Below are 72089 nucleotides of genomic sequence, written 5' to 3'. Positions count from 1 at the left end.
GATGATGATAATTTAATGCACTGAGTAATATAGTATATATATTTTGATATTTATTATTGCCTTGTCCTCCCATACTGCAGGTGCTGCAAAGAAATTGAAAACTGCTGCTATTAGTTTTCTTTTATTATTTTTAGTTTTATAAATCCTATGCAATTTTTGTCATTAGTGTGTCCACTTGTTAAGTATGGAAACAGTAATATTCATTTTAATGGCAACTACCTCCAAAGTCGTTTCAATAAATTCAGTTATGAACTGAGTTGCTCTGAGTTATGCATCAATTGGAGACACTATCCAGATCGTACACAGCCACTGGTAATTATGCTCTTTTTTTTTTTTTTTTTACATTTTCACTGAAGTATGTTGAACATATCGCAATGCATCGCAATAATTCAAGAATCGTGATGCATCGTGATAGTATCGCATCGTAGCATGTGAATCGTGATTCGAATTGAATCGTGACTTCTTTGCCAATACCCACCCCTACATCCAAATGACTGAACGTAAACATTGCTACAGTAACATACTAGCTACTGTTGTTGACATTAGCTAGCTTGACCTTCAAAATGGCGGACACCGGGGCGTCACGTGACCCTGTGACGTCAGGTGAAAAACCTCAATTCTAGGATTACGAGAACTCACAACTCAGAGCAGCCCAGGAATATCATATTTTAGTATAAATATGGAGGCGATTGTAGAAAATAGTGCGCACTGATTGGTCAAGAGATTCAGACTATTTCTTGATAATCACCTCGAGCGACTCGGCAAAATGGCGGCCAGTCACTTTGTCACTGTAAGTGAGGAAGGATTAGAAAATTATGAAAGAAACTGCTGTTCCTAAAAGCACTAAAGATGCTATGAAGTTTTATTTAAAACTGTTCAAATGTAAGGTGGAATTGAGATTTATTTTATCGATTTCAAAACAAAAGTATTTTACGCGAGCCGGCATAGATAAGTGACAAGTCCGTGCCGTGCCGTCATTACATTAGCATGCTGCGTTTAAAAAATGATTGATTTTTTAAAGATTGTATTTAAAAAAATAAAATACAAAAACCACTTGTGTATTTATACTAAAACAATTATCTGTCTAAGGCTCAGTAAATATCAGTGAATAATTGTTAAGAGCATTTCTGTCTGCTGACTTAATAATGCTATAATTTTTGTTTTTATTTTCACACACAAAAATAAATGAGCAAGTTTGAGTTCAATTATTTATGGAATGTGAGCACTAGTGTACATAGTGTAATTAACTGTGTAGTTTAATAACGGATGGTTGAAGTTGATCAAACCTTAAGCTGATAAGGTTAAATAAAAAAAAAAAAAAAAACATTTCCTCTTTGTCCTTTTTTTTTTTTTTTTTAGAATTTCTTGCATGAAAGGAAAAAAATAAATAAAAATAAAGAATGTTCAGCTAATGATTCTCTTTCGGTCCGTGTACTTTTTTGTTCATTCATTATTCTATTTTGGAATGAAAGATGAAATTTAAAAAAGGGTGCAGCTTGGTGTTTTATTTAAAACAATACAAGCAGAAATGGCTCTACTGTGTTTTCGAAATGTATTGCCATCATCAAATAGTAGTATTAGAAAAGTGGACAACATTTCTGATCGTTTTCTTATTTTGTAATATTCATTTATTCCTTTATTGAATTTCATTTGACTGATCCTATATTTCACCCGGAAGTAAATTACAGCGCCTGGCTCGTGCTCACTCATGTCTCACTTACAACACATGACGACAACGATAGATCGACCTCCAGGGAGTTCATGGATCATGGATGCTATGCAGTACATGCTCTTCAAAGGCCCTAAACGGGTGAATCTACGTGAAGAAGACATGTCAACACACAAAATTGCAACTATTTTTCGCCATGTCATGCGGATGAGAATAAACAAACCATAACGCTCCCAACCCGCCCACAAGCTTAGGCTTCCAGGTCACCCAAAACCTAAGTTCTAAATAAACTAAAACGCAATTCAGAACGGCATTTTTCATAATTGCTTTTTCCCTTTTTCTGCTGTTCAATGACTCATTTTCAATAACTAAAAATACATCAAAACATGGCTCTGGATTCCATTTCACAAGTCATACACAAGTGTAAAAATTCATAAACGAGTCCTTTTTCATTTCTCACGTGACTTCCAAAATAGAATAATGAATGAACGAAAAAGTACACGGACCTCTTTCGCATCCATTTTTCATTCTGGTTCCACGAGTTGGTAACTGGAAATTCGGAAATGCGTTTCTCCCTGAATATCGACATGACCGTGGACTACAGGACACAGGTAGCACCATAAACGGAGCTGCAGTAGAGACGGTCACCAGCTTTAAATTCCTTGGTATCCATATCACAGAGGATTTCACTTGCGTAAACAGCTGTCATAAGGAAGGTACAATAGTTTCTCTGAGCTCCAGAATCCTCACGTTGTCCTGGAGCTGCATCCTAACCTGCTGCGAGTGTAAAAAATCTACACAGCAGTACTAACTGCCCAGCGCCTTACTGGGCGAGAATCCAGTCCTCCAGGACATTTACACCAGAAGAAGAAGATGCCTGAGGAGGACCTGGAGGATCATCGGATACACAAACCAATTGAACTACTCTGTTATAATCGCAGAAACAATCTTCTTCTATATACAAGGATTTGTACATCATACTCGCATACAGAGTTCTACTATGAATTGTTCATATTAGGCACTGTACACAAAACATTTTATTTATTTTATTACTATTTTTATAATACATAGGGCCAAATTACTCAATTCTGATTGGTCAATCAAGGAGGACTTTTTTCCCTTAACACGGGGCTGTATTTCTGAAATGCTATTAGCTAGTTTGTTGCTTGGTTACGGTTACAAAAATTAGCAAATTCTGTCAACAAAATGGCTGACTCTGCTGACTTAGCAATGCCACGTTTCGCTATATTTGATGAAGAAATGATAAACCAATTGAAAGCTGCAAGCGAAAATGAAAATACAAAAAAAAAAAAAAAGTATGAATTTTTGGCTTTCCGTGTTTAAGAAATGGGACACAGAAAGACAAATAAACGACTCTCTAGTGGCATATGAATGCTGCGAGTTAGACAAGGTGTTATCGCAGTTTTTTGTGTCATGATGAAAGACGCTTTAGAAACTGATTCAAACGTGCAAGATAGTCTTGCGCTCTGATTGGTTCAGAAAACGTGAATGACAAATGATGTGAACTTGAATGGCTTCCGAAGTATGAATTTGGCCCTATATATTATAAACAAGTAATCGTATGGTTCCTCGTAAAATTAAGGATCAATTTCACGAGTGATTTCAAAGTTTTGAAAATTGAAATTAATCCTTAATTATTTTACTCGGCCCCATACGATTACCTATACTAACTGACTGATTTGTGGTTGAAGTTCTGCAACGTAAGAATTTCAAAATCTTTTATCCTCGTGCAAACTATGACGCCATGACAAATCCAAATCTAAGCATTTCTGCACTTTCCCCCCCCAGATTGAGGAATAAACTCATCATCTCATTCTCATTATCTCTAGCCGCTTTATCCTGTTCTACAGGGTCGCAGGCAAGCTGGAGCCTATCCCAGCTGACTACGGGCGAAAGGCGGGGTACACCCTGGACAAGTCGCCAGGTCATCACAGGGCTGACACATAGACACAGACAACCATTCACACTCACATTCACACCTACGCTCAATTTAGAGTCACCAGTTAACCTAACCTGCATGTCTTTGGACTGTGGGGGAAACCAGAGCACCCGGAGGAAACCCACGCGGAGAACATGCAAACTCCGCACAGAAAGGCCCTCGCCGGCCACGGGGCTCGAACCCGGACCTTCTCGCTGTGAGGCGACAGCGCTAACCACTACACCACCGTGCCACCCAGGAATAAACTAACATGCATAAAAGTACACATCAACGTTAGAACTACATACTTTGCATACATGCTTATTGCTTGCGAGCGATATTGATTATTGGATGGAAACATGTCCTATCAGCAAAGACAGGGAGTGAAAAAAGATTCACATTTCTGCCTTCAACCAGTGCATCACACCCAGTCCTAGATGTAGGCCGAATACCGTGATTAATAATCTCACTCAACATAATCTGCAGTGATTATTGATCAAGTTTCGATCGCAGGATGATCCGGTGAGCTGAACTTGATGATTCGGTTACTAACCTGAGCTCCTCGGAGCTGATGCATGTCTAAGAAATAAAGCAGACATTTATCTGGACTTAAGAAGAAAGAGTTATCCTACCTGGTCAAGGATGCTGCTCTTTATATGTTCTGGGACAGCCATCTATATGAAAAAAACAAACAAGAAATTCAGTAACGATCATGCAAGACCTGTTAGAGGGTCCAGTGCACAAAATAGGAACCTGTTAAGAAGTGAGAATTGAGGACTTGTGCACGTGTAGAACGTTCTGTGAAGGGCAGCGCAATAAAACAGACGTGTTTAGATTATTATTATTATTATTATTATTATTATTATTAACTGTTGGTGCGTCTGTGTTTCAAATGTCAGTGAGCCGTGATCTGTTCTGATCATCTACACACAACACACGCACATCAAAGGCAAGCGCACAACAAACAACAACAACAACAACAAGCACAATGATCAAAAGATCTGCACAGCAAACACTGCGCGTGCAAAATAACAAGTGCTGTATCCGAGGCCTGGGAGTGAGCGCGAGCCGAGCGCGAGCCGCGGTGGAGCCGATGGGTCTCATGGCCGCTCAGCGCGCGAGCCGCGTCTCATCCCGGTCAGGGAGGAAACGGAGGAAAACCCGCTCACGCACCGGCCCGAGCGGAGACGAGTGCCCTTCCGACCCAGTCCGAGCCTCGAAGCTGCGCCGCCTGACGTCTCTAGTTCCGGCTCGAGTCTCCATCCTCCCGGACCCGAAGCTGCGCCTCGCCATGGACCCGAGGCGCCATTACTGCCCGCGTCTGCACCAACATGGCGCCCGCGGTGGACTCACGGCCAAACCGGCAGCGCCTGCAACGCGATAAGCGTCAAAACAAACAAACAAAACCCAGAAAGGCCTCTCTAATAATAATAATAATAATAATAATAAGAGGACAGACAAACTGTAAAACAGACATTAAATGGACGGTAAGCGGGCTTCACGCTGATTGGTTTAGGCGGGCCATCGTGATAACCAATCACAGCGCCGCAAAGCAGTAGCCTGCATGTCTCATAGCAACAGCACAGTGACTGAAAAACATGAAGGAAAAAAAACCCCAACCCAAATACCAGTGGCGGCTGGCCCATAGGGGGCGCTCGGGAGGGGAAAAAAATCTCATCTCATTATCGATCAATTTAGAGTCACCAGTTAACCTAACCTGCATGTCTTTGGACTCTGGGGGAAACCAGAGCACCCGGAGCAAACCCACGCGGACAACATGCAAACTCCACACAGAAAGGCCCTCGCCGGCCACGGGGCTCGAACCCGGACCTTCTCGCTGTGAGGCGACAGCGCTAACCACTACACCACTGTGCCGCCCGGGACAAAATATAATATAATATATATCTATATATAGAGGCTCCAACTTTCCCGCCATGGGCAGGAGATCTCCTGCTTAAAGCCTAGGTCACAACCGGATGTACGATTTTTTGGCCGTGCGATTTTTGGCATTTCCCAAATCGCTGCGTTTTTTTTTGTTCATGGAGAAAGACGCACGTTGGCCGTAAGTTTGTCTTGCAACCTGAAAAAAAACATAAGCGCCCGTAAAGTTTGTTTGACATCGCAAAGAACCTCTGCGGCCGGTCTGCAGCCAGTCTACGGCTCGAAAATCAGCACGTCACATGCGCGCCCTCCGTGCGTTTCACACGCTCCATCCGTGTGTTTCTTGTGTTTTTTGCACATAGACCGGCAGTAGGAGCATGTATGGCCGGTTGTGACCTAGGCTTTAGGGAACATTTAGAAAATCCTCCCGACCTCTTGCTGACAACATAAAAATCTCCCATCCGCCCGCCCGCCCGCCCGTCCTTACTACATGATTAGTTAAAAAAATATATAACTTGATACGTTTATGTTGACGAAAATTAATAGTTGACTTTCCGCTTGTCTGACATTGTATGGGTGGACTCAAGTGTGTACCTCGCAGTATATGCCGATTCCCCGGTCGGTACACTGACTGGCGTAACGGGGGGATTGGAGTGAATGCCGGAGACATGCGCGCGCGCAGATCAAGCGCGCATATGAATCGAGCGGAATTCGGTACACCGCAGGGTCACACTGAGCCACCCAATGTCTTCGCAGTTACTGATAAAGCATACAGATGGCGCTATTAATGATACACGCAAGAGAACGAGAAAACCTGCGACACTCAACCATTTTGTTTGTTTTTTCGCGTCTGCATTTCGTCTGCATTTATCGCCTGCTCGGCTTTAACTTTATGTTCTCTTGAATGAGATAATGAAACGAAGTTCCACTGGTGGAAATGGCGAAAGCCAAACTACGAAGAAAAAATATCAGAAAATCACCAAGATAAAGTTCAGATCGCCCATCACGATGGTCGCCAGGGACGAATGGCGGACTATTTTGGACGGCAGCAAGACAACCCGATATCTGACAGGGCTAGATCACCAGAACAGACGTTAGATTCTAACGAGCTTGTCTGACTTGTTTTGTCTGACTTTTACTAACTTAGAATATTATTAGAAGAACATTATCATCAGAGGGTCTACCATTGGCAATTTATAATAGTCATTATTGACATTAACATTGACTTTAGGCATATTAAAGTTTGGTCTATAGTCACTGGATTTATCTAGATCTCATCTCATCTCATTATCTCTAGCCGCTTTATCCTTCTACAGGGTCGCAGGCAAGCTGGAGCCTATCCCAGCTGACTACGGGCGAAAGGCGGGGTACACCCTGGACAAGTCGCCAGGTCATCACAGGGCTGACACATAGACACAGACAACCATTCACACTCACATTCACACCTACGGTCAATTTAGAGTCACCAGTCAACCTAACCTGCATATCTTTGGACTGTGGGGGAAACCAGAGCACCCGGAGGAAACCCACGCGGACACGGGGAGAACATGCAAACTCCACACAGAAAGGCCCTCGCCGGCCCCGGGGCTCGAACCCAGGACCTTCTTGCTGTGAGGCGACAGCGCTAACCACTACACCACCGTGCCGCCCTTATCTAGATCTGTTACTATTAATAAGATTTAATTGACACGAAATGGGGCGGCATGGTGGTATAGTAGTTAGTGCTGTCACCTCACAGCAAGAAGGTCCGGGTTCGAGCCCCGTGGCCGACGAGGGCCTTTCTGTGCGGAGTTTGCATGTTCTCCCTGTGTCCGCGTGGGTTTCCTCCGGGTGCTCCGGTTTCCCCCACAGTCCAAAGACATGCAGGTTAGGTTAACTGGTGACTCTAAATTGATCGTAGGTGTGAATGTGAGTGTGAATGGTTGTCTGTGTCTATGTGTCAGCCCTGTGATGACCTGGCGACTTGTCCAGGGTGTACCCCGCCTCTCGCCCGTAGTCAGCTGGGATAGGCTCCAGCTTGCCTGCGACCCTGTAGAACAGGATAAAGCGGCTAGAGATAATGAGATGAGATGAGACTCTCATTCAACAGTGAATTTCCACCGACAGACTCCTATCATTTCTCTTCTTGGGCGCTCGGCAAAGCGCCCCAGAAGTGCAGCGAAATAGCCAATTGTGTATGGTTGCTAGGGAAAAATAATAAATATTTGGCCCATCAGTATCACCGAATTTACAGTTTTGGGGTGCTGGAAATTTCACCCCTGCTACAGAAAATGCATCTCTCTCTCTCTCTCTCTCTGTCTGTATTTGGTTAGAGGTGATGTTCAAAACCAGACTTTTGGTTCATACTGGACAATAATCACACATCTTTCTTGTCATAGTTTGTATTCACAACAAGAGTATCAACACTGTGTTTCGCTCCCCCTCTCTCTCTCTCTCTTGTTTCACAGAAATACACCTAGCTCAGAACACACACACACACGCACACACCTCATTTCATAGTCACTCTCTCACACAGAAATCTTACACTCACCCTAGAATCAGACACATACACACACCACCTCTCTCTCTCTCTCTCTCTCTCTTTTAATACAATCACTCAGTCCCACACACTCTCTCTCTCTCTCTCTCTCTCTCTCTCACACACACACACTGTTGATTTGTATAGATTCAGTTGAAATCATACCCTTGCTGTAAACTTCTCTCAAGAACTTGAGTATTGTATTGTATTTGAAACCGTTACTTTCCAAAGCATAAATGGAGCCGAATATAGCTGTAAATTGTTAATTTACTTTATCTGTGAAACTGCTGATTTTGAGAAGGAAATTAAATTATTATTGTGGAATTGTTGTCATTTTCTGACTCTTCATTTGAATGCTTATACTGGACTAGGCAGGGAAATCTACTGGCACACCAGCCCCACCAAGAATTTTTTTCACTAGCTGCCACTGCCAAATACTAACTTATCAACACTATAGCCAGAGGTGGACAGAAATGAAATACATTTACTTGAGTACTGTACGGGCGGCACGGTGGTGTAGTGGTTAGCACTGTCACCTCACAGCAAGAAGGTCCGGGTTTGAGCCCTGCGGCCGGCGAGGGCCTTTCTGTGCGGAGTTTACATGTTGCCCGCGTGGGTTTCCTCCGGGTGTAGTACACTTAGTACCGCTTGTATCGACATTCATTCTACTATACAGGTGAGCAATTGCTAACTGTAGCCCATTTGTTGCTGTTTACAAAGAGGCCATTAGAGGACTGTCTCTGAACAGATATATTTGGGAGGTTGCATGTTCTCAGCACAGCAGTGACACTGACATGGGTGTGTGTAATGCACGGCTATGAATACATCATTCTTACCTGCTTTATCCATCCTTTAATCCGTGTCATTTTCTGACCACAGGACTGCTATTGGTTGGATATTTTTGGTTGAAGGACTCTTTCTCAACCTGACAGTGACACAAATGGTTACAAATTCCAGCAATGCCACACAATATATTTTTTTCATTCTCAGATCATTCTATAATACTGAGCCGATGGCAATAACAGGTGGTTGGCACACAACCCATGTTACCAAATGTTCTTGCAGTAGTGCTTTCCTTCTAGACAGTATGGACAATGAAATCACTTTAAAGAAAGAGAACTATATAAGAAGACATGAGCACTTGTAGAAATGTGTGATTTCTGTTCATTGATTCATTCATGCTTGCGTTAAGGAAAATGTGGGCAAATTATTAGAGAATATTTATCACCTATTACATTTTTATACTTCATCTCTGATTTTTGTGTTGCCTTCTTCACTATATTCAAATTGTCTACAAATGTTTCCACTGAAATGTGCAACAATTCACAAACATTTTTAAATTTTATTTTATTTTATTTTTCATTAAATTCTGGGCATCACCTAAGGACATGCTGCTACAGGAAAATAATCAATGATAAGGTTGTAGTGTGCAGCCCTAAGCAAAGCAGAGTTACTGTTACTACCCTGAATATAATTATTTTCCAGTCTCTTTGTATCGAATCTTCGCTCGACCGTTCAAATCGTGGTACTACTGAGAAAATTCAGCACTGTTTACAGACACGCTTTCAATGGCTGCCATCCTAGTTGCTTTGTATGTCCACCATCATGGCAGACGCTCATGACGTAGCACATTTTGATCACATGGTTGCAAGTCGTCTATACCACTCAAGGTGTTTATTTTTTGCAAAAAAAAAAAGTCCCCACAGCTAGATAGAGCACACAGACTGACTGACAGCCCGGAGTAAGTGTAGTAATGGTTTCAGCATTACAAGATAATTTATTAGTAGTAATGTTTGCTATCAACAATTCTTCTGAAACACATTGTAGACTATTACCATTAAGCTCTGGTTGCAAAGAAACAAGGGCGGCACGGTGGTGTAGTGGTTAGTGCTGTCGCCTCACAGCAAGAAGGTTCTGGGTTCGAGCCCAGTACCCGGCAAGGGCCTTTCTGTGTGGAGTTTGCATGTTCTCCCCGTGTCTGCGTGGGTTTCCTCTGGGTGTATATATATATTGTATAGACACAGTGGTGTTTGAATATTTTCTATATTTCTGCATAAATATGACCTAAAACATCATCAGATTTTCACACAAGTCCTAATTGGTCATTTATTTATTGAGGAAAATGATACAATATTACATCTCTGTGAGTGGTAAAAGTATGTGAACCTCTAGGATTAGCAGTTAATTTGAAGGTGAAATTAGAGTCAGATGTTTTCAATCAATGGGATGACAATCAGGTGTGAGTGGGCAACCTGTTTTATTTAAGGAACAGGGATCTATCAAAGTCTGATCTTCACAACACATTTTTGTGGAAGTGTATCATGGCACGAACAAAGGAGATTTCTGAGGACCTCAGAAAAAGCATTGTTGATGCTCATCAGGCTGGAAAAGATTACAAAACCATCTCTAAAGAGTTTGGACTCCACCAATCCACAGACAGACAGATTGTGTACAAATGGAGGAAATTCAAGACCATTGTTCCCCTCCCCAGGAGTGGTCGACCAACAAAGATCACTCCAAGAGCAAGGCGTGTAATAGACAGCGAGGTCACAAAGGACCCCAGGGTACCTTCTAAGCAACTGAAGGCCTCTCTCACATTAACATTAACCAATGTTCATGAGTCCACCATCAGGAGAACACTGAACAACAATGATGTGCATGGCAGCATTGCGAGGAGAAAGCCACTGCTCTCCAGAAAGAACATTGCTGCTTGTCTGCAGTTTGTTAAAGATCACATGGACAAGCCAGAAGGTTATTGGAAAAATGTTTTGTGAACGGATGAGGCCAAAATAGAACTTTTTGGTTTAAATGAGAAGCATTATGTTTGCAGAAAGAAAACACTGCATGCCAGCATAAGAGCCTTATCCCATCTGTGAAACATGGTGGTGGTAGTATCATGGTTTGGGCCTGTTTTGCTGCATCTGGGCCAGGACGGCTTGCCATCATTGATGAAACAACAAATTCTGAATTATACCAGTGAATTCTAAAGGAAAATGTCAGGACATCTGTCCATGAACTGAATCTCAAGAGAAGGTGGGTCATGCAGCAAGACAACGACCCTAAGCACACAAGTCGTTCTACCAAAGAATGGTTAAAGAAAAATAAAGTTAATGCTTTGGAATGGCCAAGTCAAAGTCCTGACCTTAATCCAATCGAAATGTTGTGTAAGGGCCTGAAGCGACCAGTTCATGTGAGGAAACTCACCAACATCCCCGAGTTGAAGCTGTTCTGTACGGAGGAATGGGCTAAAATTCCTCCAAGCCGGTGTGCAGGACTGATCAACAGTTACCGGAAACGTTTAGTTGCAGTTATTGCTGCACAAGGGGATCACGCCAGATACTGAAAGCAAAGGTTCACATACTTTTGCCACTCACATATGTAATATTGGATCATTTTCCTCAACAAATAAATGACCAAGTATAATATTTTTGTTTCATTTGTTGAACTGGGTTCTCTTTATCTACGTTTAGGACTTGTGTGAAAATCTGATGATGTTTTAGATCATATTTATGCAGGAATATAGAGAATTCTAAAGGGTTCACAAACTTTCAAGCACCACTATCTATCTCTCTCATATATATATATATATATATATATATATATATATATATATATAAAGAAGAAAACACAACTTTATTCATCACACACTTGTGAAATTCCTCTCTGCATTTAACGCATCTGAAGCAGTGAACACACACGTGTGCACACACACATACCCAGAGCAGTGGGCAGCCATGCTAACAGTGCCCAGGGAGCTCAAGGGCACCTCAGCCCAAGGCCATCCCATATTAACCTCATCGCATTGGACTGTGGGGGAAACCGGAGCATTAATAAATTTAAAAAAAAAATATATATATATATATATATATATATATATATATATATATATATATATATATATTTATTTATTTTTTCTTAATATAATTTTTTTTTTAAATCTGATTTTACAAATAAGGTGAGAGAGAAACGACATTTCAATTCTCCTATATGTCCTGGATATATAGTGAATTGATAAAAAATCTTTGAATCTTTGAATCTAAAATGTGATTGGTTTTTTCACAGGTGACACTGAGACAGTCTATCAGTAAGCACTCGGGTCACGTCATGTCCATAGACTGGATAAAATCAAGTTCAGTGATTTCTCATCAACATTATTTGAACACTATCAGTTGTTGGTAGAATGGAAGGAAGCGGTTCTTCTGGAGAATGAACGCACTCATGGCCCATGAACCCATGTTTCAGTTTTCTGAAAGGATTAAAGATTCATTTTGTTGTAATTGTTTGCTTTGTTTGCCAAAAACGAACCACATCATGGCCTACAAAAACTCTCTGTGCAACCTGCAGAAGCATATTGAGGGATGTAAACGTTTTATTCCAAGAGAAAGCTTGTAATGAAGTTGTCTGTGCTTTTAGAGCTAGCGATAATGTTGCAATAGCTATGCAGTCTGGTTAGTCAAATGACTTTCTATGGATTTGCCCACCAAGGTGCTGTCACCTTGTCCACGGCTAACATTTACACATGGCTAGTTAACTTGGACGCTGTTAGTTAGCATGTAAACACGGAGTTACGCGAACATGAATAACGTCAACTTATCTGAAGTGCTTTCAGAAATATCTTTTACTATAACAAACATAATGTAGAAATCTTTCTTTTCTTGTAACGTTAGTTACCCGATATGATTTGGAGTTTGAAAAGAGTTTGCTAGCATGTCAGGTGGCGCTTCACTGATTAGCTAGATTAATGTTAAACCACCATGATGGCACAGCATGTGTTCATTTTGTGAATTCACATTTCTGTCTTTGGTAGTGGCGTTAGGTTTTGTAAGCATTGTGGCAATAATACAACGATGCGTTGACAGAAAATGTACTTTTAATACTTAAGTATTTTTAAAAGCAAGTACTTCAGTACTTTAACTTAAATAAAAATTTGACTGGACAAGTTTGACTTGTATCGGAGTAACATTTGACCAGTGGGATCCGTACTTTGACTTAAGTAATGAAGCTGGGTGCTTTGTCCACCTCTGACTAAGTGAGTTTGTACATCTTTTCCAACACCTAAAATGCATACTTACACCAATTATACTGAGCACTGAATTATATATTATTTATATAACACGGATAGGGTTGGTTCTAAATCAGCAAAATATTCACACCTGAGACCGCATCACAATAATTATGTATTAATATGCTTACAGGTAAACAGGTGTGTTATCCATCGAATGCACTAATCTTTGCGTGTTATGTTTCTTAGCATCCATCCATTATCTGTAGCCACTTATCCTGTGCAGGGTCGCAGCCAAGGGTGAGAGGCGGGGTACACCCTGGACAAGTCACCAGATCATCACAGGGCTGACACAGAGACAAACAACCATTCACACCTACATTTAGAGCCACCAATTAGCCTAACCTGCATGTCTTTGGACTGTGGGGGAAACCGGAGCACCCGGAGGAAACCCACGCAGACGCGGGGAGAACATGCAAACTCCACACAGAAAGGCCCTTGCCGGGCACTGGGCTCGAACCCAGAACCTTCTTACTGTGAGGCGACAGCGCTAACCACTACACCACCGTGCCGCCCTTGTTTCTTCGCAACCAGAGCTTAATGGTAATAGTCTACAATGTGTTTCAGAAGAATTGTTGATAGCAAACATTACTACTAATAAATTATCTTGTAATGCTGAAACCATTACTACACTTACTCCAGGCTGTCAGTCAGTCTGTGTGCTCTATCTAGCTGTGGGGACTTTTTTTTTTGCAAAAAATAAATACGTTGAGTGGTATAGACGACTTGCAACCATGTGATCAAAATGTGCTACGTCATGAGCGTCTGCCATGATGGTGGATATACAAAGCAACCACTGGCAGCTCGTTAATGGGGGCGATTTGGGCGATGCACTCCCAAACAGGGAGGGAGATTTTTTTTTTATCTACTCCTACTACCACGGCAACAGTAATGTCATTGTCCAATCAGGTTAAGGTCGCACCTGGTGTAGCCACGCCCTTTTGGGGCGATTTCTATCAGGTTCAGATTTGCCCCAAAATCTCCCATTGACACTAATGGTACGTACGTTTTTTTTTTAAAATCCTGCTCCCAATGCATTTTCTATTGGGTTTTATGTGCTCGCACAAGCAGCGTGCTTACGTCATACTCCTGTTGTGCAGCGCAAGTGTTGCCAGATTGGTGGGTTTTAAGTGCATTTTAGCGGGCTTTGAACATAACTTTGGGCTGGAAAACGCAACTTGCGCGGGAAATGTGTGAACATTCTATGAAGAAGATGGCAAGTGTTGAGTGCAACAATACGATAGCGGCTCTGAAAGAAGTTCCCTTTAGTCGTCGTACCAATGAGGAGAAAACGGCAATCAAACAGCTAGGACCTCCTTGACCGAATTTAAACATCAAGCAAGTGTCTACGAAGGGGGAGAAGACCTACTCAAGAGGTTTTAACAAGAACTGGTACCACCGGAAAACTTGGCTAGCTGGCTGTGATGTAGTCAATGCTCTTTTTTGCTACCCTTGCGTTCTCTTCCACCCTGGAAGTAGCACAGCAGACGGTACAGTGATATCTGATATTTGAATTTACTAGGCAAAAGTTGTTTTTGTGTGTGTGTGTTACCAATGGCAGTTTAACATTGCCATGTTTTTGTTTTACCAATGGCAGTTTAACATTGCCATGCTTGGAATATTTCAGTAGCCTCAAGTTCTCTCTGACTTGGTGTAAATTAAGCATATTTTCAGTTTTTATATATTGTACAGTATATCCATGTTCATTGGAGCCAGTAGCACCTTACCTTTTTTCCAACTTGTTAAGCCAAGTTCACTGACTACAAAACCTTGTGTAACCTTGTGTGTATATAGCTAAATAACTAAAGACTTTTGTGTTCATTGACATGCTTGTAATACTTTAAATTTCCTTTTAAGGCATGGCTTTCTGGAGGAATTCTTGGGAAAAAAAACTGCAGAATTTATTTAGAATTATTATTTGTTGTTAAAATGGTGCAATTCCATATAAAAAAAACACATAATTAAGCTGCACATGTTTGTTTGATGGTTATGCTTTTCTTCATCTTTTTCAAAACTTAAATAAACACTTGTTTTGGATTTATATCCTGCCACTTTAATTGCATTCTTTAGAATGAAGAAATTAGAATATGTTTGTAATTAAGAATTTGTCTACTTATTATAGAATACTGGAAAAATATGAGAAAATGAGTAATGTAATATTAATTGATTGTGACGCCAAATGTTTTGCTTTGAAGGCTTCACAATGAATCTTCCTTAGTTTTAGCCTGGCAAGCCAGACTAAATGTGAATATTTGCCACTCGTAGGCAAAAATATTTTTGGCCACTATGCGAGTGGGTCTAGTTTACTAGGCTACCTTAGTTTGCCACCTTTAACTTGTTTCGTGGGTGGCACAGTGGTGTAGTGGTTAGCGCTGGCGCCTCACAGCAAGAAGGTCCTGGGTTTGAGCCCCGGGGCCGGCGAGGGCCTTTCTGTGCGGAGTTTGCATGTTCTCCCCGTGTCCGCGTGGGTTTCCTCCGGGTGCTCCGGTTTCCCCCACAGTCCAAAGACATGCAGGTTAGGTTAACTGGTGACTCTAAATTGACCGTAGGTGTGAATGTGAGTGTGAATGGTTGTCTGTGTCTATGTGTCAGCCCTGTGATGACCTGGCGACTTGTCCAGGGTGTACCCCGCCTTTCGCCCGTAGTCAGCTGGGATAGGCTCCAGCTTGTCCGCGACCCTGTAGAACAGGATAAAGCGGCTAGAGATAATGAGATGAGATGAGATGAACTTGTTTAGTGTTGCCACCTAGTGGAGAGAAGAGATTGTCTATATTGATATCTGAATTTACCAGGCAAAAACAAGTTCGGCCAATTGATTTGCTACCTAGGTCAATTTACTTCAGTCCTGTGGACATTTACGGGCCGTGTAGACATAACGGGGGAAAATTGCCCCCCCTGCAAAAAAAATTCAGGAGCCGTCACTGAAAGCAACTAGGATGGCAGCCATTGAAAGCGTGTCTGTAAACAGTGCTGAATTTTCTCAATAGTACCACGATTTGAACGGTCGAGCGAAGATTCGATACAAAGAGACTGGAAAATAATTATATTCAGGGTAGTAACAGTAACTCTGCTTTGCTTAGGGCTGCACACTACAACCTTATCATTGATTATTTTCCTGAAGCAGCATGTCCTTAGGTGATGCCCAGAATTTAATGAAAAATAAAATAAAATTTAAAAATGTTTTTGAATTGTTGCACATTTCAGTGGAAACATTTGTAGACAATTTGAATAAAGTGAAGAAGGCAACACAAAAATCAGAGACGAAGTATAAAAATGTAATAGGTGATAAATATTCTCTAATAATTTGCCCACATTTTCCTTAACGCAAGCATGAATGAATCAATGAACAGAAATCACACATTTCTACAAGTGCTCATGTCTTCTTATATAGTTCTCTTTCTTTAAAGTGATTTCATTGTCCATACTGTCTGGAAGGAAAGCACTACTGCAAGAACATTTGGTAACATGGGTTGTGTGCCAACCACCTGTTATTGCCATCGGCTCAGTATTATAGAATGATCTGAGAATGAAAAAAATATATTGTGTGGCATTGCTGGAATTTGTAACCATTTGTGTCACTGTCAGGTTGAGAAAAAGTCCTTCAACCAAAAATATCCAACCAATAGCAGTCCCGTGGTCAGAAAATGACACGGATTAAAGGATGGATAAAGCAGGTAAGAATGATGCATTCATAGCCGTGCATTACACACACCCATGTCAGTGTCACTGCTGTGCTGAGAACGTGCAACCTCCCAAATATATCTGTTCAGAGACAGTCCTCTAATGGCCTCTTTGTAAACAGCAACAAATGGGCTACAGTTAGCAATTGCTCACCTGTATAGTAGAATGAATGTCGATACAAGCGGTACTAAGTGTACTACACAGTATTGTAGTCAAGTCACTAAACCTCGAGTCCGAGTCCAGTCTCGAGTCCCCACCCTTACAGAAAAACCACATGAACTTCACATGTATTTCACATGTGATCACATGTGGAATACATGGTATCAGATTTTGTAACATGTGTTACCATGTAGAGCACATGTGGAAAACATGTTACCACATGTGTAAAACATTCCCACATGTGATTCACATAAAATTGGGCCAAAACCACATGTTTCCCATGTGCAAATAATATGTTTCCCATGTGCAAAACACATTTTCCACATATTTCACATGTGAGAAATCACATGTGAGGTTCATGTGTTTTTTCTGTAAGGGCAATGTTCAAATTCGAGTCAAGTCCAAGTCATTCAAAAAATTTCGAGTCAAGTCCAAGACTCCAACTGGACCATTTGTCGGTGGCTGCTTTAGCACCATTAACATTAGTTTGTTCCTGAACATGACGTACGAACAGGTGAATGTACTTCTCTTTGTCAGGGAGTGTGAAATATTCTGTCAGAGATGGTTGGGAGACAGATGTAAGTGCAGACGGTGTGTTTATTAATACAAGTGAAGACGGTAAACAATCCAAAATCATAAAACAGTGAAACAGGCAATAGGTCGAGCGAGGCACAAACAGGCTATCATAGACTCGGCAGAATCAAAGATGAGAAACAGGAAATCAGGGATCAGGAAACCAAACAAGGAAATAAGGCTTGGTAATGTGTCAGCAATGCAACTCAATACTTCGCAAAGTAAGTGTGTTTTCACAGTGCGTACGTGAGAGTCCGCTTGGCGCACGCGCTGTCCGGAGCGCGCCCGAGAATCTATCTGATGCATGCGCCAAGGCACACAGGTGTGACACTCTTGCACAAAATTAGTACAAAAATTAATGTAGATATAAATACAACCCCAATTCCAAAAAAGTTGGGACAAAGTACAAATTGTAAATAAAAACGGAATGCAATGATGTGGAAGTTTCAAAATTCCATATTTTATTCAGAATAGAACATAGATGACATATCAAATGTTTAAACTGAGAAAATGTATCATTTAAAGAGAAAAATTAGGTGATTTTAAATTTCATGACAACAACACATCTCAAAAAAGTTGGGACAAGGCCATGTTTACCACTGTGAGACATCCCCTTTTCTCTTTACAACAGTCTGTAAACGTCTGGGGACTGAGGAGACAAGTTGCTCAAGTTTAGGGATAGGAACGTTAACCCATTCTTGTCTAATGTAGGATTCTAGTTGCTCAACTGTCTTAGGCCTTTTTTGTCGTATCTTCCGTTTTATGATGAGCTAAATGTTTTCTATGGGTGAAAGATCTGGACTGCAGGCTGGCCAGTTCAGTACCCGGACCCTTCTTCTACGTAGCCATGATGCTGTAATTGATGCAGTATGTGGTTTGGCATTGTCATGTTAGAAAATGCAAGGTCTTCCCTGAAAGAGATGTCGTCTGGATGGGAGCATATGTTGCTCTAGAACCTGGATATACCTTTCAGCATTGATGGTGTCTTTCCAGATGTGTAAGCTGCCCATGCCACATGCACTAATGCAACCCTATACCATCAGAGATGCAGGCTTCTGAACTGAGCACTGATAACAACTTGGGTTGTCCTTCTCCTCTTTAATCCTAATGACACAGCGTCCCTGATTTCCATAAAGAACTTCAAATTTTGATTCATCTGACCACAGGTCAGTTTTCCACTTTGCCACGGTCCATTTTAAATGAGCCTTGGCCCAGAGAAGACGTCTGCGCTTCTGGATCATGTTTAGATACGGCTTCTTCTTTGAACTATAGAGTTTTAGCTGGCAACGGTGGATGGCACGGTGAACTGTGTTCACAGATAATGTTCTCTGGAAATATTCCTGAGCCCATTTTGTGATTTCCAATACAGAAGCATGCCTGTATGTGATGCAGTGCCGTCTAAGGGCCCGAAGATCACGAGCACCCAGTATGGTTTTCTGGCCTTGACCCTTACACACAGAGATTCTTCCAGATTCTCTGAATCTTTTGATGATATTATGCACTGTAGATGATGATATGTTCAAACTCTTTGCAATTTTACACTGTCGAACTCCTTTCTGATATTGTTCCACTATTTGTCGGCGCAGGATTGGTGATCCTTTTCCCATCTTTACTTCTGAGAGCCGCTGCCACTCCAAGATGCTCTTTTTATACCCAGTCATGTTAATGACCTATTGCCAATTGACCTAATGAGTTGCAATTTGGTCCTCCAGCTGTTCCTTTTTTGTACCTTTAACTTTTCCAGCCTCTTATTGCCCCGTCCCAACTTTTTTGAGATGTGTTGCTGTCATGAAATTTCAAATGAGCCAATATTTGGCATGAAATTTCAAAATGTCTCATTTTCGACATTTGATATGTTGTCTATGTTCTATTGTGAATACAATATCAGTTTTTGAGATTTGTAAATTATTGCATTCCGTTTTTATTTACAATTTGTACTTTGTCCCAACTTTTTTGGAATCAGGGTTGTATCTTATGCCAAATTATTATGGCATGTTACAAAAAATAAAGAAAAAATCTCAGTCCTCGTCTCCAATTTACGAGTCCGAATGCAGTTAATGCACGAGTCCGAGTCTGAGTCATCAGTGCTCAAGTCCAAGTCGAGTCACAACTCTTGAAAATTAGGGCACGAGTTGGACTTGAGTACTACAAGCCTGGTACTATATATATATATATATATTTTTTTAACACCTGTGACTGTTTTTGTTTCTGTACTAACTCAGAAGGGGTCAGTAGTTCCAGATGTTTCTTTTTGAAGTTATTTCCGCTTGGCTGGCTGTTTTTCATACAGTGGTGCATACGTTATGCAAATCAGTCCTGGAGCAAAGCTTTAAAATAAAAAAAAGAGGGAAAGAATACTAACATGGCTCAGATTGTTCAACCCCAAATCAGAAAAAGTTGGGACGGCATGTTGAAGTTGAAATTAAAACTGAAAACAATGATTTGTAAATAACATTTGACCTGTCTTACACTCAAAACAATACAACAACACATTATTTGATGTTTTACCTCATGAATTTTGTTGGTTTTTTTTTTTTAATAAACACGTTTTGATTTTTATATTAAAATATTTTTTCAAAAAAGTTGGGAGAATTTGCCACTTTATAATTTTGCAGTGTTGCTATTCCTTCTCACAACACTTTAAAAATGTTTAGGGACTGAAGACACCAAGTGATGAAACATTTCAGGTGTTATTTTGTCCCACTGCAATATGACGGGGTCGTCATTGTTGTATTTTTTTGTTTCAAAACTCTCCACACATTCCCTATTGGGGACAGCGGGGACAGGCACCCTCTTCTTCCCCAGCCATGCCTTTGTAATGTGTGCAGAATGTGGTTTTGCATTGTCTTGTTGAAATATCAAAGTAAATTTGGAAATCTCTGCTTTCTTTCCATACGGTCCAAAAATGTTCTGGTTTAGGGTTGTATATAAATAACTACAAATGCTTTTGTCATTACACAAGTACAGCAAGAGTCAGTGTCCAGTTTCAAATCGAGTTTTGCTAAATAGAAAAACTCTCCTATATAATGTATAAGAGTGCAATACAATGGTGCATCGGTGCATCTGCTGCTGTAGCCCGTCCACCTCAAGGTTTTTTGAGAGACTTTTCTTTTTTCCAGACAATAATTACAGTAAAGTCTTTTGTCATTCTGACTTGCAAGTGTTAGTAACGCGTCTTACGACCTTCCAGTATGAAGAAGACATAGCCAAAGGAAAAGAATTGCTCTAGTGCAGGGTTTTTCTCGTGTTAAATATGTGAGTTTTTAGAATATGTAAGGACTTTAGTTTTTTGGGAACACATCAAGCTATCACTTGTCTGTTTACAACCCCGATTCCAAAAAAAAAAAGTTGGGACACTGTGTAAAACATAAATAAATCAGAATGCGAAGATTTGCAAATCACGGGAACCCTATATTTAATTGAAAATAGTACAACAACAACATATCAAATGTTGAAACAGAAATTTTATTGTTTTTTGAAAAATATTTGCTCATTTTGAATTTGATATCAGCAACACGTTTCAGAGAAGTAGGGACGGGGCAACAAAAAAGTTGTGTAATGCTAAAAAAAAAAACTAATGTGATTAATTGGCAACAGGTCAGTAAGATGATTGGGTATAAAAAGAGCATTCCAGAGGGGCGGAGTCTCTCAGAAGTAAAGATGGAAAGGCGTTCACCGCTCTGTGAAAGACTGCATGAGGAAACAATGCAACAATTTAAAGGAAGACATCCTTTCAATTTAATAAAATCAATAAAATGTAGTTGTCTCTGAAACTTGGTCAGAATTATGTATGTTTATTTCTCTAATATCTTACAAAAGATCAGGCAATTCTGTTACTGGGAACATATCTAATTTGAGGGGATTCCATAGCAAATAATGTGCGTGAGATCGCATGGTTCGTGCAGTCAAGCAAACAGAGGAAGTGCATGTGTGCATGCGTAAGTTTACCTTTGATCATCCCACTGTCTCCGCTGATCACCAATATTTATTAGTTTGGTTCTGCATTTCCTTTCCTTCGCAATACAGTGTCTTTTTCTTTTCGCTTTCCGTTACTATAGTCTTTCATGTTAAATTCACGTCCTTCATTGTTCTCTCCTGTTTCAAATTCGTATCCCACAATGCCTTGTGCGAACAGGGAAAGCCCACCATGTGATGCATGACATTGTGTCTTGAATTGGATCACGGTGAAGCAGGAGAAAATAGCAGAGAATTTAGGGCCATGTGGCTCTAAATTCATTAATTGTTCTGTTTAAAAAAAAACTAATAAAATTGGAAGTCTGTGATTCGAATTCAGTAGCTTTCGGGACCGAACAAAAATTATTTGGTGTCAGGGGAAATTCTTTTTATGATCTAAACTTGAAAAATCCGAAAGGCAGTCTACCTTTTAATATACAGTATTTATACCAAAAAGCTGCTGAATGCTCCATACTGAGTGGTGAGAAGGTGTTGATTAATTTTCTATAACAGCAGCTCTGACAACAGCTGTAATTCAAATGACAGATTTATATTAATGAAAAAATAATAACACAACAATTTTCAAAAACATACCATTATTTCACAAAAACGTACAGTCATTGATATGGTGAAGATATCTGTAAGGAAATTTTTATTTAAGTTTTTTTTTTAATTTTATGGAAGGTGACCTGAGAGTTTTAAATTTAGAGGACCAAATTTAGACCATTTAATGCACAATCTGACTTTTTATTTTAATAATTGAAGCCAGTTTGATTTGATGTACATAATGTTAAGAAAGTTACATAAATAATGTAAATACATGCAGATTATTTATTTATTAAATCTCATCTCTCATCTCATTATCTCTAGCCGCTTTATCCTTCTACAGGGTCGCAGGCAAGCTGGAGCCTATCCCAGCTGACTACGGGCGAAAGGCGGGGTACACCCTGGACAAGTCGCCAGGTCATCACAGGGCTGACACATAGACACAGACAACCATTCACACTCACATTCACACCTACGGTCAATTTAGAGTCACCAGTTAACCTAACCTGCATGTCTTTGGACTGTGGGGGAAACCGGAGCACCCGGAGGAAACCCACGCGGACACGGGGAGAACATGCAAACTCCGCACAGAAAGGCCCTCGCCAGCCCCGGGGCTTGAACCCAGGACCTTCTTGCTGTGAGGCAACAGCGCTAACCACTACACCACCGTGCCGCCCCTATTTATTAAATATGAATCTAAATGCCAAATATAAATCTAAATATTCACTGTAACTGTTACACCCAAAATAGATAGTTAGATATATTGCTAAATACAGTAGCTTATGCATTTATAAGATACAAAATAATGTAAAATGTGTGAATTCACATGAGCCACTGGAAATAAAAAATAAATTTTGCACGTGCTGAATGTTGGATATTAATTTCAACAAATTATTTGTCATGATGTACAGTGGTGCTTGAAAGTTTGTGAACCCTTTAGAATTGTCAATATTTCTGCATAAATATGACCTAAAACATCATCAGATTTTCACACAAGTCCTAAAAGTAGATAAAGAGAACCCAGTTAAACAAATGAGACAAAAATATTATATTTGGTCATTTATTTATTGAGGAAAATGATCCAATATTACATATCTGTGAGTGGCAAAAGTATGTGAACCTCTAGGATAAGCAGTTAATTTGAAGGTGAAATTAGAGTCAGGTGTTTTCAATCAATGGGATGACAATCAGGTGTGAGTGGGCACCCTGTTTTATTTAAAGAACAGGGATCTATCAAAGTCTGATCTTCATAACACATGTTTGTGGAAGTGTATCATGGCACAGACAAAGGAGATTTCTGAGGACCTCAGAAAAAGCCTTGTTGATGCTCATCAAGCTGGAAAAGGTTACAAAACCATCTCTAAAGAGTTTGGACTCCACCAATCCACAGTCAGACAGATTGTGTACAAATAGAGGAAATTCAAGACCATTGTTACCCTCCCCAGGAGTGGTCAACCAACAAAGATCACGCCAAGAGCAAGGCGTGTAATAGTCGGCAAGGTCACAAAGGACCCCAGGGTAACTTCTAAGCAACTGAAGGCCTCTCTCACATTGGCTAATGTTAATGTTCATGAGTCCACCATCAGGAGAACACTGAACAACAATGGTGTGCATGGCAGGGTTGCAAGGAGAAAGCCACTGCTCTCCAAAAAGAACATTGCTGCTCATCTGCAGTTTGCTAAAGATCATATGGACAAGCCAGAAGGCTATTGGAAAAATGTTTTGTGGACAGATGAGACCAAAATAGAACTTTTTGGTTTAAATGAGAAACATTATGTTTGGAGAAAGGAAAACACTGCATTCCAGCATAAGAACCTTATCCCATCTGTGAAACATGGTGGTGGCAGTATCATGGTTTGGGCCTGTGTTGCTGCATCTGGGCCAGAACGGCTTGCCATCATTGATGGAACAATGAATTCTGAATTATACCAGCGAATTCTAAAGGAAAATGTCAGGACATCTGTCCATGAACTGAATCTCAAGAGAAGGTGTGGGTCATGCAGCAAGACAACGACCCTAAGCACACAAGTCGTTCTACCAAAGAATGGTTAAAGAAGAATAAAGTTAATGTTCTGGAATGGCCAAGTCAAAGTCCTGACCTTAATCCAATTGAAATGCTGTGTAAGGGCCTGAAGCAAGCAGTTCATGTGAGGAAACCCACCAACATCCCAGAGTTGAAGCTGTTCTGTACGGAGGAATGGGCTAAAATTCCTCCAAGCCGGTGTGCAGGACTGATCAACAGTTACCAGAAACGTTTAGTTGCAGTTATTGCTGCACAAGGGGGTCACACCAGATACTTAAAGCAAAGGTTCACATACTTTTGCCACTCACAGATATGTAATATTGGATAATTTTCCTCAGTAAATAAATGACCAAGTATAATATTTTTGTATCATTTGTTTAACTGGGTTCTCTTTATCTACTTTTAGGACTTGTGTGAAAATCTGATGATGTTTTAGGTCATATTTATGCAGAAATATAGAAAATTCTAAAGGGTTCACAAACTTTCAAGCACCACTGTCCGTACATAAACTAACTCTCAGACGCCCTCTATTGGCTGGCTGCAGTACCATTTGTAGCCCGACATCCAGCCCAAATTAAATCCAACACAATCTAACAGGAGTGTGTCTGAACATTTGGGAGTCCTAAGCAACAACTTACTCAGCAGCTCCTCACTCACACCAAACTTATTGTATATACAAAAATGAACACAATTAATACTTCATTATCTTGGCTGAGGGTAAAAAAAAAAAGGTTAATAATCTCGAAGGGGGGCGGCACAGTGGTGTAGTGGTTAGCGCTGTCGCCTCACAGCAAGAAGGTCCTGGGTTCGAGCCCCGGGGCCGGCGAGGGCCTTTCTGTGTGGAGTTTGCATGTTCTCCCCGTGTCCGCGTGGGTTTCCTCCGGGTGCTCCGGTTTCCCCCACAGTCCAAAGACATGCAGGTTAGGTTAACTGGTGACTCTAAATTGACCGTAGGTGTGAATGTGAGTGTGAATGGTTGTCTGTGTCTATGTGTCAGCCCTGTGATGACCTGGCGACTTGTCCAGGGTGTACCCCGCCTTTCGCCCATAGTCAGCTGGGATAGGCTCCAGCTTGCCTGCGACCCTGTAGAACAGGATAAAGCGGCTACAGATAATGAGATGAGATGAGGTATTTGTTTGTCCAAAAAAAAAAAGAGGAAATCTCAATTGAATCTGATCGATGCAGAACATTTTTGTAAAGCAAATGAATGCCATAGTATGGATCATATTAAATCTTTAGGTGCCGAGCAGCGCTCTTGCGGGGCTTTCATTCGTGAATCCCGGCCTAAGGCACGGTCCTACTGACCCAAGACCATGCTCTTTCGAAGGGGGCGGCTTAGAGGGAGGTGCCTATAAAATTTGGCTTTGCTGCGAGCTCCCCTGGCCGAGTTATTAATTTTTAAACCTAGCTGGATCATGTTAAATTAGGTGCAGAGCAGCGCTCTCATGGGGGCTTTTGTTCGCAAACACCGGAATGCCTGAAATATAAAATAATTGATAGTGTGTATGAAAAAGGCTTTGGACTAAATGGTCATTGGACAAAGTGTCCTGATCCCCTCGTCACCTCTCCGTACTACAGTAAGTCTCAGTTTCCTTGCCCTCTTTCCAAATCACGGATGGAATTCTAAAAAATTGGAACATGCCACAGTCACTGTTGTGACCACAACCATATACAGCACAAAGATATGGCATAGCTAAAAGAACGCTTAAAGCAGTGGAAAAACAAAGAGAGTCGCGCCCGTGTGACTGTTTTGTAGGGAATTTCGCTTGACCCTGCCTTTGTATATCCACCAACATGTCTGACCTCCGGGCTTCTGTTTTGCTTTGACGTCACTTGCAAGTCAAGGATTCACCCTACCAAGTGTCCTTCTAGTTTTAAATGGGGGAAGCCATGGCCTAATGGTTAGTAAAGCAGCTTTGGGACTAAAAGGTCCTTGGTTCAATTCCCTGGACCAGCAGGAATGACTGAACTGCCCTTGAGAAAGATACCTAACCCCCAATTGCTCTCCAGGCTGCTCTGGATGTGTTGTACATCACTCTGGATAAGAGCATCTACTAAATCCCAGTAATGCAAATGTTTGTTCATTTAGCATATATTAGGACTCTGGTGTTTGGGAATAGATCCAAATAATATGGTGCATTTGCATATCTGTTTATTTATTTACTATATATTATTATTATTATGGGGCGGCATGGTGGTGTAGTGGTTAGCGCTGTCGCCTCACAGCAAGAAGGTCCGGGTTCGAGCCCCGTGGCCGGCGAGGGCCTTTCTGTGCGGAGTTTGCATGTTCTCCCCGTGTCCGCGTGGGTTTCCTCCGGGTGCTCCGGTTTCCCCCACAGTCCAAAGACATGCAGGTTAGGTTAACTGGTGACTCTAAATTGACCGTAGGTGTGAATGTGAGTGTGAATGGTTGTCTGTGTCTATGTGTCAGCCCTGTGATGACCTGGCGACTTGTCCAGGGTGTACCCCGCCTTTCGCCCGTAGTCAGCTGGGATAGGCTCCAGCTTGCCTGCGACCCTGTAGAACAGGATAAATTGGCTACAGATAATGAGATGAGGTAATGAGATGAGATGAGATATATTATTACTATTTATACCATTTTTCTTTCTAGGAGAATGAATGATATTGTCCTTGGTCAAAATCTGAGTGGGGTCCAGCTGTAGCTCTGGTAGCCAGGAGAGGTTGTACACCAACATCGTCCATCTGCTGATGACATGCTTTGGCCAATGTAGTGGTGATGATGTACTGTGACTTTTATTTAATCTGATTAAATTGGTTATAAATTAATATTAAACATTTCTCAACTCTGTTATTATCATAAATGAAAGAAATGTCCATGCATCCATCCATTATCCATAACCGCTTATCCTGTGCAGGGTCGTGGGCAAGCTGGAGCCTATCCCAACTGACTATGGAGAAAAGGTGGGGTATACCCTGGACAAGTCTCCAGATCATCACAGGACTGACACATAATTCACATTCACTTTAGAGCCACCAATTAGTCTAATGATTTTGGGGGAAACTGGAGCACCCGGAGGAAACCCACACAGACACGGGGAGAACATGTAAACTCTACACAGAAAGGCCACTGGGCTTGAACCCAGAACCTTCTTGCTGTGAGGTGACAGTGCTAACCACTACACCACCGTGCCACCCTGAAAGAAATGTATTAGTTTATAAAATGTTTCTCAGGCTAAAAAAATGTAATCAATTTATTTACTCAGCTGTACTCATACAATATTAGAATATGTTAATGATTCATCTGGAAAGGTTTTTTTCTAATCCTGCTCTTGAAATTTTGAATAACTGATACTGAATAAGCATCCGACTGCTCATTCAAGATTAAAGGCCTAAAAAAATGCGAGTCCCAGATGACCATTAAAATGGTGTTTAGTTTATTTTGACAAGTATGTACATCACGCTTGTTTAGAATATGATGTATATATTTTTTTATTTTAAATTTCTTTTTTTCCCCATCCCATTCAGAAATATTACATTCCCTTTTCTGCATTTCTTCCTCACCAGCTCGATTTCTTTGGTTATGTTTTCTCTAACCGTTCATGATTTATATATAATGCTCATTTGGCTGGTTTTGTTAGTAAAATGAAGCCAGATCTCCACCTGCCTTGGTGGAGTGGTTCAACCCCTGGATCTATGATTATGGAAAATTTTCACTCTGTACTTGAACTGTTCATGGAAATCGAACATCTGAAACCTCAAGTACTTGACTCTCAAACCCTCACATTGCAGAAAAATAAAAAATAAATTGATGCACATTAACAACATGTCTGTGGTTCAGCCTTTTGATTTGATGAAGCACAGTGTGCAGTGGCGTGCACAGACATTTTGGGGGGCAAGTGCTCTGGGGGGAAAAAGGGCACTTTTTTGCGCATGTGGAACACCTCATTATAAAAGTCTGAGATTTAACCCTCCTCTTGTGTTCATAATCATATCAAAGTTTTGGGTATTTTTCTGTAGTTCCATCTTTAAAAAGTCTGATAAAGTCTGAAAGTCTGATCTTCCCGTCACTGACTTGAGTCTCAAGACTGTGTTTATTCACAGATTTCCGTGAGATCATCTTAAAATTTGTAACGAAATATACACACTCAATGGGCTCAATGGAGCTCTCCTTTATTTGCATAACGGCGTGCATACTAGCATAACGTGATATTCTTAATCAAGTTATAAAAACAGGTCGGAATTGATGGAGAGTGGGGTTGCCTCAATGGTTTAGGCTACATTTAAAATGTTGTTCAGTTTGTTTCTCCATATGGAAAGGGAGCAAATAAGCTGGCAAAGGCTGCCATGTGCAGTTGTTTCTGTATGCGACGGGCTACTTCACGACAAAATAATTACAGCTTGGGCTTAGAGGGCAAACAATACATTTTCACTCGATTCATGTGTTACCTGGCTGGTGGGGCAGGGGAAGAGCTGACTGACTGCCCGATGTGTTGTCTGCGCTACGACAAGGCCGTGGCTTCCAGGACGCTATGCTGCTGCAACCTCACATTGAATGCACTGCACGCTTGTTCACGTGACAGAGCAAGAGAGACAGAGGTCCGGTGTGTGTGCGGAGGGGGCACACATTGGGACATTATTTTCACACACGCTTTTAATGCCGCGGCTTTTCTAAAAGATCATGTCGACATTGGCCTCAGTAAACTGTAAAAAAAAAAAAATTCAAAAGTGCACGCCACTGACAGTGTGGGAAAAGGAAGACAAAGGGGAACTCCACCATGTGATCTGGGGAAAAAAAGCCCAAGCAATGTGAATCATCCTATATATACTCGTTCCAAACAAAGGAAAGGACCTTCAGTGATTTAAGTTACTGATTCACTTTACTTCAGTCGGTGAGCAAGGTCAACTCAGGAAAGGAGAATAGGTAAGAATTATAGTTGTTAATAAATTATAGGTGTTAAACATGCACCCAAGTGTGTTTTAGTGGCAAATATGTTTTTGTTTTTATTTATTTTTCACTAACCTTTGCTTTGCTTTGCTTTCAAGAAAACAGCGCATTGATGGAGACCCTAGATCAAAATGGATCTGTGCATAATTATTCATTTCCTGATTATGATATGCACAATGAAGAATCCATGTCTGAAGAGGCACACATTGCAATTCCCATAATTCTCAGCATTGTGAGCCTCCTCAGTCTCATTGGTAACATCCTGGTTGTTGTGATCAGTGTCTTCTATTTGAGACTTCAGTCACTGACCATCATCTTCATACTCAACTTGGCTGTGTCAGACCTGCTGTTCACTATCGGATTGATGTTCCAGATCCATGCAGTTGTCTGGGGTTTTACTCTCGGAAATGCAGCGTGCAAAGCAGTTCACTTTATTTTCGCAGCTGGATTTTACAGTAACCTGGTGTTCCTGGTGTTGATGAGTGTTCAGCGCTACATGTCTGTAGTGCGCCCTCGCTCAAGCTGGAAAAAAGGACGTTGTTTCACACTCGTTCTTATCAGTGCGTGGGGCGGGAGCACCTTGGCAGCAGTGCCAAACGCAGTGTATGTCGAAGTGTATATGCGACACTGTACATACAGTAGCTTGACTGCAATGGTTGGTTTTATGTATGAACACAACATTGGTTTTGTGTGCGCATTTTTGATCATGGGTTGTTGCTTCATCAGGATCCTGCAAACCATCTTCAAGTCACCAACAAACCAGAGACACAGAATTACTGGACTTGCCTTCTTTCTGGTAGCTACTTACTTTATTTGTTGGGCTCCTTTTAACATAATGCTTTTTATAACCTTCTTACTTTATTATCAGATAACACATTTTCACAACTACGTACATTACTATTATGCCTTCTTAGTTTGTCACATTTTGGCTCACATCCGATGCTGCCTCAATCCTGTAATTTATGGTTTATTTTGTGTAAAATTCCGTACAACAGTGCGGGAGATTTTGCAAAGGCGAGCTATGTTCAATTCTGCCCAAATGAGGATGGAAGAACTTCATTCTACCTCTTGTGACAGTTTAAATAATCAAGTCCCAGACCTGGATGTAAATCGTGATTTTAGTAATCTTTAAATAAAAAAAAAATCAAAGAAAATGTTTGCTGTGTCTGCAGGGCTAGCAATCATCCTGGTACCTGATTTTGTGTGACTGTGTGAACTACAGCACTGACTTGTTATAGGAGTGTAAAGATACTGATGGAGCACTTTGTCTTGAGTTTCTGATTCTTTAACACAAAACGGGTTGATTTGACCAAATCTGATTAAATCTAATTCCATTTAAACATGAATAAATCAACAAGGCGAAGCTCTGGGAACAACGTCTTTCTATGTGATTGCTCCTGATCTGCTCAAATAAACATGGAGTCAGAAGATACTGATGAAAAACACTGTTTTTTAGGCATTTATTTCTTGCACAGTTCTTATTGCAGACTTTTTTTTCCCTCCCTTCCAGCTTGTATTGTTGTATTTTAACTTGTACTGTATTGTTATGGAGCGACTTCTGGCACAAGAATTTCTCTCAAGATGAATAAAGTTTTATCTCATCTTATGAAATTAAAAATGTGTGTTGCTTCTTTTTTACTGTATCAGGATTTTTGAACTTCCTGTATTAGTATCAATGGTCAAACGGGAACTAAACACTCATCATCAGCAGTTTTTTCAACCACAGTTATGAACTGCAGCTCATGATTTCTCTTGCTGAGTTTGCATTTCCTATGTCGAGCTACTTGATCTTCCATTACATTCTTGTAAATACAAATAATACATACAGTGGTTAGCACTGTCGCCTCACAGCAAGAAGGTCCGGGTTCGAGCCCCGTGGCTGGCGAGGGCCTTTCTGTGTGGAGTTTGCATGTTCTCCCCGTGTCCGCATGGGTTTCCTCCGGGTGCTCCAGTTTCCCCCACAGTCCAAAGACATGCAGGTTAGGTTAACTGGTGGCTCTAAATTGACCGTAGGTGTGAATGTGAGTGTGAATGGTTGTCTGTGTCTATGTGTCAGCCCTGTGATGACCTGGCGACTTGTCCAGGGTGTACCCCGCCTTTCGCCCGTAGTCAGTTGGGATAGGCTCCAGCTTGCCTGCGACCCTGTAGAACAGGATAAAGCGGCTACAGATAATGAGATGAGATGAGATAATGAGATGAGATGAGACATACAGTGGTGCTTGAAAATTTGTGAACCCTTTAGAATTTTCTATATTTCTGCATAAATATGACCTAAAACATCATCAGGTTTTCACACAAGTCCTAAAAGTAGATAAAGAGAACCCAGTTAAACAAATGAGACAAAAATATTATACTTGGTCATTTATTTATCCAGGAAAATGATTGAATATTACATACTTGTGAGTGGCAAAAGTATGTGAACCTCTAGGATAAGCAGTTAATTTGAAGGTGAAATTAGAGTCAGGTGTTTTCAATCAATGGGATGACAATCAGGTGTGAGTGGGCACCCTGTTTTATTTAAAGAACAGGGATCTATCAAAGTCTGATCTTCACAACACATGTTTGTGGAAGTGTATCATGGCACGAACAAAGGAGATTTCTGAGGACCTCAGAAAAAGCATTGTTGATGCTCATCAGGCTGGAAAAGATTACAAAACCATCTCTAAAGATGCATACAAGTCGTCCTACCAAAGAACGGTTAAAAAAGAATAAAATTAAATGTTTTGCAATGGGCAAGTCAAAGTCCTGACCTTAATCCAATCAAAATGTTGTGGAAGGACCTGAAGCAAGCAGTTCATGTGAGGAATCCCACCAACATCCCAGAAGCTGTTCTGTACGGAGGAATGGGCTAAAATTCCTCCAAGCCGGTGTGCAGGACTGATCAACAGTTACTGGAAACATTTAGTTGCAGTTATTGCTGCACAAGGGGGTCACACCAGATACTGAAAGCAAAGGTTCACATACTTTTGCCACTCACAGATATGTAATATTGGATAATTTTCCTCAGTAAATAAATGACCAAGTATAAATTTTTTGTCTCATTTGTTTAACCGGGTTCTCTTGATCTACTTTTAGGACTTGTGTGAAAATCTGATGATGTTTTAGGTCATATTTATGCAGAAATATAGAAAATTCTAAATGGTTCACAAACTTTCAAGCACCACTGTAACATAAATCTCAAATAGTTGGTTGTATTTTATAAAGGTAGACATGCTGCAGCTTGCTATATTGGAGAATGACAAACTAACCAGTATGTGACAGATCGTTATCTAGATTATTGGGTTAATAATTAAAGTAAATTAAAGCTAAGGCTACATTTATGTATAAGGAAATATCTAAAATTATATGTCTTAAATATTTTGCAGTTGATATCACCTAATAACTCTAGTGACATCAGCTATATGCTTTATGTAATGTTGATTGTTGTAAACATTGCGGGGGGCACAGTTTCATATGTATACACATAAGGTTTGGGTGCCACACACTTTTACTATTCCTCAAACTGTAACAACACTTCAATAAATTATTTCTGGATAATCTTGTGTTCCAAATGAGTTCTGTAGTACATCCTGCCAGAAAGAAGTAGATTCACGAAAGGGGTTTTGGAAGGAAGAGTTTTACCATAAAGAACGCTCAAATTATTCTATTTCACAAAAATGCTGCCTGTTGGATACAGTATATAGGCAAACGTATGTGAACACCTGACCATCACATCCATATGGTTCTTGCCCAAATTTTCACTACACATTTGAAAGAACAAAATTGTCTTGAATGTCTTTATTTGATGCAGCATTACAGTTTCCCTTCACTGGCACAAAGAGGCTCAAACCTGTTCCAGCATGACAACGCTCCTGTGTACAAAGCAAGCTCTATAAAGACATAATTTGCTATGATTGGAGTGCAAGCACTGCAACTGCACAGAGCCTTGACCTCAACCTTACTGAACACCTTTGGGATGAACTGGAACAGTGACTGCACCCCAGACCTTCTCACCTGACATCAGTATCTGATCTCACTAATGCTCTTGTGGCCGAATGAACACACAGCCACGCTCCAAAATCTCAACTGGGATGTTCAAAAAGGACACATGGGTGTGATGGTCAGGTGACCACATTTACACTGAAGGCACTTGCCCTTATCCCATACTTATACGGTATGTATCACATTTATATACAGTGGGGCAAAAAAGTATTTAGTCAGTCACCAATTGTGCAAGTTCTCCCACTTAAAAAGATGAGAGAGGCCTGTAATTTTCATCACAGGTACACTTCAACTATGAGAGACAAAATGGGGGGAAGGATCCAGGAAATCACATTGTAGGATTTTTAAAGAATTTATTTGCAAATTATGGTGGAAAATAAATATTTGGTCAATAACAAAAGTTCATCTCAATACTTTGTTATATACCCTTTGTTGGCAATGACAGAGGTCAAACGCTTTCTGTAAGTCTTCACAAGGCTTTCACACACTGTTGCTGGTATTTTGGCCCATTCCTCCATGCAGATCTCCTCTAGAGCAGTGATGTTTTGGGGCTGTCGCTGGGCAACACGGACTTTCAACTCCCTCCAAAGATTTTCTATGGGGTTGAGATCTGGAGACTGGCTAGGCCACTCCAGGACCTTGAAATGTTTCTTACGAAGCCACTCCTTCATTGCCCGGGCGGTGTGTTTGGGATCATTGTCATGCTGAAAGACCCAGCCATGTTTCATCTTCAATGCCCTTGCTGATGGAAGGAGGTTTTCACTCAAAATCTCACGATACATGGCCCCATTCATTCTTTCCTTTACATGGATCAGTCGTCCTGGTCCCTTTGCAGAAAAACAGCCCCAAAGCATGATGTTTCCACCCCCATGCTTCACAGTAGGTATGGTGTTCTTTGGATGCAACTCAGCATTCTTTCTCCTCCAAACATGACAAGTTGAGTTTTTACCAAAAAGTTCTATTTTGGTTTCATCTGACCATATGACATTCTCCCAATCCTCTTCTGGATCATCCAAATGCTCTCTAGCAAACTTCAGACGGGCCTAGACATGTACTGGCTTAAGCATGGGGACACGTCTGGCACTGCAGGATTTGAGTCCCTGGCAGCGTAGTGTGTTACTGATGGTAGCCTTTTTTACTCTGGTTCCAGCTCTCTGCAGGTCATTCACTAGGTCCCCCCATGTGGTTCTGGGATTTTTGCTCACTATTCTTGTGATCATTTTGACCCCACGGGGTGAGATCTTGCGTGGAGCCCCAGATCGAGGGAGATTATCAGTGGTCTTGTATGTCTTCCATTTTCTAATAATTGCTCCCACAGTTGATTTCTTCACACCAAGCTGCTTACCTATTGCAGATTCAGTCTTCCCAGCCAGGTGCAGGTCTACAATTTTGTTTCTGGTGTCCTTTGACAGCTCTTTGGTCTTGGCCATAGTGGAGTTTGGAGTGTGACTGTTTGAGGTTGTGGACAGGTGTCTTTTATACTGATAATGAGTTCAAACAGGTGCCATTAATACAGGTAACGAGTGGAGGACAGAGGAGCCCCTTAAAGAAGTTGTTACAGGTCTGTGAGAGCCAGAAACCTTGCTTGTTTGTAGGTGACCAAATACTTATTTTACCGAGGAATTTACCAATTAATTCATTAAAAATCCTACAATGTGATTTCCTGGATTCTTTCCCCCCATTTTGTCTCTCATAGTTGAAGTGTACCTATGACGAAAATTACAGGCCTCTCTCATCTTTTTAAGTGGGAGAACTTGCACAACTGGTGGCTGACTAAATACTTTTTTGCTCCACTGTATCTAACAGTTATGGATCTTGCTCAAGGGACCAACAGTGGCAGCTTGTCACTGTTGGTGGTTTGATCTCATGACCAACCAATCAGTAGGCCAAAGTCTAATGAGCTACCCATAAGTCTAATGAGCTACCATTGCCCATACAAAGAGAGTGTGAACCACTTTTTGAAGGAATCTGACTTTTCAAAAAAAAAAAAACACTGAGGCCAAGTTTACATTAGACCGTATCTGTCTCGTTTTCTTCACGGATGCACTGTCCGTTTACATTAAACCGCCTGGAAATGCCGGGAAACGGGAATCCGCCAGGGTCCACGTATTCAATCCAGATCATGTCAGCTCCGGTGCTGTGTAAACATTGAGAATACGCGGATACGCTGTGCTGAGCTCTAGCTGGCATCGTCACTGGACAACGTCACTGTGACATCCACCTTCCTGATTCGCTGGCGTTGGTCATGTGACACGACTGCTGAAAAACGGCGCGGACTTCCGCCTTGTATCACCTTTCATTAAAGAGTATAAAAGTATGAAAATACTGCAAATACTGATGCAAATACTGCCCATTGTGTAGTTATGATTGTCTTTAGGCTTGCCATCCTTCCACTTGCAAGTGGTAAGTGATATGCGCTGGGATCACACACACAGCGGCTCAGTCCCGAATCACTGCTTGTGCACTACACTCGCGTGCTCTGTGAGCTGCGCAGGGCCAGAGTGCGCACCCTCCAGAGGGCACTCGCTGTTCAGGGCGGAGTGATTTGGAGCGCAGGATGCCTGCGGAGCCGAGCGTATCCGTGTATTGGTGTTGCTGTGTGCACGCAAATCGTGTATTGGTGTTGCTGTGTGCACACTAATCATTTTAAAAACATTAATCTGATGATCCGCTGATATGGTCTAATGTAAACCCCACCTGAATGTAACTAGCTACAATGTCTGTATGCTTAGCAAGTTATCTGTAATCGTCGCAAATTAAGACCTTTTAATTATTCAACACCTCTGACAATCACCCATTAAATCTTGTTGCCAGAAGTTGTTTTCCCAAGCTGGGTGGTTAACGGTAACCATTCAGGGGGTAGAGTAGCCCCAATCTGTGCAGCTCGTAAGGGGTTTCTTTTCAAATGAACCTGAAGACTTTGGCCTACTGATTGGTAGGTCATGAGATCAAACCACCAACACTGACAAGCTGCTACTGTTGGGTCCTTGAGCAAGACCCATAACCATGAGATAAATATGGGATAAGAGCATACAGTGGTGCTTGAAAGTTTGTGAACCCTTTAGAATTTTCTATATTTCTGCATAAATATGACCTAAACATCATCAGGTGTTCACACAAGTCCTAAAAGTAGATAAAGAGAACCCAGTTAAACAAATGAGACAAAAATATTATACTTGGTCATTTATTTATCCAGGAAAATGATCGAATATTACATACTTGTGAGTGGCAAAAGTATGTGAACCTTTGCTTTCAGTATCTGGTGTGACCCCCTTGTGCAGCAATAGCTGCAACTAAACGTTTCCGGTAACTGTTGATAAGTCCTGCACACCGGCTTGGAGGAATTTTAGCCCATTCCTCCATACAGAACAGCTTCAACTCTGGGATGTTGGTGGGTTTCCTCACATGAACTGCTCGCTTCAGGTCCTTCCACAACATTTCGATTGGATTAAGGTCAGGACTTTAACTTGGTCATTCCAAAACATGAACTTTATTCTTCTTTAACCATTCTTTAGAACAACTTGTGTGCTTACGGTCATTGTCTTGCTGCATGACCCACCTTCTCTTGAAATTCAGTTCATGGACAGATATCCTGACATTTTCCTTTAGAATTTGCTGGTAAAATTCAGAATTCATTGTTCCATCAATGATGGCAAACCGTCCTGGCCCAGATGCAGCAAAACAGGCCCAAACCATGATACTACCACCACCATGTTTCACAGATGAGATAAGGTTCTTATCCTGGAATGCAGTGTTTTCCTTTCTCCAAACATAATGCTTCTTATTTAAACCAAAAAGTTCTATTTTGGTCTCATCTGTCCACAAAACATTTTTCCAATAGTCTTTCTGGCTTGTCGTGATCTTTAGCAAACTGCAGACGAGCAGCAATGTTCTTTTTGGAGAGCAGTGGCTTTCTCCTTGCAACCCTGCCATGCACACCATTGCTGTTCAGTGTTCTCCTGATGGTGGACTCATGAACATTAACATTAGCCAATGTGAGAGAGGTCTTCAGTTACTTAGAAGTTACCCTGGGGTCCTTTGTGACCTCGCTGACTATTACACGCCTTGCTCTTGGACAGGGGCGCAGATAGGATTTTTGAACTGGGGGGGAATGAGTTGTCAGCAAATGATTCCATTTTGTGTATATATGTGTATATATATATATATATATATATATACTACCGTTCAAAAGTTTGGGGTCACTTTGAAATGTCCTTATTTTTTGAAAGAAAAGCACTGTTCTTTTCAATGAAGATCACTTTAAACTAATCAGAAATCCACTCTATACATTGCTAATGTGGCAAATGACTATTCTAGCTGCAAATGTCTGGTTTTTGGTGCAATATCTCCATAGGTGTATAGAGGCCCATTTCCAGCAACTATCACTCCAGTGTTCTAATGGTACAATGTGTTTGCTCATTGCCTCAGAAGGCTAATGGATGATTAGAAAACCCTTGTACAATCATGTTAGCACAGCTGAAAACAGTTGAGCTCTTTAGAGAAGCTATAAAACTGACCTTCCTTTGAGCAGATTGAGTTTCTGGAGCATCACATTTGTGGGGTCGATTAAATGCTCAAAATGGCCAGAAAAATGTCTTGACTATATTTTCTATTCATTTTACAACTTATGGTGGGAAATAAAAGTGTGACTTTTCATGGAAAACACAAAATTGTCTGGGTGACCCCAAACTTTTGAACGGTAGTGTATATACATGTTATTTCACCTCCCTCACTGCCATCACCAGGAACTACCTGCAGGCCAGGACAATGATAACATTTTAACATAGCCTATGGAAATCCAAAGTTTACACATTATCATCACGCACAGAAATTGCAAAACTAGTTTTAAAACTGCTAAGTTCCAACTGTTAACCATAGCGAGAGGCTGGGCTATGTGTGTGTGTGTGTAAAGTGTAAACCAGTGCATCCTGACTTTCTAACTATGCCTGTGTGTTGCGTGAGCGGCAGTCAGTCAACAACTCTTCGCAAAGTTTCCTTATGAAACAGTATGCTCGCTGAAATTATGGCAGGGAACGCCAGATTAAACATTAAAACTGCCTTCTGAGCACTGTATCTACAGGCTGCCACCGAAAGAAGGAGACTACCAGAAAGGCATCTCTACTCCGTACGATTTTACTTTCACTACGACATTACTTTGAACAGACTATCAAAAAATTGCAAGGTGATATGATAAAGTAAGGCACAGTTTACTTACAGTCGTTTTTTTTTTTTTAAAAACGATGCAATCGTTTTCTGCCTTTTGGCACCCTTCATCATGCCGTGTTGGGGTCCTGAACTAGGAGGCGCTGTCCCTGATATGCCTGTCAAACTTGTAACCATAGCAACCAAGCTCGAGCTTCTGTGCAGTCTGCGCAGGTGCAGCTATGTCTGTACTGCTGTGCACCTCAATAAACCGAATGGTAATCAGTCTTTTGATTTTTCCGTGAGGTTTGCCTTATGCAAAGAAATAAGACAGCATAGACGTTTTTTCCTCCCTATAAGTGGGGGGGACCGAACGAGGTGAATTTAAATCTGGGTGGGACGAATCCCCCCCGTCCCCCCCTCTATCTGCGCCCGTGCTCTTGGAGTGATCTTTGTTGGTCGACCACTCCTGGGGAGGGTAACAATGGTCTTGAATTTCCTCCATTTGTACACAACCTGTCTGACTGTGGATTGGTGGAGTCCAAACTCTTTCGAGATGGTTTTGTAACCTTATCCAGCCTGATGAGCATCAACAATGCTTTTTCTGAGGTCCTCAGAAATCTCCTTTGTTCGTGCCATGATACACTTCCACAAACATGTGTTGTGAAGATCAGACTTTGATAGATCCCTGTTCTTTAAATAAAACAGGGTGCCCACTCACACCTGATTATCATCCCATTGATTGAAAACACCTGACTCTAATTTCACCTTCAAATTAACTGCTAATCCTAGGGGTTCACATACTTTTGCCACTCACAGATATGTAATATTGGATAATTTTCCTCAATAAATAAATGACCAAGTATAATATTTTTGTCTCATTTGTTTAACTCGGTTGTGAAAATCTGATGATGTTTTTGGTCATATTTATGCAGAAATATAGAAAATTCTAAAGGGTTCACAAACTTTCAAGCACCACTGTACTTTTCCCAGAAATAGGTTTTGCTCAGTAAGGACATACAGTGGTGCTTGAAAGTTTGTGAAACCTTTAGAATTTTCTATATTTCTGCATAAATATGACCTAAAACATCATTAGATTTTCACACAAGTCCTAAAAGTAGATAAAGAGAACCCAGTTAAACAAATGAGACAAAAATATTATACTTGGTCATTTATTTATTGAGGAAAATGATCCAATATTACATATCTGTGAGTGGCAAAAGTATGTGAACCTTTGCTTTCAGTATCTGGTGTGACCCCCTTGTGCAGCAATGACTGCAGCTAAACATTTCTGGTAACTGTTGATCAGTCCTGCACACCGGCTTGGAGGAATTTTAGCCCATTCCTCTGTACAGAACAGCTTCAACTCTGGGATGTTGGTGGGTTTCCTCACATGAACTGCTCGCTTCAGGTCCTTCCACAACATTTCCATTGGATTAAGGTCAGGACTTTGACTTGGCCATTCCAAAACATTAACTTTATTCTTCTTTAACCATTCTTTGGTAGAACAACTTGTGTGCTTAGGGTCGTTGTCTTGCTGCATGACCCACCTTCTCTTGAGATTCAGTTCATGGACAGATGTCCTGACATTTTCCTTTAGAATTTGCTGGTATAATTCAGAATTCATTGTTCCATCAATGATGGCAGGTCGTCCTGGCCCAGATGCAGCAAAACAGGCCCAAACCATGATACTACCACCACCATGTTTCACAGATGGGATAAGGTTCTTATGCTGGAATGCAGTGTTTTCCTTTCTCCAAATATAATGCTTCTCATTTAAACCAAAAAGTTCTATTTTGATCTCATCCGTCCACAAAACATTTTTCCAGTAGCCTTCTGGCTTGTCCATGTGATCTTTAGCAAACTGCAGATGAGCAGCAATGTTCTTTTTGGAGAGCAGTGGCTTTCTCCTTGCAACCCTGCCATGCACACAATTGTTGTTCAGTGTTCTCCTGATGGTGGACTCATGAACATTAACATTAGCCAATGTGAGAGAGGCCTTCAGTTGCTTAGAAGTTACCCTGGGGTCCTTTGTGATCTCGCAGACTATTACGCGCCTTGCTCTTGGCGTGATCTTTGTTGGTGGACCACTCCTGGGGAGGGTAACAATGGTCTTGAATTTCCTCCATTTGTACACAATCTGTCTGACTGTGGATTGGTGGAGTCCAAACTCTTTAGAGATGGTTTTGTAACCTTTTCCAGCCTGATGAGCATCAACAACACTTTTTCTGAGGTCCTCAGAAATCTCCTTTGTTCGTGCCATGATACACTTCCACAAACATGTGTTGTGAAGATCAGACTTTGATAGAGCCCTGTTCTTTAAATAAAACGAGGTGCCCACTCACACCTGATTGTCATCCCATTGACTGAAAACACCTGACTCTAATTTCACCTTCAAATTAACTGCTAATCCTAGAGGTTCACATACTTTTGCCACTCACAGATATGTAATATTGGATCATTTTCCTCAATAAATAAATGACCAAGTATAATATTTTTGTCTCATTTGTTTAACTGGGTTCTCTTTATCTACTTTTCGGACTTGTGTTAAAATCTGATGATGTTTTAGGTCATATTTATGCAGAAATATAGAAAATTCTAAAGGGTTCACAAACTTTCAAGCACCACTGTAAATAACAGGAAACATTGTTCAGAACATCAAGTCAGCTATTTTTTTTTTTTTTGAGTTGCCTCTGGGTATGAACAGTGTGACAGCTTACCCCACTCCACTACTCTTAAAAACTTCCTTTTGCAGGTTGATATGTCTTGGCATATTTACAGCAGATATCTCACAGTTAAACTTCTTGGTTTTCTCAGAATGCCAGTATAAAAGCAGGTTTATGAAGCCTGTGAAGAAGGGGAAGGGAAAGTCCAACATTGTGATCTACCAAGGAAGTCTAAATTAAGTGTGGTTGGTCCTCCAGTCACTGTAATAAACAGGAAGTAAAAGCATGAAGTCAGTGAGTCAAAGCTATGCCATTTCTCTGGAAAGGAAAATGGGAAGAACCCTTAATTCACCTAGAATTTTTCACAGTTGAAAATCCATCCATCCATTATCCGTAACCACTTATCATGTGCAGGGTCGTGGGCAAGCTGAAGCCTATCCCAGCTGACTATGGGCGGGGGGGGGGTACACCCTGGACAAGTCGCTAGGTCATCGCGGGGCTGACACATAGAGACAAAACAACCATTCACACTCACATTCACACCTACGGTCAGTTTAGAGCCACCAATTAGCCTAACCTGCATGTCATTGGACTGTGGGGGAAACTGGAGCACCCAGAGGAAACCCACACAGACACGGGGAGAACATGCAAACGGTCGCTGGGCACCAACCCAGAACCATCTTGCTGTGAGGCGACAGTGCTAACTGCTACACCACTGTGCCACCCAGAGTTGAAAATGTGTTTAGAATTGTGTTGTGGTCTGGGGTAAATTTTCTAAAACAGCCAAGAATAAGGTTTTTCTGCCACATTTTTATTGAAAAAACATACAAACATCTCATTCTCTCTAGCCGCTTTATCCTGTTCTACAGGGTCGCAGGCAAGCTGGAGCCTATCCCAGCTGACTACGGGCAAAAGGCAGGGTACACCCTGGACAAGTCACCAGGTCATCACAGGGCTGACACATAGACACAGACAACCTTTCACACCTACAGGCAATTTAGAGTCACCAGTTAACCTAACCTGCATGTCTTTGGGGGAAACCAGAGGAAACCCACATAGACACAAGGAGAACATGCAAATTCCACACAGAAAGGCCCTTGCCAGCCACGGGGCTCAAACCCGGGTCTTCTTGCTGTGAGGTGAGGGTGCTAACCACTACACCACTGTGCCACCCACATGCAAACATCTCATCTCATCTCATTATCTCTAGCCGCTTTATACTGTTCTACAGGGTCGCAGGCGAGCTGGAGCCTATCCCAGCTGACTACGGGCGAAAGGCGGGGTACACCCTGGACAAGTCGCCAGGTCATCACAGGGCTGACACATAGACACAGACAACCATTCACACTCACATTCACACCTACGGTCAATTTAGAGTCACCAGTTAACCTAACCTGCATGTCTTTGGACTGTGGGGGAAACCGGAGCACCCGGAGGAAACCCACGCGGACACGGGGAGAACATGCAAACTCCACACAGAAAGGCCCTCGTCGGCCATGGGGCTCGAACCCAGGACCTTCTTGCTGTGAGGCGACAGCGCTAACCACTACACCACCGTGCCGCCACATGCAAACATTTTTTTTACAAAATTACTTGGAAATAGTTTTATTTAGGCTAATTTCTATCCCTAATCAATTCAATTAGTGATCAGATACTGTCTTTCACAGCCAGAGCAAGATTCACTGAAATTTAGTGGATTTAATGTGAGAAAAACAGGAAGGAAAAGCACTTTGCTTTCTAGAAATTGGCACACTGACAGAGACTCCATGTGCATTTCTGCATAATGATTTGTTTTATTATTCTATGTAACAAAGGAGCTGAGGCTGAATTTTGACACATTACAATTGCCATTGCAAGAACACTCTGCTTTGTAATCATCATCATTCTCATTGGTAGCAATCCTGGTTGTTGTGGTCAGTGTATTCTTTATGAATCTATGATCACTGACCAACATCTTCATCCTCAGCTTGTCCCTGTCAGATAATGCTCTCCACTGTCGGACTGCTGTTCTGGTTCTGTGAATGTTTCTGGGCTTGGAGTTTTGGAGATGTGGTGTATAAAGTTGTAATTTTCCTTCTAGCTATGTTCTTTACTTGTTGGGCTACTTATAACAGTATGAGTTTTCTTCACATCAAGAAATCAAGTTGATCACACAGTGTAAAGTCTTATGTCTGCAATGTGCCAGCCACATCTGCCAACTTATGGCTTTCACCCAATACTGCCTCAATCCAGTCTTCTTCTTCTTCCAGCTGCTCCCATTAGGGGTCACCACAGCAGATCATTATGATCCAGATATTTGATTTGGCATAGGTTTTTACACCGGATGCCCTTCCTGACACAACCTTCTCCAATCTATCTGGGCTTGGGACTGGCACTAAGTATGCACTGGCTTGTGTAACCCCAGTGGCTGGGTATTTTTTACCCAACCTGTATGTCTTTGAACTGTGGGGGAAACCGGAGCACCCAGAGGAAACCCATGCAGACACAGGGAGAACATGCAAACTCCACATAGAAAGGCCCATGTTGCCCACTATATATTATACATAAAAAGAAAGCTCTGTTCGATGCATCAGTCTGCAAAACAAAAGGGAGAGAAAAATCAGGAGAATGTAACAGCGGGCCCCCACACAAAACCGCTTTAACATGAGCAAAAGCCAGTTTGCACAGCTCCATTCACTTGACCAGATCTGGTGCCCCCTTTTTAGTGAGGTCAGTCAGCAGGCTGGTGATGTCTGAACAGTTAGGAATGAACCACCTATAATAGCCAGCCAGCCCCAGGAACTGCCTCACCTCTATTTGGTCTTAGGTCTTGGGCAGGCTGCAATTGCTGCAGTCTTATTAATTTGGGGATACACCTGCCCATGCCCCAATTGGAAGCCCAGATACCGTACTTCCACCCATCCAATTTTACACTTTTTCAGGTTTGCTGTGAGCCCAGTGAGCCTCAGTGACCTCAGGACAGCCTTTAGATGTTGTAAATTCCACTGCTAATCATTACTATAAATAATAATGTTGTCAAAATAGACAGTGGCATACGTATTGTGGGGACAGAGGATTTAGTCCATGAGATGCTGAAATGTCACTGGGGCCCCAAACAACCCAAAAGGAAGGGTGACAAATTGGCGTAACCCAGACAGAGTGGAAACGGCCATTTTTCCCACAGGATATTGGAGTCAAGGGGATCTGCCAATATCCCTTTGTTAAATCCAGTGTCAAATAAAAGTGAGCCGCATCTAACCAATAGAGCAGTTCATCAATGCGAGGCATCGGACACCATATTGACTTTTCTATAGTCCACACAGAACCAAACCGTCCCACTGGTCTTGGAAACCAAGACCACCAGACTGCTCCAGTCGCTGTGTGACTCTTCAGTTACTCCCGTATCAAGCATCACCTTGAGTTCATCTTGAACCACATTTTTCTTGTGCTCGGGGAGCTGATACAGGCAGGTGTGCACCACCACGCCTGGGGGAGTCTCATTGTGGTGCTCTATGAGGTTAGTGCAACCAGGGAGGGGCGAGAACACGTTGTAGAACTCCTCCTGCAACCTAATGACCTGTGCTCTCTGGGACAGTGAGAGGTGGTTTCCACAGGGGACAGGGTGGATTGGGTTACACCTTTTAGACTTACCTCCGGTCCCAGCTCTGCCCTCTCCAGAACTACCATCACCAGAGCCACAGGAACCTCCTCTCTCCACGGTTTCAGGAGATTGAGGTGGTAAATTTGACATGCATCACCTCCATCTGAGTGCCTGACCTCATAGTCGACTTCCCCAATTTGCCATGTGACCTCAAAGGGCCCTTGCCACTTGGCGATTAATTGTGAGCTCGACGTGGGCAGTAAAATGAGCACTTTATATGAGCACTTTATCTCCTGGTGCAAATTATCTTAGCTGTGTCCCTCTGTTGGACAGGTGGGTTTGATGTTCTTGCACCTGTAGCAGATTCTCCTGCTCTCAGGTCAAGAACATACTGAATTTCTTTTCGGCTTTGTGAAGGTCCCTCCTCCCAATTTTCTTTAATGACGTCTAAGCCGTCATGGGGCTTGCGCCCATACAGCAATTAAAATGGGGAAACCTGGTGGAGGCTTGTGGGACCTTGTGCACTGCAAACAACAGAGGGTCTAGCCACTTATCCCAGTTTCTACCCAGCTAGCACCAAACATTAAACTAACATTCCACAGAAGTTCTATTTTGGTTCTGTTAAATGAAAACATTCCATGAACATTCTTTGAAGGTTCTTAGAAATGTTTACCATAAATGTTTAAAGAACATTGCGCATGAACGTCAGGGGAACGTGGAACGAACATTCGGAGTTTCCAACCGATTAGGTCAAGGCCATGCGCATGCACACTGCATATCTCCCGCTGCGTGCAAGGAGGGATTTGAATCATCGAAGAGTTATTAAGAAAAATCCATCTGTTTTGCGGGTTATCGTTCCATCGTCAACCAAACGTAAGTAAGGTGGAATAAGGAGGTACGAGGAACATTTCTGCACAGAAAACATTTCTGCACAGTTTCTAAGTCTTTAGAAACTGGTCCTGTAGAGAGCACATGGGGTCTGGTGTTCGCGAAATGCCTTGAAAGTGCGCTTTCAGGCTTTTTCTAGACCAGTCTAAATTAGACCCAGAACATTCCCATAATGTAAATGTGCCTGGTAAAATTTGTCCAGGAGGGCACAGATGGAAGTTTCAAGATGTAGGTATTATATTTATGTAGTGTGTGTTTTTTATCATCAATTACTGGTCTCCTCCCATGGCTAGAGATATGGCAGCATGTTTATGCTGCAAAAATACCCAATTTGCACTTTTAAACACTATTAATTTACAGAAAATGTAAAAAAAAATTATTTTCACTGGGAACAGACTTAATAAAATATATGAATCTAGACTAGATTCATACTTCTACTCAACCAGTATAACAATTCACACCAGTCAGTTAAAATAATATTTTATGATATTTTATTATGTTTGACTTTGTTCCCAGTGAAAATATGCAATTTTTTACATTTTCCGTTTCCAAATACTGTTTAAAAAGTTTAAAACGGGTATTTTTGCAGCATAAACATGCTGCCATATCTCGTCATGGGAGGAGACCAGTAATTGATGATAAAAATCACATACACTACATAAATATATGCCTACATCTTGAAACGTCCATCCGCAACCCTACAGGGCGTAGGGGGTAAGAAACGTAAATATTTAAACATGTTCCCCCACCTAGATTTCTTTAGATTTTTTTTCTGGAGTACTAGGATATATATATATATATATATATATATATATATATATATATATATATATATATATATACACCAGTCATGTAAAAAGAAATTTTTTTCTAGGTCCGCCCATTTTAGTGCTAGATTCCCTAGGCTACATCCCTGAAAATATTATTTATTCATGTTTAATTTTTAATAAAGACTAATATATATAGAAATCTCTGGACCTTCAGTTGCATCCATATCTAAACTAGATTAAAATACTGACCAGTCTTGAACAGTCAAGGTTCTAAAATACATATTTCATTGGTACAGGTGCATGTCTGCATGCTATATATATTTTTTTATTTTCATTGATTGCTTTCCAGAGAATACTCGTTCCATCCACCATGAAGAAAATTCGACAGCAGGAATACAAATGTAGGTGGGCTGCAGCCACTAGAACTTTGAAGAAGCCATGCAGAGACACATTTGTGGAAACTGACGAAAGTGACAAATCATCTGACGAAGAGTGCATAGACCTGAATAATAATGGAGAATCACGTCCACCACTACCAGCATTACAAGTACAGGCAGAAACCAGGACAACAACTACAAACGAAGGTTCTACGGCTACCAGTGAATCAGAATTTGAAGATGCTGTTTCCGATGGTTACTCTGAGCTTCCAGATCATGATGATCATTCTGATGGTGGATGGGACTACATTGACGAACATGAAACAGTGTCATCAGATGCAGATTCAGAAAGCGAAAGTGATAGTTTTGAGGACAAATTATCATCCTGGGTGACAGAGTACCAAGTAAAACAAAATGCTGTGGACAGTCCTCTAAAAGTACTCAAGACATCTGGCCATCCTGATCTACTGAGTACAGCTCGTACTTTGCTGCACACTGCTAGCCAGGTGGAAACTGAAGTCAAATCTGGAATGGACTATTATTATTTTGGATTGGCTAGTGAGCTGGTGAAACATTTGAAGATGTATCCACTGCATAAAAGAGCAGAAGTGGATAGAGTAGAACTTTCATTGAACATTGATGGCCTGCCATTGTTTAGAAGCTCAACTTTGTCATTGTGGCCAGTACTATGTGCTATAGTGAATATAAAGCCAACGACAGTCTTCCCTGTAGCCTTGACCTGCGGAAAATCCAAGCCCACTGATTTGGATTTCTTAAATGATACCATTCAAGATGTGAAGATGATTCTTCAGCATGGTCTGCAAGATGGCGAGGAAACCATTCATGTCACCCTCAGATGACATGAATGGTCTGTGATGCACCTGCAAGGGCCATGGTTAAAATGACAAAGTCATTTACTGGGTATTTTGGATGTGACAAATGTGCTCAGCAAGGTCAGTGGTTCGGACGGATAACCTACCCAGAAGTAGAAAACCTAGATCTTCGTACAGATTCATCATTTCGGAACCACTCGAACGAAGAACATCACCATGGGGAATCTCTCCTATCTTTGCTACCCATTGATATGGTGAAATTGTTCCCTATAGACTATATGCATCAAGTGTGTTTGGGTTGCATGAAGAGGCTGTTACTTATATGGATGCGAGGTAGACGAGATGTGAGGCATTCAGCAGACCAGATCCATCAGATAAGTCTCCGGCTGGAGGGAATGAAAAAATGTATCCCCTCTACCTTCGCACGGAAACCACGCCCGTTGACAGATGTGGACTGGTGGAAAGCCACAGAATATAGACAATTCCTGCTCTATACAGGGAAAATAGCCTTGCATCGAATTCTTAGGCAGGACTTGTATGATCATTTCATGACTCATGACCAACCTTGTGAGTCCTGAGCTTGCTCAAACGCACAGAGGCTATGCCAACGAACTGCTTGTGCACTTCGTTTCACAGGACCGCAAGTTACATGGCAACGAGTTCCTTGTATACAATGTGCACTCTCTGCTTCATCTAGCTGATGAAGTGAAGAGCATGGATATTTAGAATCCTGTTCAGCTTTTCCGTTTGAAAACTACATGCATGAGCTCAAAAAGCTTGTAAGATCAGGAAGAAGGCCAATGGCACAAATTGTCAAAAGACTAAGTGAAAGGAGTACAAAGCCAGAACTAGCAGTGAAGGTCAACCCAACAGTATCAACAAAGTCACCAAACAATGCCTTTGTACTGCCTAATCATTCATGCTGCGAGGTGATTCATGCTGTCAACATGCCTGAGGACTCTTTCATGTGTCGAGTGTACGAACATTCTGAAGCCATCTTCACTGAGCCATGTGATTCTCGCATCATTGGGGTGTATAGTGTGCATAGGAGAAATGCACACATGAGAATTGTTTCTGCAGAACGCTTGACCATGCATGCTATCAGAGTAGAGCATGATGACACAGGAAAATCAACATTCATGAGGCTCTTGCATGAATAGGCATATACTAGTACAGGGGTGGGCAAACTTTTTGGCTCAGGGCAGGGCCGCTGGAGGTAGTTTTTAACAGGGGGTGCTGTAATCTATAATATTCTGATGTAAGTCAAAAATGTCATCTGTATTCCCTAGGCTATATAACCAATCCAAAGCCATATCTAAAACATGCATTAATGCCCATAGACTTGCTTAATAATATATCTCTATTTGGCAACATAAAGAATCACCAATAAATAAAATTACTGTCAAAAGCACAATGTCAGCCTTGGAAGAAATAATCGTGTAGCCATTGAGGCCAATTCAAGAAAATTAAGATGCAGTTACACACATCACCAACTTATTCTTGTTTGCTGTACCAAGACACAGGCCTCATTGACTACATGTATTAGTGCCAAGCTTTTTGAAGCTAGTTAGTATGCTGAAAGTCACACCAATGGACCACCGTTCACTTCAGTAATCATCCAATAAATAAATGGATATCTTGATATTCAACATTTTATTGACATATACAACTTCAAATTGCCAATTTAAAATTTACTGCAAAAACTTGTCTCTGACAATAATTAAATAATCTTTAAAAAAAAAACAGCTCTCCATATCGTGCACGCACAAAGCACAAAAAATAAGATTATAAAAATTCCTTTCCATAAGACTTTCCATAAGACTCTCCATCCCAACCAAGTTAGTAGGCTATTAAACTGTTAACGTGAACATGAACAGAAATGTGCGGACCATAACTGAGCTGCTATCAGTGCCTGGTTACAGGTGTCCAAAGGTCGAGGTGCGCTCCGGGTTTGTGGAGATAAAGTCTCTCATGAGGGAACGAATGTCCAAAGAGTTCAGAATTGCAGTGTGGGCATGCATCAAAGAAAGGTGTGTGAGTCTTTTCTGGGTCATGGTGCTGCGTATCCATGTTTTCAAAAGACGCATGGCGGAGAAAGTGCGCTCAGATGATGCCACGGAGATGGGTAGGCACAGGCATAACTCTATCAGTTTTTCTGCCTCTGAAAACATGGCTCTTGTTTGGGGTTGGAGCTCGGTCAAACACGACGCCACATTTTGGACTGTGACACCCTTAGACCCTTTGTCTTTCGTGACATGGCAGAGATGGTTTGCGATGCTTGGCCCAAGCATTTTGAGCTGGAGTTCAAGGCGCTCTGTGTCAACCTCCTGCGGGAGTTGAAGTTGAAGACCTGGCCGAGAGGTTGCGCGGGAGCGAAGCTGCGCGAGAGTGGGCCGAGAGGTTGCGCGGGAGCGAAGCTGCGCGGGAGCAGGCCGAGAGGTAGCGCGGGAACGGGCCACGTAATAACAACAAATGCAATGCCCCCGAAGAAAGCGCCTACGGTCAAGGAGATAGATGATATTAAAAAATCCCTCGACTTTCTGGGTGAAGAAATCTCTGCTGTCAGGATGCAGCAGAAGACCATCCTGGACCTGGTAGAAGAGGTCAAAGCTCTGAGTCTGCAGAACACGGAGAAGGCAAAGAGGATCGCCATTCTCGAGAACCGAGTGGAGGAGCTGAAGCAGTACACCCGGATGAATGACATCATTGTGACCGGACTGCAGATTCAGCCCCGCTCATATGCTGGAGCAGTGGCAAGAAGAGATGGAGAGGAACTGAATGAGGAGGATGCTAACTCTGTGGAGAAACAGGTGTTAGCATTCCTGCACTCCAAGGGGATTGAGGTAAAAAGCAATAACATTGAAGCATGTCACCCTCTCCCACGGAGAAGCAACACTGGCAAACCAGCTGTAATAATGCGATTTGCCAACAGAAAGCATAAGATGCAATTGTTAAAACAAGGGAAGAAACTGAAAGGCTCAGATGTTTTTTTAAATGAGCACTTAACAAAAAAAAATGCAGACATTGCAAAAAAGGCGAGACTACTAAGGAAACAGGGGAAAATCCAAAACACTTGGACACAAAACTGCAAGATTTTCATAAAGCTGAAGGGATCTCCAGAAGAGGCCAAGATCTTGGTCATCCGAGATATTGGGGAACTGGACAAATTCTGAGGGAGCCAAATAAAGCAATTTACAATCATGACACAAGGACTGGACACTGGACACAAGAACTGGACACTTTCCATTATACTGAGCACAAAATACAAGATATGGAAAATAATATTGATCCGGAAAATAATCTTTTCAGCAACATCAATATCAGCTGCCGGTATTACACTGAATATCAATACAATGCAAAGATTAGAGACGGAAATAAGATATCAATTATTCATTTCAATATCAGAAGTATGTATGCCAATTTCCATAAAATGAAGGAATATCTTAGTCAGTTCAATACTCCATTCAATATAATAGCCATATCAGAAACTTGGATCAATGATGAGATGGGAGTAGATTTTGAGCTGAACGGGTATGAATTAAATTATATCAATAGAAAGAACAAAAGAGGAGGGGGAGTGGCAATATATGTTGATAATAGTTTGGAATATAAAATTAATAATAAAATGACGGTAGCTGTTGATGATTGGATGGAGTGTATTACAATAGAAATATGCTGTGAAAAAATGAAAAATATAATAGTGAGCTGTATATACAGATGTCCTGGATCAAGCATAGAAGTTTTTATAGATTGGATGGAAAGTATGTTTATAAAATCAACTCAGAAGGTCATGTACATCTGTGGTGATTTTAACATCGACCTCTTAAATCATAAGAAACACAAAATGACAGAAGAGTTCATTAATTCAATGTTCAGTATGGGACTGTATCCAACTATTACCAGACCAAGCAGGATCACTTCTCACAGCACCACTTTAATAGATAATATATTTACTAATATCCTGGAAAATAATATAGAGAGCGGTCTACTATTAACAGACATCAGTGACCACCTACCTATTTTTAATGTATATTACTGTAATTATAGCAAGAAAAAGGATACAAAAATTATAAATATATAAGAGTGAAAACTGAAGAAAACATGATTGCACTAAAAAATGACTTAATAATACAGGACTGGAATGTAGTTTATAAAGAAAAAGATGTTGATAAAGCATATGAGGAATTTTTAATAATATTCAATGAACTATATAATAAAAATTGTCCTATAAAGAAATACAGTAATATACATAAATATACAAATAGTCCGTGGGTCACCAAGGGGCTACAAAATGCCTGCAAAAAGAAAAATATATTATACAGACAATTCTTAAAGCATCAAACTATAGAGGCAGAGGAAAAATATAAAAAATATAAAAATAAATTAACTAATATTATGAGGATATGTAAGAAAGACTATTATAATAAATTAGTGGAGAAAAATAAATACAATATTAAAGGTATATGGACTGTATTAAATGGTATTGTGAGAAATGGATCCAAAACTACAAATTACCTGGAGTACTACACTGAAAATGACAAGACCATAAATAATATGAAGGATGTGGTGAATGGTTTTAACCAATTCTTTGTAAATGTGGGACCAGATTTAGCGGCAAAAATAAAGGAACCTGAGACAACACAATGTGGGAACATAGAAGATATGGGGGACAGAAATCCAAGTACAATTTTTCTAACTGCAACTGATGAGGAAGAAATTATCCAAATTGTAAGAAAATGTAAAAACAAAACTTCTGCAGACTGGAATGATATAGACATGTTAACAGTAAAGACAGTTATTGAGGGAATTGTGAAACCACTCACCCACATCTGCAATTTATCTTTTCAATCAGGTACATTTCCAGACAAAATGAAAATTGCAAAAGTGATACCATTGTTTAAAACTGGAGATAGACACCATTTCACAAACTACAGGCCTGTTTCTTTACTCCCCCAATTTTCCAAAATACTCGAAAAACTTTTTTCAGATAGATTGGACAAATTCATTGAAAAACACAACCTCCTTACAGACAGTCAATATGGATTCAGAACGGACAGATCAACATCGATGGCACTAATGGAACTAATAGAGGAAATCACAAAATGTATAGACAATAAAAAAAATAGCAATTGGAGTATTTGTGGACCTAAAAAAAGCATTCGATACTATTGATCATAATATATTATTAAGTAAACTAGAAAAGTGTGGTGTTAGGGGAGTCGGGTGGAGTTGGCTGTCGAGCTATCTAAGAAACAGGCAACAGTTTGTGCAGATAGGTGACCATAAATCTGATTTCATGAATATTAAATGCGGGGTACCACAGGGGTCAATATTAGGTCCGAAATTATTCATAATATACATCAATGACATATGTACAATTTCGAAAGAACTGAAATTTGTTTTGTTTGCAGATGACACCAATATTTTTTGTTCCGGTGAGAATTTGCAGCAGACTTTAGAGATAATCACAACTGAAATAAATAAACTAAAACTATGGTTTGACAAAAATAAATTATCATTAAATCTAAGCAAAACAAAGATTATGTTGTTTGGGAGACATAAAATAGGTTGTAATGTAGAACTGATAATAGACAATATTAAGATAGAAATGGTACAGGAAATTAAATTTCTTGGTGTGATTTTGGATCCTAAAGTCTGCTGGAAACCTCATGTAGGATATGTACGAGCAAAACTGGCAAAGTGCTTGGCAATTCTGTGGAAAACAAAATATATTCTTGATTGTAAATCTTTGCATACTCTATATTACTCATTATTTTTGCCATATCTGACTTATTGTGTCGAAGTCTGGGGAAACACCTACAAAACCACTCTGCAGCCGATATGTACAATACAGAAAAGAGCAATAAGGACAATAAATAAAACAGGATACAGAGATCACACAAACCCACTATTCATAAAATCACACGTTGAAATTTATGGATCTGGTCAAATTCAGAACAGCACAAATAATGTACAAAGCAAGAAATAATCTATTGCCGAAAAATATACAAGGAATGTTTAGTGAGAGAGAGGGGGTGTTAGGGTTTTGCTGGGATTCGAACCTGGTTCGTTGGTGTGATAATCCAGCAAACCCCCACTAGGCCACCAGGGGGATGACTCAAATGCAGAGGCGTGAGGCAGAAGTAGAAAAAGAATCAAAAGGTTTATTTAAACTATATACACTATATACAGGGCAAAACAAAAGACAAAAAAAAACCAAAGAGTATAATCCAAAAGAAAAGCAAAGTGCAAAAATTCAAAAGCTAAGAAGATCAAAAAACACAGTACAAAGGAAACTGGAGATAAACATAACAGCACAAAGACTCCGTGACAAGAGGACTGAACTCAGGGGTATAAATAGACAAACTAATTAAGGACACAGGTGAAGATAATTAGGCAATTAACACAAACACAAAACACAGGAACAGTGGCGGCCTCTAGAGGCCAAAATAAACACGACATGAAAAGGAAATAACAGCGGCCTCTAGAGGCCAAAACAGTCCTAGTCCTAACAGGACCCCCCCCTCTAGGAGCGTCTCCTGACGTTCCCAGGGCGATCCGGATGGGCCGAATGGAAGTCCCGACATAGTTCTTTATCAAGGACATCCCGAGCAGGAACCCAGCAGCGCTCCTCAGGACCATAGCCCTCCCAGTCCACCAGATATTGCAACCCGCCGCGGACCCGGCGGGAGTCAAGCAGGCGATTCACAGTGAACACAGTCTGCCCCTGGAAGATGCGGGGGGGTGGGGGGTTCCTAGGGGCAGGGGCATACGTAGACGTCAGTACGGGCCGTAACAGGGAAACATGGAAAGTGGGGTTGATCCTCAGAGTCCGGGGCAACTGGAGCCGGTAGGAGACAGGGTTCACCCTGCGCACCACCTTGAAGGGGCCAATGTAGCGAGGAGCAAGCTTGCGGTTCTCCACCCGCAGTGGAAGGTCCTTAGTGGACAGCCAAACACGCTGCCCAGGGCGGAAAGCGTGTGCAGGTCTTCTATGGCGGTTGGCCTGAGTCTGGTTGGTTCTGGAGGTCTGTATGAGGGTCTTCCTGACCTTGCTCCAGGTCTTGCGACACCGTCTCACATATTGGTTGACCGAGGGCACCCCCGCGTCCTCCTCCTGGTCCGGGAACAGAGGTGGCTGGAACCCGAATTGGCACTGGAATGGCGACAGCTTGGTGGCCGATGACTGCAGGGTGTTGTGGGCGTACTCCGCCCATGGCAGCCAGGTGCTCCACGATGTCGGGTTATCCATAGCCAGGCCTCGCAGGGTGGTTTCCAGGTCCTGGTTGAGCCTCTCCGTCTGACCATTGGACTGTGGGTGAAACCCAGAGGAGAGGCTGGCAGTGGCTCCGATGACCTTGCAGAACCCGTGCCACACTCGGGAGGAGAACTGGGGCCCTCGGTCTGAGACGATGTCCTGTGGAAGACCAAAGACTCGGAAGACATGATTAAACAAAAGTTTCGCAGTTTCAAGAGCAGAGGGGAGTTTGCACAGTGGTATGAAGCGGCAGGCCTTGGAGAATCTGTCAACTAAGACCAAAATGACCGTGTTACCTTGTGACTCAGGGAGACCCGTGATAAAGTCGACTGCCACGTGGGACCAGGGACGCCGGGGAATGGTCAGAGGATGCAGGAGACCCTGGGGACGCTGTCGTGGGTTCTTGGTTCTGGTGCAAACCTCACAGGACAGGACAAATGACCTTACTTCCTTCTCCATGTTAGGCCACCAGAAGCGTCTTTTCAGGAAGTCCAGGGTCCTCCGAGCTCCCGGGTGGGCGGTGAGAGGGGAAGAGTGACCCCACTGGAGAACCTTGGCCCGGGCTTGATGTGGGACGTACAAGAGGCCTGGTGGCCCCGTCCCAGGACCGGGGTCCTGGCGTTGGGCTCGTCGGACAGCCTCCTCAATACCCCAGCGGACAGGGGCCACAATCCGGGACACAGGGATAATAGGCCCGACTTCATTCTCCCTGTTAGTGGCAGAAAACAGTCTGGACAGTGCGTCAGGTTTGGTGTTCTTGGAGCCGGGGCGGTATGAGAGGGTGAAGTCAAACCGACTGAAAAACAGGGCCCACCTAGCCTGTCGAGGGTTCAGTCTCTTGGCTTGCTGGAGGTACTCCAGGTTCTTGTGGTCAGTCCAAACCAGGAATGGATGTTGTGCTCCCTCCAGCCAGTGCCTCCACTCCTCAAGGGCCAGTTTGACCGCTAGCAGTTCTCGATCCCCCACATCGTACCGGGACTCAGCAGGACTCAGGCGGTGGGAGAAGTAAGCGCAGGGGTGCAGCTTTCCTTCCGAACGTTGAGAGAGCACCGCGCCGACACCACTGTCCGAGGCGTCCACCTCCACGATGAATGGTTGGGAGGTGTCCGGGAGAACCAGAATGGGTGCCGTGCAGAAGCGGTCCTTGAGGTCTTTGAACGCCTTTCCTGCCTGAGGAGACCAGCCATAAGATCCACCTGTCCCTTTGGTGAGGTCTGACATGGGTGCTGCCACAGAACTGAAGTTCCTGATGAACTTGCGGTAGAAGTTAGCGAATCCTAAGAACCGCTGAACCTCCTTAACGGACTTGGGAGTAGGCCAGTCCCGGACGGCCAGGGTCTTGGCAGGGTCCATTTGGAGTTGGCCTGTCCGTACAATAAATCCCAGAAAGGAGACCTCGGGAACATGAAATTCGCATTTCTGGGCCTTGGTGAACAGATTGTTCTGTAGCAGCCTCTGGAGAACCTGGCGGACATGGTGGCGGTGCTCCTGCACGGTCTTGGAAAAGATAAGGATGTCGTCGAGGTAGACAAAAACGTATAGGTTAATCATGTCCCTTAAGACGTCGTTGATTAGGGCCTGAAAAACAGCTGGTGCGTTGGTGAGTCCGAAGGGCATCACCTGGTATTCGTAGTGCCCAGACGGGGTGTTAAAGGCAGTCTTCCACTCGTCTCCCTGTCGGATACGGATGAGGTGGTATGCGTTCCGTAGGTCCAACTTGGTGAAGACGGTGGCGCCTTGGAGCAGGTCGAAAGCTGTGGACATCAGCGGAAGGGGATATCGGTTGCGCACAGTGATCTTATTCAGGCCCCTGTAATCAATACATGGTCGGAGCCCCCCATCCTTCTTGCCGACAAAGAAGAAGCCGGCTCCAGCAGGTGAAGTGGAGGGTCGAATAAACCCAGAGACCAGGGCATCTTTGAGGTATTCCTCCATGGCCTTGCGTTCTGGCTGAGAGAGTGAAAACAGTCTGCCACGAGGAGGGGTAGTCCCAGGGAGCAAGTCGATGGCACAGTCGTAGGCCCGGTGCGGAGGAAGAACGGCGGCCCTGCTCTTGCTGAATACCTCCTTGAGATCCCAGTACTCTGTGGGAACTTGAGATAACTCGGTGAGATCAGGGGGCTCGGCAGGAGACACAGGAGAGCTAGAGAGCAGACAAGAGGCATGGCATGCAGGGCCCCATTCCACAACCTGGCTTGTTACCCAGTCTATGCGAGGGTTGTGGCGAGTAAGCCAAGGAAGGCCTAGAATAACTGGGAACTCAGGTGAAGGAATCAGGTGCAGGGATATTTCTTCCTTGTGACCTTGAGACTGGAGGAAAACTGGAGAAGTAACTTGGGTGACTCTTCCATCACCTAACGCTTGGCCATCGAGGGCAGACACAGACAGTGGGACTTCAAGAGGTGCAGTCGGAATATTGATGCTTTGGGCGAAGTGAATATCCATAAAGTTCCCAGCCGCCCCTGAGTCTATCAAAGCTTGACAAGAGTGGACAGACTCACCCCAGGAGATGGAGACCGGGATGTAGATTCCTTGGCCAGGGAGTCCGGGAGAGAGGGTAGGCCCCGTCACAACCCTCCCTCGGCTGGACGGGGCGGTCCTTTTCCCAAGAGTTCGGGACATGATGCTCGGAAGTGACCAGGCTTGCCACAGTAGATGCAGCACTTGTCCCTCCTTCTGCGCTCCCTCTCAGATGCGGAGAGGCGAGTACGACCCACTTGCATGGGTTCTGGACAGTCACTGAAGGAGGTAGACGGTCTCCAGGTAGAGGTAGGGAGGCTGGGGGGGCTCAAGGCTTGGTGGCGTTCTCTCATCCTGTTGTCCAGACGAATAGCATGTGAGATGAGGGTTTCGAGGTCACTTGGGCATCCAATAGAGGCCAGACCGTCCTTGATGGGGTCAGACAGACCATGGTGGAAGGCTGACACCAGGGCAGTCTCGTTCCATCCACTTACTGCTGCGAGTGTTCGGAACGAGATGGCGTAATCTGCGACGCTTCCTCCTTGCCGGATGGACATGAGCTTTCGGGCTGCGTCGGTACTGATGTCTGCCTGATCGAAGACCCGAAGCATCTCTTCAGAAAACAGCTGGAAATCAAAGCACTCAGGTCCCTGTCTTTGCCAGATAGCAGTAGCCCAGGCTCGCGCCTTACCAGCTAATAAGGTGATCACAAAGGCAATCTTGCGGCGATCCGTAGTGTAGGTGGTAGGCTGAAGCTCAAAGGTGAGTTGACACTGGGTAAGGAACTCTCGGCACTCACTGTGCTTGCCGTCATACCTCTGTGGTGCAGGAAGGCTGGGTTCGCAAGGTGAAGAAGGCAGCATTGCAGGAGGCACTGGAGCAGGAGTGGGAGCTGGATCAGGAGCAGGAACTGGATCAGGAGCAGGAGATGCAGGCAGAGATGTCAGCTGTGCCAGGGTTTTCCCAATTTGCTGAAGCAGTTCCTCGTGGCGAGCGAGGGCCTCACGTTGGCTGGTGAGCGTACGTCCATGAGCGTCCATGGTCGCTCCGAAGCGTGTCAAAGCTGCCATAATTCCCTGAAGGTTGGCCGGGTAGACAGTTGAAGCAGCCTCTGCTGAGTCGGTCATGACGGAGTCTTTCTGTTAGGGTTTTGCTGGGATTCGAACCTGGTTCGTTGGTGTGATAATCCAGCAAACCCCCACTAGGCCACCAGGGGGATGACTCAAATGCAGAGGCGTGAGGCGGAAGTAGAAAAAGAATCAAAAGGTTTATTTAAACTATATACACTATATACAGGGCAAAACAAAAGACAAAAAAAAACCAAAGAGTATAATCCAAAAGAAAAGCAAAGTGCAAAAATTCAAAAGCTAAGAAGATCAAAAAACACAGTACAAAGGAAACTGGAGATAAACATAACAGCACAAAGACTCCGTGACAAGAGGACTGAACTCAGGGGTATAAATAGACAAACTAATTAAGGACACAGGTGAAGATAATTAGGCAATTAACACAAACACAAAACACAGGAACAGTGGCGGCCTCTAGAGGCCAAAATAAACACGACATGAAAAGGAAATAACAGCGGCCTCTAGAGGCCAAAACAGTCCTAGTCCTAACAGGGGGGATATAATCTAAGGGGAGACCTAAATTTTAAAAAACCAAAAGTTCGAACAAATATGAAAAGCATGTGCGTATCGAGCTGTGGGGTGAATTTATGGAACAGACTGGAGACAGAAACAAAACAAAGTGCAAATATAAATCTGTTTAAAAAAAGGTACAAAAAAATATTTTTAAACAAGTATATTACAGAGGAAGTATGTTAATGGAGGATGATGAGGGATAAATAGAATAGGGTTGATTGTTATATTAGAACTAGCTTAGTATATGGTATATAATTATTTATGGGGATAGATATCTTCATATTTACTGGGATAAGTATGTAGTCGATATTTTTTTTGTAATTATATATTTATATGGATATTTATGAAGTGTATGTGTTTGTATGTATATGTGTGTATGTATATATATATATATATATATATATATATATATATATATATATATATATATATATGTATGTGTGTGTGTGTGTGTATATGTGTATATATATATATATATATATATATATATATATATATATATATATATATGTATGTGTGTATGTATGTGTATATATATATATATATATATATATATATATATATATATATGTATGTATGTATGTGTATGTATGTATGTAAATGTATATATGTGTATGTGTATATATATATATATGTGCATATGTATATATGTATGTATATGTGTATATATGGATATGGATATGGTATGTAGTATATATTTATTTTTGTAATTATAAATTTATATGGATAATCATGAAGTGTATATATGGTATATATTTTTATAGGTGTATTAATGTAGTTTGGATTTCGGGGTAGTTAAAAAGGGGTGGGAAATTTTAAAAAAAAGTATTGTACTTCTTCCCACTCCTTTTTCGAACAATGTGCGGTGTATTGTAATGTATTAGCTCTTTATGTTATTTTATTTATTCTTTTTTTTGTCACTTTTTTCATTTTCTTTCTTTTGTATGTACAAATAGTTACATACATTTTTATACATGTTCGAAATAAATAAATTCATTCATTCATTCAAGTTCCTCCAGATTGACGCGCATTCCCTCTGCCGCTTTGATAACAGCTCTCTCCCGTTTCGCTGCAAGTTCCATACTGCCCTGATCAAATCGTCATTCCAGCTCTGTCGATATGACATCAACAGCCTCAAAAAAGCTACGACGCCAATCCACCAGTGCACACCTGGCTACGGCCTCTGGGTTGGTAGTTTGGCGAAGACGAGCTGGGGTTTTACTGACTCTCATGGTGGTGTCTGGCATTTTCAGGGCGTTTTGTGATGCTCAGATTTCAACCTTGCCAATCAGCTCATCCACAACAGTGTCATCCCGGAGTGTGGTGATTTGCTCTCTCAGCACCTGTATGCATTTCAATGCACCTTGTGCAGTTACTGTGGCGTTCTGTAGGCTTGTGGCAACTGCTTCGCAGGGCTCGAACAAGGCATGACAGCAAAGACGACCGAAGTATGTTCTCCCTTTTAAAGCCTGTTTGTAGAGTCCCCCGATTTTTGCTCTGCTGTCTCCCCTGACACTCTTGTCATCCTGCAACTCGTGTAGTGTAGACAGCAGAGAAGGGTAAGCTGCAGTGACGCGTTTGATGGCCATGTCACGAATGCACCACCGTGTGGGGCAAAGGCCCAAAATATTGATAGCAACCTCATCGCAGCCAAAAAATGTCTGGTAGAGATCTTTTCGTTTTGATGACTCTCTGATTACCGCTGAGACGCCCTGAACAAAGTTCAGGGTGTCAGCCACAAGGCTAACTTCACGCGCGGCTTCTTGAAGAATTAAATCCAGAGAATGGTTGGCACAATGTACATAAAGTGACTGTGGGTTCACCTCCTTCAGCCGAGCTTGCACACCTGAAAAACGCCCAGACATATTGGCAGCTCCATCAAAACAAAATCCTGTAATCCGTTCCATAGGGAGGCTCAGTCGTAAGAAAATGTCCTTAATGCAATTGAACAGAGTTTCTCCTGTGCTGTCTGGGACGTTGTAAAACCCCAAAAATGCTGTGTGGGGCACAAGGCTGCTGTCAACATACTTGAGACTGCAGAAGAACTGCTCTGTGTTGCTGATGTCGGTCGTGCCATCAGCTGTCAGACCATAAAATCGACAGTGAGCTGAGCGGGCAACAATTTCATTTTGGATGGCATGGGCGAACTTTTGAATGATTTCATTTTGGATTGTGGCTGACATCCTGTTTTTTCTCCCTTCAATCCATTTTCGTTCTTCGGGGAGGTCATAGGTACGCTCCAGCATTAATTCATAAAGTATTCCTTCTCGTGTTGTGTCGCCTCTGAAGGCAATGCCTTTACTGCCCAGGAATTGAATGGTCCTGAAGAGAAGCTCCAAGCAGTGTCACACTGTGAGCTGCATTTTGGCACACGCATGGGATAACCGAGCATCTACTGGGACATCCTGCAAAGCAGCCAACTTTTGAACGCATTCGCGGTGAAAGTCGGATCTCTCATGCTCGTTAAATTTTTCTGCGGCCCTGCGCCAATTTGTAAATCCAGTGTTGATAAAGGGGTTATCTTTTTTAATTTTGTCTCTTTTTGCGAATTTTTTTTCGACCGCTTTCAAGCACACAAAGCAGAAAATTACATCCTTGTCCTCAACATAATGCAGTTACTGCCATCTCGTAAACCAAGTCGGTTTCACAGAACGGGAAAAACTTTCATTTCCACAACACTGTGAGGGGAATTTAAACTCTGATGTTGGCTGTGAGGGTTTATCTAGGCCCACCAAGCTAGGATGGGTTGAGGGCGCAGGAGCTGGATCTGGCCGTGGATCAGGCACTGACAGAGGTGGCGGCGGCCTACTCACATTGCTCTCGCTACTATCCTCCTCATGGATGGTTGCAGTGGTGCTCTTCTTTAGAGGCAGTGGTTTCCCAAAAAAATCAACAATTTGTTTTTGTGACATAGCTCCTTTCTCATCTGTAGCCTACATGTAGCCTACGGACTCTCACACAGAATAGAGCGAGCCGGAAACTGACAACAGTAACCATTGGCAACGCTTCTGCGACCAGGATATCAAGTCGACCTAAATTATTTATCTGTCATCACTAAATTATAATCTGTCATCACTGTCCAAAATATACCTACAGTTTTCAGACAGATCATTTACAGATTGAGAAAATAAAATAATATAAAAAATTCTCACTCTCGCCAGTAGGGGGTGCTGCAGCACCTGTAGCACCCCCACCTACGACGGCCATGGCTCAGGGGCCACATTGACTTTTGAAATTTGCCAGGCGGGCTGGGCCAACACCAAATTCATACATATCGAACATAAACCGGAAAAGCTTTAGTGTTATTGTAAGGCCTTCACTGACAGAGACCCAAATGCAGATCAGATTGACATTTATTTTAGTTCTCAGTCAACAAAGACAGAGCAGAAAAATGCTTGCAGTTCAATAGATTGGCACTGGATCCATCCAGAAAAGTAACACACACACACACACACACACACACACACACACACACACACGTGACAGTAAGAAAAGTAGCACACTTAATTCTTAAATTACATCTTTGAGCTGCCAGGATGAGTAGGATGCCAGTATATTTGTATCATTTTATACATACAACTAAATTGCATATCATTAAATTGAACTAAATTACATAAAAGTACATATCATTTTTGTACATTTCACTGAACTCGTAGATTTACACCTGAGTGTTTTTTTTTTTAACCATCCACTTCCAGCCTGCCAGTACAACCAACCACCATTAGTAGGAGAGGTACCACACCATGCCAAAATGTTTGCAGTTCAACAGTTTGGGTACCACACCATGCCAACATGTTTGCAGTTCAGTGGTTTGGCACTGGATCCATCCAGCCCACAAAATCAAACAAAACGGCTCAAGAAAGCAAAAAACTCCAAACTGGTTTTCAGGTTCAAAGTCACTCACTGAAATATTTCCAGTCCTCAAAAAATCAAAACACAGGTTCCAAACAGGTTTTCATATCCCAAAAGGCCACTCATAGATCAGAATAACCTCCACAGGCAAAAGTCCAGGAACAGATATAAGCAGAAGCAAGGTCAGCTGCTCGTAATACACCTATAATAGCAGACAGGGACATAAATGAGGGGCGGAGCAGACACCCAAAAGCACACGGTACTTAAAAACAAACACCAGCACTACAGCAGCCACCCACGACAACCAAAATTACTAAGAGTTATACTTTTTATATTATTATGTCTGTAAACATGTGACTACCATCTTATTACAGCTCCAACATAGTTTTAAAAAGAGAAAGTGTTAATACTCACATTCACTCAGCAACCGCTGAGCTGTATTCGTCCCTGCTTGCGCTGACTGGTTGTTAGCATAATTAGCATGCTTGGAGGAAAAGTGCCGTTTGATGTTATAAAACTGCAACGGTTTCTTTGCAAATAAGGCATACAGCCTTTGATCGGACTTCAGCAAAAAAATATTTAGTTGTCCATTCTTTATTGAACACCCTGCACTCACTGTCCACTTTTCTTTTTTTAGGACCACTCATTGTAAAGTTTTATCCTGTGTTCTCGAGATCATCAGTGGCACGGGCGCCAGAATGACTTCCATGGCACGCGCTGCACCACTCTGCAAATTTAATCTCGCGTGAATACGACTGACTGGAAAGACGGATCTCTAGAACACCTGTCTACGTGATAACACTGATGCTTATAGTTTATAGATCTGCTCAATCATGTTTATATAATTGTCTTCCGCGGGCCGGATTAAAAACGCCAACGGGCCGGATGTGGCCCGCGGGCCATAGTTTGCCCACCTCTGCCATAGTGCTATTTGCTTGTGAACAACACATCTATTTCACATGGTGGCCTGTCATATTTTTTATCTTTGCAGTCGTCCAGCTGAAAATTAAGGTTCAAACTCTACTTGAAAACCAAGGAGAAATCCTGCACCTTCTCAGGAGAATGTCGGCCAGCTCTCTTGATGGCAGTGAGCCTGTAGTACAAGCCGCCAAAGGTGAATAACAAACCCCCAAAATAAATTAATAATATAAAAGGGAAAGAAAAGGACACATACATACAAACATGCATACCTTGTGGTGTAACATTTTAAAATCAGTTGTTAACTCGTATGTTATTTGGTTATAAATTGGTGTGTTATTCAGTTATTTTTTCATTGGTTTATTACAGAATAAAACCCAGAATGGAGGACCTCAACTAGATGATAACAACACCGAGAATGATGCCTAGACAGCAGTTGACTAGACAGCAATTGACTAATGAACATGCGGGGACTAATTTGTTTAAAATGAACATAATGGCTTAATTTCTGGTAGATCAGATTAATGTGACACTGACTTTGCTTACTGTTGTAGTGAATATATAATAAAGAACAATTAGTCCAAACCCTAATTATAATTATGATTATTTATTTCCATTAAACAGAAATCAAAAGCTGGTTCCTAAATAATGTTCTAAAGAGGTTAGAAGGGTTAAAAATATGATTTGTAAGTTCATTCATGGGGACACTATATTGTCCCCATGAATGAACTTACAAATCATATTTTTAAGTGTTTAATTAAATTGTTCGACCATCCCCTCCATTTGCAGATGATAAACATTGATCTAATTCTCCGAGATCATCACAGGGCTGACACACAGAGACAAACAACCATTCACACTCACGGTCAATTTAGAGCCACCAATTAACCTAACCTGCATGTCTTTGGACTGTGAAGGAAACCCACACAGACATGGGGAGGACATGCAAACTCCACACCGAAAAAAATGGCCTGTTAAATTAACACAAAAAAAATCTTGTACATCGGTTGCACTTATTAAAATCATATCCACTAAGCCATGTTCTGTTTGACAAACATGACTTAATTTGTCTTAGTGGATATGATTTTAATAAGTGCAACCGATGTACAAGATTTTTTTGTGTTAATTTAACAGGCCATTTTTTTCAGTGCACACAGAAAGGCCCCCATCAGTCACCAGGCTTGAACCCAGAACCTTCTTGCTGTGAGGTGACAGTGCTAACCACTACACCACCCGGAAACCTGCATATTTTTTTTTCTTTCCAACCAATAGGAACGGGTAGAAGACTGATCATGTGGGTGAGACAGTGTCCTCAGTCACCTCAGTCTTGGTTGTGTTTCTGTACCACAAGCTGAAATGTCATGTCTGTCACAGTCTGTGTACAAAACACTCATGGTCCCTGCAGTGCTGTGGAAATGTTATACTTTATTGACACATACTGTATTTAGCTTACTTTTTGAAGCAAATTTTTCTGGTATTATTATTATTATTATTATTATTATTTAACCCCAAACTTTTGTTTCTTTTTTTTTTCAAAATGTAATACACTTCATTAAAATTATTTTTCAAATATCACTGCATAGATTTTTGGTATAAATGCAGATATTCTTGCATAGATTTTGAAAATTTGCAAATATATTGTATGTGTAGATTTGAATACATATGAAAATATACTTTTGTAGACTGGGATCCGTTTGCATATATGGTACAGCACTGTAAGGATTTGTTTTTCTCTGATCTTGATTCTACTGAGAAGCATTCTTGTTAACAGGAACCGGGAGTGGTGGTGGTTTTGAGTTCCAGTTACTTGAACCTCAAAACCTCACACTTCCAAAAAATTGCTGTTGGTTCAAACATGTTTTCAGTGTCTGTAGTTACACTTTTTGTTGTTAACAGTTGCAAATGCAGGTGTGTGACGCACAGTGTGAAAAAAGCTCGACAAAGGAGAACACCACTGACACTGATCATCTTACAGACACTCAGTACAAATAAAAGGACTCCAGTGACTTAAGTTCCTGATACATTTGATTTCATTCAGTAAGCCAAGTCATAATTCAGCAAAGGAACACCGGTAAGAACTCTTATTTCAACTATTTTTTTCCTCATCAGTGATTATTAACAGACTTGAATGTATATTTGTCTCTGATTCAGTATGTGATCATTTCTACTATCACTATCTTATTAAATTATAACCTTACTGACATTATTGAATAAAACTCTTATAAGTTTGTTACACACAAACAACAAAGCCATTAATTTTAAGTGTTTTTCTTTATAACAAACACACACAAATTGTCTAATCTGAACGACTGGTTGTTTAACTTTGCAGCTCGGACAGTAATTCTGGCTGTAATTCAACTTCCAGATTTATATTGATGTCCCAGCAAACACAAAACGTTTATAAAACGTTTCATTATGAAACGTTTATAAAACGTTATACATATTCGGAGACTTCTGGCTAAAACAGATAATATTAAAATTTCTACAATTAATTGTGTGATTATAAACACTACATGATGACGTTTTTAAAAAGTATCAAAAAACATGGGAATAATTTTATGGAAAACAAGTGGTTGTATAAACGTTTAATAAACGTTGAAAAAAAAACCTTCGATCTAGCTAAATATTTTTTAGATGTAGATGGATAGATAAATCATTAAATGTGTGGCTCTAGTCTCGTAATTATCAAGTATGGTTTGAATAATTTGGATAGACGACCATTCGTCGTTTTATATTTGCTAAAATACACGCCCTTTTGGCCCTGGCATTTTGTTCGCTGGTTCCCTGCGCCTGCGCGACCTACGTCTTTGCGCAGGCGCAGGGACTGGAAGTAGCGCCATTTTGAGCGTGTTGCTGTTGGGACAAGATCGAGAAGGCCACATATTGGCCAAATAACTTATTTGATTTAATTTGCTTTTTTATTTCAACTTTTAACTGATTTTGCGCATTTGCTATGATTACGTTAACTTTAATGTTTTGGTTCTTAGTAGCAAGGCTTCTTTAATAAATTTAGATACATTTTTAATACTAGTATCTTTATCATTTTTGCTGTTCATGAGGGCTTTATATGTAAATGTGAATATTGTCTATGTAAAAAAACTGCTCTCAAATCGGTTTTGTTGAACTTGCAAAGAAGAATGAAATAAACTTAAGTGCAATAACAAAAATGTGTTGTTATATTATAAGTTTAACAGGTATTAACATGTTTCTAATAACGTTTCTAAAACATTAAAGAAACCTTTTACTATTGTTTTTAAATGGTTTTAAGAAACGTTTATACAATGTTTTAAAAAACGTTTCTGAAACGTTTCCAGAATGTTGTATGATGGGTTCCAGAATGTTTTTCAAACGTTTATATAACGTTTTTTCAAACGTTTATTAAACGAAAAAATTGTCCACAAATTTTCGTTTTTAAACGTTATTTTGTCACGTTTCTGAAACGTTAGCCAAACGTTTATACAACGTTATATAAACGTTTTTGTGTTTGCTGGGTGTTTGTTCGAATACAGTCATTATACGAACGTGCTCTTTCTAATACTACACTCACTCCACATAATCTAAACCTGATAATAAACTGTTTTATTCATTGTATTTTATTAAATATGTGTTTAATTAATTGATGAGTTACTGATAAAAGAACATCCTGCGTTTATTTTGTCTTGTTCACTTCAAGAAAGAGGAAGAGTGAAAAATGGCCTGTGAGAGACTGAGTGTTTATTGCTGCTATAATGTAAGTGATAATTAGAGCTTGTTTTGTGACCGGACCACGATATTAAACGCACCTCAGATTTGAACCCATGATGAAACGGAAAAAGGCTGATTCTGTGGATGGTGCAAAACGAGAACTTATTTTTCATTTCCTGTGGTAAACATCATTCTTTAATATTTGTTTGAAAGCTTGTTTTGCTATAAGTAGATGATTTTACAAATGTAGTGGGAGGTGGAGCATCATTCAGTGGAAAGTAATTAAATATTTACATTCAGTTTTTCTGCCTTTACACTTTTGCGGTTAATGAGATTTTAAAATGCTAGAAGTTTACTTCCGTTTCAGATACATTCACCAAAAGAAAAAAAATTCAGTTCATAATTTGGAACTCTATTGAGTAGAAAATGTCAAAATGACATTTGGGCTCAGGCCATATTGTATAACTCTTGAGTCCAGCTCACTCAGTAATCAAATGGATTTCATGTGAGTAAAACAGGATGGCAAAGATGTTTTATTTATTTGTTTAACAAATCATGGATTTGCTTTTCAGAAATCAGCACACTGATGGAGACTACAACTGTATTCGACAATGAAGATGATGCATATGAAAATTTATTTTATGAATATGAAGAGTACAACACAGAATTCAAGGCATCAGATCCATACATTGCGATTCCCATAATTCTCAGCATTGTGATCCTCCTCAGTCTCATTGGTCATGTCCTGGTTGTTGCAATCAGTGTCTTCTATCTGAGGCTTCAATCACCGATCATCTTCTTCATACGCAACTTGGCTGTGTCAGACCTGCTGTTCACTGTCTATTTGGTGTTCTGGGTCTATGACCATATCTGGGGTTTTACTCTCAGAATAGCAGCATGGAAAGCAGCTCACTTTATTTTCGCAGTTGGATTTTACAGTACCCTGGTCTTTCTGGTGTTGATGAGTGTTCAGCGATACACGTCTGTAGTGCACTCTCAGTCAAGCTGGAAAAAAGGATGTTGCGTCACACTCTGTGCATGGGCGGTGAGCATCTTGGTAGCATTGCCAGCCCTGCTGAATATAGTTCCTGATGCACAGTACTATACATACAGCATCTTTGCTGCAGTGATTGTTGCTCTAGTATATAAACATATTATTATTGTTGTGTGGGCATTTTTGATCATGGGTTTTTGCTACATCAGGATTCTACAAACCATCTTCAAGTCACCAACAAATCAGAGACACAGAATTACTGGACTTGCCTTCTTTCTGGTAGCTACTTACTTTATTTTTTGGGCTCCTTTTAACATAATGCTTTTTCTAGACATCTTACGTTATCATCAGATGATTACCTACAACATGGAACATTTCTCTTACGCTTGGGAAATTTGTCGATTTCTGGCTTACACCCGATGCTGCCTCAATCCAGTAATTTATGGTTTATTTGGCATAAAATATCGTAAGGAAATGAGAGAGATATTTGAAAGGGAAGTGATTCCAAACTCTGCAGAAATGGGAACGACAGAACATCATCAGTTGCAGCAGTTTAATTAATCAAATCCCGGAGGTGGGTGTAAGTCATGATGTTTTGTGAATTGAATCTTCTCACTCTGGAGACTTGGTTTCAGATCTTTAGAATGTCAAAGAATATTTTCACTTTTCTTTCCACACACAATATTATATATCACTCACACACACACACCTCATAGTTGGTTGAATTTTATTCCAAAGTTTAACGCTTACAAACAAGGTTTCTCTAACTGTAGTGACATCAGTAAAACATTTCTGTATCATCTTTGCTTTGGGTGAATAGAAATACAATTTAATCTTCAAAATCACACTTGTACATCTAGCAGGAAAGCAACAGATTCACCCAAAGGAGTTTTGGAAGAAAACTTATAAGAAATCATCACGACTTGTATTTCTGGTATCTGGTTTTTATCCGTAAACTTATTACGGTCGATTATAATGGACTGCAGAACGCCAATTATGTTTTTATAGAATTTTGTCCTGGATGTGTTTTGATAGCTCGTTCCTCTTCATGATCCTGTGAGTTAACTTCTCTAACCAACTCTGGGCTCCGTTTATTTCTGCTTTCTGATTGCAAATTGGTAACCAAGAAAGAAATCTAGAGTTTCCATTCCAATAGGGGTGAATATCAATGCAAATGACAGGTTTTGCGTGTTTTGTACATAATTTAGGAAAATATATTGACATTTCTTCCCACTTCAGTATCATTAATAGGGTAGATTAATAACTCTGAAAAGTAGGTCTACAGATTAAGTCTACTTGGGCCTAATTTAATGTGTCTTGTTTTGCTTCTGAAGGTCAATAACAGGAAAATTATGCTCACCTCATGTTAGCATGACTTTGATCACATGTGTACAGTTGTGCTTGAAAGTTTGTGAACCCTTTAGAATTTTCTATATTTCTGCATAAATATGGCCTAAAACAACATCAGATTTTCACACAAGTCCTAAAAGTAGATAAAGAGAACCCAGTTAAACAAATGAGACAAAAATATTATACTTGGTCATTTATTTATTGAGAAAAACGATCCAATGTTACATATCTGTGAGTGGCAAAAGTATATGAACCTCTAGGATTAGCAGTTAATTTGAAGGTGAAATTAGAGTCAGGTGTTTTCAATCAATGGGATGACAATCAGGTGTGAGTGGGCACCCTGTTTTATTTAAAGAACAGGGATCTATCAAAGTCTGATCTTCACAACACATGTTTGTGGAAGTGTATCATGGCACGAACAAAGGAGATTTCTGAGGACTTCAGAAAAAGCGTTGGTGATGCTCATCAGGCTGGAAAAGGTTACAAAACCATCTCTAAAGAGTTTGGACTCCACCAATCCACAGTCAAACAGATTGTATACAAATGGAGGAAATTCAAGACCATTGTTACCCTCCCCAGGAGTGGTCGACCAACAAAGATCACTCCAAGAGCAAGGCGTGCAATAGTCGGCGAGGTCACAAAGGACCCCAGGGTACCTTCTAAGCAACTGAAGGCCTCTCTCACATTGGCTAATAATGTTTGAGTGCACCTCAGGAGAACACTGAAATACAAATGGTATGCATGGCAGGGTTGCAAGGAGAAAGCCACTGCTCTCCAAAAAGAACATTGCTGCCTGTCTGCAGTTTGCTAAAGATCACGTGGACAAGCCAGAAGGCTATTGGAAAAATGTTTTGTGGACAGATGAGACCAAAATAGAACTTTTTGTTTTAAAGGAGAAGCGTTATGTTTGGAGAAAGGAAAACAATGCATTCCAGCATAAGAACCTTATCTCATCTGTGAAACATGGTGGTAGTAGTATCATGGTTTGGGCCTGTTTTGCTGCATCTGGGCCAGGACGGCTTGCCATCATTGATGGAACAATGAATTCTGAATTCTACCAGCGAATTTTAAAGGAAAATGTCAGGACATCTGTCCATGAACTGACTCTCAAGAGAAGGTGGATCATGCAGCAAGACAACGACCCTAAGCACACAAGTCGGTCTACCAAAGACTGGTTAAAGAAGAATAAAGTGAATGTTTTGGAATGTCCACGTCAAAGGCCTGACCTTAATCCAATCGAAATGTTGTGGAAGGACCTGAAGCGAGCAGTTCATGTGAGGAAACCCACCAACATCCCAGAGTTGAAGCTGTTCTGTATGGAGGAATGGGCTAAAATTCCTCCAAGCCGGTGTGCAGGACTGATCAACAGTTACCGGAAACGTTTAGTTGCAGTTATTGCTGCACAAGGGGGTCATACCGGATACTGAAAGCACTGAAGGGGGATTTTTGAGCTCAGCAGCCCAAAGATACACCCAGAACTTTTCAGAGAGCAATGTATTTGTTGTCCAGTGTTGTGTCTCTGATTCAGTGGTGACCAGTGACCTTACTGACATCTCATCTCATCTCATCTCATTATCTCTAGCCGCTTTATCCTTCTACAGGGTCGCAGGCAAGCTGGAGCCTATCCCAGCTGACTACGGGCGAAAGGCGGGGTACACCCTGGACAAGTCGCCAGGTCATCACAGGGCTGACACATAGACACAGACAACCATTCACACTCACACCTACGGTCAATTTTAGAGTCACCAGTTAACCTAACCTGCATGTCTTTGGACTGGGGGGGAAACCGGAGCACCCGGAGGAAACCCACGCGGACACGGGGAGAACATGCAAACTCCACACAGAAAGGCCCTCGCCGGCCCCGGGGCTCGAACCCAAGACCTTCTTGCTGTGAGGCGACAGCGCTAATCACTACACCACCGTGCTGCCCACCTTACTGACATTACAAAATAAAACTTATCTGTTGTGTGTAAAACAACTTCTGTTAAATATAGCCCTGTAATAAACCTGGTAACTCACCATTTGAACAGTTAATGATTAACGAACTGGGCGGGCCCAATTTTGACAGCACTACCCACCCCAAACTCAGTAAACATCGTCTACTCTTTCAACTAACCCTCCCCATGCCAGATGTGCCAGAAGACATTGCAAAAGATTAATTAAAAAAAAAAAACCTCAAACACAGTGCAATTAAAAAAATAAAATCAAAGCCTGGAGTGTGTGAATGAGTAGTAAATGAGTAGTAATCCCAGATCTATTTGATTCTCATCACTTACCATCTTGACACACAGGATATCAAGAGGTTCCTTAAAAAAGCCACACACACCAGAAACGATTACAGCGTGATGCATGTTAGGATTTATTGCCAAAATATTAATACATTTTCTTCCCTTTTTGATTGCTAAAATAGGATTCAGCTCTGGATATATTTAAACCTTTTTTTCCCCCAAAATAAAAGAGGAAATCGCTGATATGCAGCATAACAGTACATGTATAGGAGCATTGTGATTTGTACTGGGTTTTGTCTCTCTACAGAAAGAGAATAATAAAAAATAAAGCAGACTTTTTTTCAAACAAACTTATTGATTTTATTTATTTATTTTTTTACATGCTATACAGATGTGACTGGGGGGGGGGGAAATGAGAATGAGGACTTTATAAAGAGATGTGAAAAAAAAAAGAAGTCTGGATAAAGTATGAATGCGCATGAGTAAATGAGTTTAGAAACTGAACCAAACTAAAACTACGCGTTATGTGACTGGGATATGAGGAGTTCTCTGTTCTA

The 72089-nt window shown here is 41.4% G+C and overlaps 3 protein-coding genes across 5 annotated transcripts in view; 2 read left to right on the top strand and 1 right to left on the bottom strand.

The window, feature by feature from the left end:
* Positions 1-5099, bottom strand: part of si:ch73-290k24.6 (mucin-2) — a 23234-nt gene extending 18135 nt beyond the window's left edge. The window contains exons 1-3 of one of the 2 annotated variants that reach the window (XM_060937623.1): positions 5084-5099; positions 4782-4978; positions 4241-4282 (exon numbers count right to left, since the gene is read on the bottom strand). The gene's annotated coding sequence lies outside the window, so the exon portion shown is untranslated. The other variant, XM_060937624.1, reaches the window with a different exon arrangement.
* Positions 5100-28779: 23680 nt separating this feature from the next.
* On the top strand, positions 28780-30487 carry LOC132896073 (chemokine XC receptor 1-like). The gene is made up of 2 exons (XM_060936795.1): positions 28780-28887; positions 29010-30487. Exon 2 carries the CDS (start codon positions 29024-29026, stop codon positions 30041-30043), a length of 1020 nt encoding a protein of 339 aa, XP_060792778.1. The 5' UTR covers positions 28780-28887; positions 29010-29023; the 3' UTR covers positions 30044-30487.
* Positions 30488-65234: 34747 nt separating this feature from the next.
* Positions 65235-68705, top strand: LOC132896072 (chemokine XC receptor 1-like). Of its 2 annotated transcripts, XM_060936794.1 has the most exons (3): positions 65235-65347; positions 66950-67006; positions 67533-68705. In XM_060936794.1, the coding sequence occupies exon 3, from the start codon at positions 67547-67549 to the stop codon at positions 68513-68515; it is 969 nt and encodes a 322-aa protein (XP_060792777.1). In that variant the 5' UTR covers positions 65235-65347; positions 66950-67006; positions 67533-67546; the 3' UTR covers positions 68516-68705. The 2 variants fall into 2 exon arrangements, with proteins under 2 accessions (XP_060792777.1, XP_060792776.1); XM_060936793.1 differs by lacking the exon at positions 66950-67006.
* Positions 68706-72089: the final 3384 nt, after the last annotated feature.

This window comes from Neoarius graeffei, chromosome 13 (assembly GCF_027579695.1).
Source record: "Neoarius graeffei isolate fNeoGra1 chromosome 13, fNeoGra1.pri, whole genome shotgun sequence".
Taxonomy (NCBI): Eukaryota; Metazoa; Chordata; class Actinopteri; order Siluriformes; family Ariidae; genus Neoarius; species Neoarius graeffei.
The sequence above is the reverse complement of the archived record's forward strand: the minus strand, read 5'-3'. Positions and strand labels throughout refer to the sequence as shown.

Bases quoted from the DNA above. Each gene is read 5' to 3' on its own strand.
- LOC132896073 (XM_060936795.1), top strand. From the start codon at position 29,024: ATGGAGACCCTAGATCAAAATGGATCTGTGCATAATTATTCATTTCCT.
- LOC132896072 (XM_060936793.1), top strand. From the start codon at position 67,547: ATGGAGACTACAACTGTATTCGACAATGAAGATGATGCATATGAAAAT.